The sequence below is a fragment of the Calypte anna genome, chromosome 1 (assembly GCF_003957555.1).
Source record: "Calypte anna isolate BGI_N300 chromosome 1, bCalAnn1_v1.p, whole genome shotgun sequence".
NCBI lineage: Eukaryota > Metazoa > Chordata > Aves > Apodiformes > Trochilidae > Calypte > Calypte anna.
Genome location: NC_044244.1, coordinates 109,389,244 through 109,461,332, shown reverse-complemented (window position 1 = coordinate 109,461,332; position 72,089 = coordinate 109,389,244). Strand labels below are relative to the sequence as shown.

The 72,089-nt window shown below is 40.5% G+C and overlaps 1 protein-coding gene across 1 annotated transcript; it reads right to left on the bottom strand.

Moving 5' to 3' along the window:
• Positions 1 to 18,472: 18,472 nt before the first annotated feature.
• PCP4 (Purkinje cell protein 4) lies at positions 18,473 to 68,849 on the bottom strand. The gene is made up of 3 exons (XM_030469162.1): positions 68,713 to 68,849; positions 49,665 to 49,716; positions 18,473 to 19,273 (listed from the first exon to the last, which is right to left on the bottom strand). Exons 1-3 carry the CDS (start codon positions 68,719 to 68,721, stop codon positions 19,146 to 19,148), a joined length of 189 nt encoding a protein of 62 aa, XP_030325022.1. The 5' UTR covers positions 68,722 to 68,849; the 3' UTR covers positions 18,473 to 19,145.
• Positions 68,850 to 72,089: the final 3,240 nt, after the last annotated feature.

The following is a 72,089-nucleotide window of genomic DNA, read 5'->3' as shown; positions in this document are numbered from 1 at the left end:
CCTCAAAGAGTGACCCAGCATTGGGACAGGGTGTCCAGGGAAGTGGTGGCTTCACCATCCCTGGAGGTTTTCATAAAACATGTAGACATGGAACTTTGGGACATAGTTTAGTGGATCTGATGGTGTTGGGCTGATGGTTGGACTTGATCTTAGAGGTCTCTTCCCAACCTTATTGGCTGTTATTCTGTGATTCAGTAGCAAGATCCAGAAAGTGCAGAAGAATTACATAACAGACTTAGTAATTGTATATATTGGAGAAATTCTCCCTCACACTACTCCCTCACTGCTCTGCCTAACCCATGTGTAACTTGCACCAGGGGCAAGAGAATAGATCACAAAGAACCTGATCTCACATCTGGAAACAAGTCTAGTGAAGAAAATGCCTTCATTTTTCTCCATAGTGAAGTCAAAGAAGGAAAAATAAAGGGGTGCACCATGAATTTGTGAGAAGGACTGTGCTTAATGTGACTGATGGAAAATCTGACCCATTTTCAGCCCAGCTTTTGCTCTGCTTGAAAACTGAAGCACAAGCTTTTGGTCCTTGCATACTGCTTGGGAAGGAGCAAAACTTCTTGGTGCATGTATATCCATGTATGTTCATACATCTGTTTATACATACAGGTGTGTATGTATACATGTATATGTGTACTTTAATATATAAACACGTTTCAACATGAGAAGACAGAGGTCAGCATGCTCAGAGTAGATCATAGCATTTGGGCATGCAAAAGCGATCCATCTGGGCTGATGTCTTGCACACCAAACAGTGTCTGTATGCAGCCTGATATTACAGGAGCCAGCATTTCTAAGCCATAACTCTAGCAAATAATCATTGCACAGATTTATGCAATTCCCTGTCCTGCAAATTTTGCTTTTTAGTTCTTTCTTATTTTTTTCCTACTGAAGAAATTAGCACACTCAGGCTTAAGCACCAACACCTGAGGTTTGCTCTTTCTTTCACATGGCCAGGATGGAAATGCATGTTTTTCTCATTTAGATGGCTTTTACAACTTGGAAAATGGATATTACAATCTCATGGTGCAATTGATGCACAGTGCACAGATGCAGTGCCTTGGAAAACATTTGCATTGACTGTCATGATGTTTTCCTAATTAGATGCCTCTGAATACAGATCTATTTCCAGCATGGTTTTTGCATCGAACTGCACAACAAATTCAGTTCAACTGGCAGTTTAGCTTACCCAAATGCCATCAACAGAAGTTAGCTGAAATAAATTAAAGAGGCAGTAATGTGCTTGTAGCGTTAACATTAGCATTTCATGCCCTTTAGCTAGCTGAGGCAGTAAACAAACTTGAATAGTGAGAAGTTTCCTGCTTATGCAGATAGAAGGGTGTCTAATGGCTGAAGGCTGATTTGCTGCTTCTCATCAGACACCGTCACTTGCCTTTTCTGACAGGGTTTTGAGAGCCTTAACCACGGTCATAAAGCATCTTGCTCTTCAAGAGAGGCTTAAAAGTGGGCAGTAAAACAAAGGAAGTTAACATGGAGGATGGATGGTAAAGAAAACTGGCTTAGAATAAGCTGATGAAAAAAGTACCTCAGGATGCAACATCTCTCTTAGGTTACTGACTGGAGTGATAGAGATTTCTTGATTGGTAACCAGCTGGCACAGATTGTCATTAAAGGTTTTTCCCTTCCAGTCATCCTTCAGCACACAGTTCGTGTGAAAGACAGGCTGTAGGGAGAGCTAGACAATCTCAGCTAGGATTTCTAGGGAAATTCAGAAGAGGTGCCTATGTCTTCTCATATCACTCTACTCTTCCCACCACTGCTGGGAGCAAAAATATTTTAAGTACCTGAAGGTGCATATATAAAATACAGCTGAAGTATGGTTTTAACCACGGCCTCAGGCTGGTTCCCTAGAGCCACAAATATGCAGGGACAAAGTGGTTACACTTTCAGAAGTGCTGAGCAGCCCTCTCTGTGGAAGACTATTTGCTACTGATTGAAAGTAGAGCTTCTAGAAATGCTCCATCATAGTGAGAAGTATTATTTCACCCAGCTGCTTGTGCTGTGGCTTTATCAAGTGATGGCTCAGGAAAGAAAGGAACTGTGTGGAGCTGGCAGCAGGTGCAGAAGTGATTGGAGATGTTCTCGTAGGACAAAATTGTGCCAAAAACTGAGCTGAGATGGGATCTGATGAGGGCAGGTGAGGAGGGAAAAAAGAAAAATCTCAACTTTCTGGACGTCTAAACTGTGGTAAAGTACTGTCATTTTGTGTCAAATTGTGTCTTTTTTAGGTTTTGTTCTTTATTTTTTTTTTTTTAGGAACAAACATAGATTGCTTCAAGTACTGGGAATAAGGATGCATTATTGTTGCAGGATAAAAGCTCAAAATAAAAGCTTATTTCAATAGGAGAGCTGTATACACTCTCAGCAAGCATGGATTGGAGCCCCACACCAGGGGCAATGAAGGGAGATGGTTTCTGCTGTGGTTGAAGCAGATTTCCTGCCCCAGATTTGATTTCAGATGAATAGGTACTAAGCTTGCCTTTGACAAGAAATCATCAAGTGCAAGGCAGCAGGTGACAGGGGTGGGGGGATTTATGGGTCTCTATTTCCTGTGGGTGGCACATTTGAGAAGAGAAAAAAAATGTCCAAGGTGGGGAAACACTTCTAGTCAGCAGAAGTTCCTCAAAACAAAACAAAACAAAACAAAGCAAAACACAACAAAACCAAAAACAAAATAAAAGAAACAACAAAACCAAACAGATATTTAATTTTTTACCAGGAGCACTGCATGGAATGACAACACTAACGTGCTCTAAAGGACTAGATTATTTTCTTCATGTACTGAGAAGAAGACCAGAACAATCACAATCTCCCTGCTATGATGATCCAACTTATACTCTATGCCAAAACCTGGTCTTTCATCTATGGTGCCATCCTTCTAGTGGGCTCCTCAGAAAGAAAGGGTCCAGCCCAGAGCTTTGCAGCCTCCCACTCAGGCTCTACCACTTCAAAGAGCAGAGATTAAGCTGCTGTGCCCCTCTGTGCCCTCCTGCTGAGCTCACAGCTGATGGAGGACTTGAAGACCAGTCAGAGAGGGGCAGAGATCTGGGACTACCCAGGGAGGTGTGGTGAGATCTTTTCTTCTCTGCCACAGCCCCCTAAGTGGCTGGGCTGCCTGCCACATGCTGCTTTATTTCCCTCAAATCTTGCCACTGCTTGAAAGCAAATACTAAGATGTCACAAAAAGCTTACACGTATGCACCTTGCTGCCAAAGGGTCTTCAGTTTTTTATGTTAGTTACATAAATGTGCCTTCAGCAACCACAAGAATGGCAATTCCAAAGAGCAAAAATTTTAATTCTATTCCAGAAGATTGCAGTTTATTTAAACATCTGTTAGCTTTCTCCTGGCAAGAGAGGCTTGGATTGCTCTGGTATTTTATTTTAGCCTTAGTGTTTGATAATGACTCTATTCCATGACTATTTTTTCCAGGCAATAAATAGTCACTGAATGTGGCAAAGCAACTGGAGTCATTTGTTAGGCCAACATAGAAGGGAAGCAGAATAGTCAGCACAACCATGGTCTAATTTTGAGGGTAGGTTTTGTTTCAGTCAGCTGGTCAAACTTTCATGCACTCTGACTGTGAAAGTCACTGCAGTACTAGTACTGATCCAACAATAAAGTAAATTGCACCTCCAAAAAGAAGGCACTTTCTGCAATGAGTATGCAGAGTGTGTGTCAGAGGAGAGAATAGCAAGGAGATTTAGTGCAGCTTCAGCAGAAGGCTTTTCTAGTTCCTCAGTGTACTACTGAACCATTGGGGCTAATTGCGGGGCAGCCTGCAGAGCAGTTCATCCATATAGATCTAGCATAGCTTGTGAGAAGAAGAATTTACAAGCCATTTTTGTTGCTTGGAAGTTTGGAAATAGAGAGGACAACGTGATGGCTGTAGCATAAGAATACAGAATGGTGCAGCTCATGCTTGCTCTCAACAGTAATTAGGCAATGGCAAAAGGTTGTTTTCCAAAAATTTCCACACATTAAGAAGATAGTCCTTGATAGCAAGTGCATGTGATATATTTCCATGAGTAATACATGAGCTCCTTTTCCAGCTGAGGAAGTAAGTGGACGTGTTGAAAAGAATGGAGCTTGCTTTTCTCATGACTCGAGCTAAAGCGTTATCAAATGTTTCTAAAGTTTGTCTCTTAGTATACAATTAGTTGAAAGGGGAACTGGTCTGTGCAAGTATTTTCAAGACTGAAGTGAATTCTTAGGAGGGATCATAAATACAATCATTGTACTGCCATAAAACTGTCTGTAGTTAGATAGCTTACCATGGTCTGCAGCTGAGAACATCACAGATCACTTTGGAAGAAAGCACTCTGCCTTCATAGTAATAGGAAAAGCAATTACCAAATGGTCGTTTAGCTCATATATGGCAGAACCAGCAAAACATGCCCACTCTAAGACATGAGTTTAACTTTATAGTTCAGAGGACAGGAGATTTCCATCATGTATCCCTCTCTGCCAACAGAATGTTCATGTCAGCCTTGACAGCTGGGAAGTTTTGAGGCTGAAAATACTCAGCTCTGAACAAAAAAGCACAAAGCAACAGAAAATGTTCTACAGATATAGCAATATTAGTTTGTTTTTGTGAAGTTGTGAATCAGAGATGGTGAAGATAGAGAAGGGTGAATGCTGCTTTTTAATACTAAAAACTATAACAATGTTAAAATTAGAACGACCTCATCTTGTATGTGCTGATATTTGACATAATGCATGAGCTGAAGGTTAAATTACAACAGAGAACAGATGACAGATTACTTGTTCATAAGAGTAACTCTTCTCTAAAAAAAATATGCAAAATTATTTAATTGACTGCCGCTCATTTGTTCTCAAATAGTTGGATTCATGTTCTGATTTCTGAGAAGAAAATTTTTATTCAGTATTTAAGGAAAGGAAAAAGGTGACTGAAAACTGTAGATATGTGCAAAACTTCTGATTGATTGCACCGTGTATGTGTGAACTGAGATATTAGTAAAGCATGTGTGTATGTCAGGGAGAGCGTCAGTAATCCTGTATTAGAGAAGGTCAAATTCTATTTTCAAATGTCTTAATTTTTCAGAATTCTAGCTTTTTCTGACACTTAATAATTATGGCATTTGCTGTGTAAATTCCTAACTGAAATATATCAGCAGAAAGATGACCTTGCCAGATTGCAAAATTATGCTAAATATTAAATCCCTTAAGGCTTAGGCTTTGCTCACACATACAAAGAAGTTTCAAGAAATTATTATGAAACACATCTATGTATTAGAGTTACACTGAACTTACATAATATCTTAAACAAGAAAGTAAAAGTTTATAATGACTGAATTTTACATCTCACTCAAAAAAATAATCCTGGGGTACTAAGGGAAACATATTGCTCAAGGATCCCCCATTTTTCATGTTGTCCCTTATTTTCACCCAAGGAAGGCAGAACCTCTCCTACCAAAGATCTCTGTCATTCACTTCTCTGCAGCCAGGTGCCAAGACAAACAGACAGATCAGCCACCAGTTCCTCCAGTGATTCCTCTCCAGGAATTCAATTACAGAAAACGACTGTTTGGTGAATATATTTTCCATTAGCTTCCCTTGGACCTTGAACTAAACTTCATTTGTGAAGCAGGAATTACCCACCCAGGAGAGTTTCTCCAAAGAGTCATTTCTTTTAAAAGTCATGCATGCACTTTTGAAAGAACAGAACACCTGTGCATAAGGAATCATCAGAGCTCTTACATGAAATGCAGACTTTGTACACACCATCGAATCAAAATGCTTTTGTCTTCCAGAACTTTTTAATGTAGATGTGTTTGTACCCATAGGGGTAATGTGTAGAAATACACATGATGGTTGGATGTGCTGGCCAGAAACTCACCTCATTTCTAAATATCTTATATCTAGCATCTTTTTAAAGTCATCACTTGGTCACAAAAGACAGCTGAAATAAGCTGTTCTCTGACTGGTAGTTTAGTTAATGAACTTAACTCAATAATCCTGTAAACTCTGAAGTTAAATACTGCAGCTAAGAAATGCATTACCCCTGCTTTTCTTCTCACTCTGACTTGACTGTGTGTAACAGTTCCAAGACAAAAGACAAGCCCAGTGCCCAGAAAATATCCCAACTACTTAAATTGTTCCATTACTGTAGTACAAAGACAGTCATCTGTCAAGATGTCGACAAAGTTTCATAAGCTGGCTCCTCATTTCTTCCAGGAGAAATAGTGCTTTCCATGTGACTCTATAACTCTGGAAACTGGCCTGGAAAAAAAAAAATTAAAAAAAATCAAGTAGCAAAACACACAAAAACCACCAAACAAAACAAAACACAAAGAAAAACAAGCAAACAACAAATATAAAAACAAAAAACAACAAGAAAAGGAAATAATAAATAAATAACTGTTAACCCCAGAGACTGAGACTTGCTTCTTTTACTAATGCAGCTGCTGCCAAGGTAGGTAGAAGAGCTGCTGTACTGTTTTCCAAAACTTCAGCTGAACACAGAGCTGCTCATGTTGCACTGAGTGGGAAAATAATATGTTATTCTGCTGGCCAGGGTATTTAGAGAGAAATCTCTCTTAAATCAATTAATCTGGTTGCTTGTGTGCAGGGAAGAAACAAATTTCTGAAAAATATTTGGTCGTGGTTAGTCAGAGAAGCACAGTGTCAGGCTTCAGCAAAGAGCTTTCTTTTCAGGTTAAAGTAAAAAATCTTCTGTAAAAAATACTGATCCCTCACTGACAATTTTCAACTGATTTTTGACTGTGGAATGAAAATCCATAAACTGCTGTGAAGACATAAATATCCTGGGTTATATAATAACAGCCTCAGATCCTCATTAAAAGTGATGTCTTCAGTATCATTTACTAATTCCTTTCTTTTTTTTTTTTTTTCCAAGTTTGGTGAAAACCAGTTTGCAAGTATCCACCTCCAGCGCCTGGCCTCTGTTGTTGAGGGATTTATTAGATGTGTTTCCAAGCCTCCATTAACCATGACTTTCCAGCCTATTAATTATTTACATCTGGTATCACATAAGCATTTCTAACATAAGCACCGCTGTAGCCAATGTAGATGCAATATAAATAATGGAAGAGTAATGAGGTGGATCAGCTCCATCTGGAAACAGGCTCAAACTCCCTCTTTATCCCAGGCAGGAGCTCCTTCCGTAGGACCAAACTGATGGGAGCTTCTCGCTGGAGGAAGTGTCTGGATGCTTTCAAGGCTGTGTTGGTAGGTGGCTGGCTTGCTGCAGCTACTGCAGCCTGCAGCAGGACCTAAATAGGCAACGGGTCAGCTCGATTTACCCTCCGGAAAAGGGAATTTCAGTGCCGGGAAAGGTTCCAGTTCCTCCACGGCTTTCAAGCCAGGCTCTACTGAGCAGACCGCGTCCCGCGTAACTGCGGGAGCTGACGAGGAGGAGGAGTTCCCTCCGTCGAGCTCAGCCACCTCCGATAGAGGAGAGATGGCATCAAGGAGCTCACAGGAGCACGTTCCCAGGCACAAAAAGGTCCCCGGCGGCTGCACCTTCCCCCTGAGGAATGCAGGTGTCCCGCTGACATTCAGCTTGTGCTTTGCGGTGCCAGGAAGGTGCCTCTGGTAGCTCAATCTCGCACCTGCCAGGAACTACAGGCACAGCTGCTCTGACACGGGGCAGGGCTGAGATTAATCCCAACAGTAGTGAGGAAAATACCTGTCCCTTAATATTGGTTCTTCCTCAAATCTCCCCTTGTGGGCAGATCTTGTGCACAACTGCGAATAGATGCAGACATACAAGACAGTATTGGTTTATTTTTGATGCAACAGATATGTCACTGCAGCTGGGTTTATTAAAGGGATGGCTAATAACTGGAAGCTGGTGCTAAATAAGTCAGATTTATTTTGCTTTAGGCGAGAGATTGTTAACGACAGTGAAATGCACTATGAGATGCTGCTAAACCTCCCTGCTTGGCAGAAACCTCATCCATCATGCAATTGCTGCAGTTGAATATAGCACATTTACAGAGTCTGTGAAAGATTTGCAAAAGCACCCAGGAGATTAAAGTGCATAAGTGCCAAGGACTTTAAACGGTACTTGCTATTGCAAATTTTATCCCCTGAGACTTCAGTAAATTTAGCAATGCACAAAAATACAGTCTGAAGTCAATCCAGCTTTACATAACCTTGGTAAGTCTTACTTTTGTTTCAAGTTGACTGATACTATAAGGAGAAAACAAAAATGACTGGTTTTAAAGAAGATATCAGAGCAGAAAGTAGCCTGTATAGTAGTACTAACTCCCAGGTTTACTAATTCCACTGTCCACACCAACAGACAAGATGTTTTTCAGTGGAAATCAACAGGTTAGTTTATGTCAGAGAAGTGGCAAGCAAAGGGAATTAAGTTGCCTTGACTAAACATCTCACCTGAAGAATACCACTGCTGACAGAGCACATGAAAATGGGTTCACTAGAGGGAATAACATAGCCTAAAGTAGGCAAACAAAACTAACCTTTTAAAGTTGATTTGCATCAGAGGCCTCAGCCTATTGTCTAAAAATAATTATGTTGGCTCCAGCAACCCAATCGAGCCTTATCTGCTGTGTATGAACAGAAAAGCTATTCAGCTGGGAATGTTTTAGCAAGGAGCAACAGGAAAATCAAGAGAGTGAAATTTGGTTGCTAGGACAAAGAAAAAGCAACACAAATACGTGACTGGACGTGCCACAATAGCCAAGGCACTCCCTGAATGCCTCACAACAGCTGAGAAATCAGCAACATCCTGTGTAAATGTTTCTTCCTTGGCTGTGTGTTTTTCTGTTGCTGAGATGCAAAAACGTTTTTAGTGGTGTTTTTCAAGTCCTAGATCCATCACCTACAGTCTGCCAGCTATTTCCAAGGCAGAGAGTTAGAAGGATACTCCGGGATGCTGCTCTGCAGCGATGTGAGTGACACATTAGACACATGGGTGACATCTTCAAGGTTTTCTGATTAATATCCTTTAGAGAGAAGCAGTCCCTCAACCACCACACACCCTTTTTGACCTGTTTTATCATGATCATGATAATAATAACGATATTTTAATTTATCATTTATCATCACTTAGGTGTTGTATGGGAACACAACACACCTGAACCAAAGCTGCCCCTGATCTGCCCATCAGCACCTGCAGGCTGTGGGGAGGCTGAGTTACAGGAGAGAGACTCTCAGACAGAGATGGAATGATACATTTTAAGGTGATAGCTTCCAGCACCAGCAGTGGAGAAGCAGATCCAAGAGCTAGCTTCATCTCACCTTTATGCAGCACATCCTCACTTTTGCTGCAGTCCTGCAGCTCAGCCCCCTGCTCCATGCTGCTGGGCTGCATGTGCAGTGAGATGGCACAACATGCAAGTAAAATTCAAGGGCAGAAACAAAATGTAAGTGCACCCAGGGCTGTTCTCCTGTGCCTGATTTCCTGCGCAGCAGCTGCACAGTGCTGGTGTGCATTTGAGCCAGAACTCTGGCTGTGCATTGGCACTGAAGGAATGCTGTGCAGATGCAAAACGGATGTTTATCATTTTGCTGTTTATAATTCCTCAAAGGAGAAATTCCTGCTCCTATGCAGGCAAGCAAAAATGTCATGAGAATTCTCCTTCTCACGGGGTACTTTTAGAATTTCCTTTATACTTTTACCCTCTTACTTGTTTCTCTGTTGCTAGTCCTAATTTTGAACCTTTGTCAGCTATAAACTAGAAATACTATTGAAAACTGCTTCTTTAAATTAGTTTTATTGACTACAAGGCTTGCAGGATTACAATTTCAGTGTGAAGGACAGAATCAAGATAATGGACTTTTAATTCAGGTGATGGACACCACCTCATGTTTGTATGTAAGAATGGAGAAAACATGGGTAGCTCTGTAATCCCAAGAAAATAACATCATTAATGGAAAGCATTTCTTTAGCTATGAAATGGCCGTTTACTTCTTTTGAATAAAAGTACATAGAACGTGATGAATAATGCATACCTTTCCTTTGTCTGCATCCATAATACTGAAATATTGCAAATACTGCAAATACTGAAAAGGGGTAGAAATAGAGGAGCTAATCATCCATCTTTTTGCAGTGCAGCAGATGTCAATAAACTAGAGTTTGAGTTCCATTCTATTAAAATCCCAATGTCTCAGGCTATAACCTATCTTTCAATAAGCACAGGTCTAATGTCCATTGAGATGTGAGCTAATGCTGAGTGGAAAATGACTTCTGTGTTTCCTTACTTCCAAATTGTATTTTATCCATTTTCGTTTACCAGATAAAAACAATTGATTGCCTTGAGTTATCCTTTGTAAAGAAAAAGCCTCTGCGATCAGGGGAATACTGACAGCAGAAGAATTCTGGTGGAATAAAATTGCTTTCCCTCTAAATAATGATTTTAATTTCTCCAAATATGATGTCTCTCAATTCACTTTTTAAACTCTAGGTGCAAGAGATGTTTCAAGCATTCTCCAGAGCCTGTGGGTACCATATGTCAGGGGAAAGTCTAGAGGGCAAACTACAGGATGACTGATCAAATACTGAGATTTTTATTTTTAACTCTAAGACAGAACTTACACAGCACAGCTGTGATCCCTAAATGCCTGCCAATTGCCTTGCATAACCTGAACACATTGCAATGCCTCAGTGCTTGCAACGTTGCCCAGGTATCCCCTAAAGACAAGTCTATACTGGTTAGTTTTACATAACTGAATGGGAAATATCTAAGTAATTCATTATATCAGCAAAAGAGTGAGTGGGAAACTAAATGCTCCAGCTCTTCAACATCAGGCAATCACTCCCCTTCCCTGCCACTGTTCCCCCTCCACCCACCTTTCCTGCTTTAATTCTCTACCCACACCTTATGCCTCCTCCTCAAGGCACTGACGTTACATGTGCTCCCTTCACCTTTCCTATAACTCTTCTCTTTCCACTACAGCAATCACCTTCACTCACCCCTGCTCCCACGCTTTGCTACCATCTCCCACCAGTGTGTCCTTCTCCTGTTGCCGGGTTCTGAAACCACTCTGGGCTTTAGGATGGTGTGTTGACTACACAGCCTTGTGACTGATCAGCTGAAAGCTCTGATGCTGGTCCTTATTTCTGACCTGCCTGCTGTTTTGGCAATGAGGTTTTCCTCTTTGTCTCAGCCATCTGCCAAGCCAGGAGAGCAGATGTGTGCTCCCATCAGCTGATGGATTACCCTGCAACCAAGCCCCACCGCGAGGCTGTGCAAAGATGAGTTCTGTTTAAGCATCTGATAATCAGAGATTTAAAACAAACACATTCCTACAAAGGGCACCTGTGTGCCTCCGTGTGATATTAGACCAGGGACCAGACACATTTCCCACATTTCGTTTGCAGGCAGCACTGAATCACCTGTAGGAAAGTGGGGAAAGTGTCAAGTGTGCTGGCCATGGGGATGGGCACAGCACCAGCAATGTCCCTGCTGCCCAGAGGAGGCATTTTGCTGCCACCACATCAGCTGAGTTGGGACACACCAGGGGGAGGATGACAGGTATGGCCATGCCACACAGAGATGTGTCACTGTGGCTTGTGTGTGTGATCTGAGTGATTTTACTGTGTTTCAGAGAGTCACCAGTCTTCTGCAGGTGTGTCAATATTCCCCTTGTTGTAGTTATTATTGTTGTTGTTATTAACCATTGCCACTACCTTATTATTATTTTTTTATTATTATTATTATATCAAATGTGGAATAGGGTCCCAAAAAGATATGAGAATCATTACCAAAAAAATGTTATCATTTTGCCAAAAGCTGCAAAGAACAGAAAGTCACTATGCTTTGTATATTTGATGAAGCCAACATATCATCCCCTCGGTACCCTCCATCTGTCACACTAGTCCTGAAGACTTTGGTGGGATTATTTATGCTGGAAACTACTACTGAGTGTAATAGTATCAATTTGGCCTTAGTGAAAGAGCATTAAATCACAGAGAGAAGTTCTCGGGCTTGTTTCAAAAGCTATTTTTAGATATGGATATTCAGACTTTTCTTATCAAATAATTAGTCATCATAAGTAAAGGCAAGATAACTTTTGAGAATAAAATAAGAAGTCACTGAAACCTTTTCTCAGCTTCCAAAAAAGGCTGATTTACAGATCCGTGAAACCTCTGCACCTGCCTAATCATTTAGAAATAGAAAAGGGGAGAGAGCAAAAAAAATCTGAACCAATTACAATTTCTGCCCAAGTTGCAAGCCAAAGAACTGTAGATAAAGACATATACCTGGATTTCTGTAACATTTTAATATTGCAGAGGTGCAATGGGACTATAAAATTAAGAAAGGTGTTTTACAGCCAATATAGTCTCTGGTACAAAAGGAGAAAATCCTGACTGGAGAGAGAAACCACAGAGAGGCTCCATATTCATGGGAAATTATGTTCTGTCTATAAGCCAACAAAATAATGCTGTCACAAAAAATGCCAAAAGCCATGTAAATTTGTGGCAAGGGGACCGTCACTTGTAAAATATTCAAGATAATTACGCTGCTGTGCTTGGCACTGGTTACATTTCATTTGGATGGCTGCATTTCATTTCAGGCAAACAGATAAATTGGCAGAGTTCAAAGGAGAATAACAAAAAATCACGAAAAGGGATGAAAAAGGAGACCTATGAGATAATATTAGGAAAACTGGGTATAGCTGGTCTGGAACAAATTAATCTAAATGGCAGGAGGGAAGATTTAGGTTAAGTACAAACCAACCTTTATAGCTTTAAGAAAAGTTCAGCTATAGAACAAGCTGCCAAGGAAGGTTTTAGTCTCATCACCACTAGAGATACTAAAAGGCAGGAGACCATCTGTCAGGGAGAGTTTAGGGATTAAAAAATAAATAAATAAACAAAATCACTGCCACAATTTAGGGGTTGAGCTAAATAACCTATTCGTGACTACACTTTAATGGAATAAAAGTGGCACAGCTTCTCTTTTTTTTAAGGTAAGTTCCTAGATTTTTTTCACTGTCAAGATTGTCTTGATTGTTTAAACCAACACAAGTAAATTCTGCTGATTTTCGATTGGGAACAATGTCTGTATTTGAACGTTTACAGGAGATAGATGTCTGAATATTCATTTAATCACCTCCGGAATACACTCTCCTTCTCTTTTCCCATCGTGCCTTCTCCTGATATGGAGAAAAAGAATATTTAATTAAGGTTGAACAGTAATTAAAAATCTGAAGTTTGCTATATCCCTTAGAATTGCAAGCGAATAATGGGCTGGCCCAGGGCTGTCCATTGACAGGCTTCTAATAACCACATTCAAGAACATTTCAGATACTGTCAAAGCTGTGATGAGTTGTAAAAGGTGAGTAGTAGATATGAAATTGGTTTTGTACTGCCTTACAGTTATGGCACAGAGACAACACCCAACTTTGAACATCTTTTGCAGCCTCACAGCAAGATGCCATCTGTCAGGAGACTCCTTAGGCATCTCCCACTAGCTGGAAGGCATCTGCTAGCTTGTAGGTCCTAAGGAGACATTAAGTAACCTACCCAGAACAACTGGAACTTTATTCAAGAATTTTCCACACTCAGCTGCCAGGTCTAAAAAGGGAGCTGGCAGGTAATGACTTAGGGTAACAGAGGGCACCTCTGATACCTTGGAGACATGGAGGCCTCTGGTTACACCTACATGGAAGCACCACCAGGAAGATGTGCACCACATCCATGTCCCAAACGTGGGCTGCTACATTGCTTGGAGATCTTCCCATGTATTTTCTCCCCCTCAAGCTTTGGTGTTCATGAAGGAGAAACCATGGCACACCTCAGCTGGTGTTCTGAAGGGGAGGATCAGGGACCATGGCCATCAGCAGTGGTTGCCAACTCTCATGGGAGCGCCCTGACTCTGCTGCACTGTTCCTTGGGATGCAGTGGGCTTGGGACCAGCATTTCAGAAATTCCAGGTTGAAACTGGGATTGACCAGGCTGTATAAGTAGCTCTTGACAGTGGCCATCTTGATGCCAAAAAGCTTGTGCTCCTTTGGGGTGTCAGCCCTGAAAGAGGCTGGACACGAGGTGTCAGTTACTTGAGCTGAAAAGAAATTGCCTTCATACGGCTCAGTAAGTTTTGGCAGTGCTTTCTCTTTTCTCCTGTTGTTCTCTTTTTCTCAAAGGATTCCCTTCCACCCATCCGCCTCCATTGGACACTCCAGCAGATCCTTTCACTGACATATTTTGGCTGCTGTGCTCAGTAGACATACTTTGGAGCAATTTCAGGCAGGCTGCAAGCTGAGGCAGCAGCTTGGTCATCTGCTCCAGACCCTGCTGCACCTGCCCTGGACCTGCCTGGGGGATGCTGCCAGTTTCTTGGGCTCAAACCACAGCACTGAGCTGCATTATATTGCAGATCGGGTGACTGAAGGCAAATAAAAGTGGAGGGAAATGTCACTTGTTTCCATAGGGTCTCTGACCTTCATATACATGACCAGAAGTTACCTACATCCCTCTCCCTTCCCTGGGAGAAGCAATGGGACATGTAGAGGGTCAGAACCCTAATGTGGACAGGGAGATTAGAGGGCACAGTGAGGCTGGAAGCTCCCTGAGGCCAGGACTGTAGCAGCTCCAGCCAGGATCAGAGCAGCTTGGGAGCACTGGGGAAGAACCAACCCTGGGTATCAGATACCTCCATTGGAATGGACCATGGGCTCAGTGGTGAGCCTGGTTCAGTGGGACCATGGCTGGGCAGGGTATGGCTGTGGGAAGCTGGAGACTGTCCCTGATGCAGCATCACTGGGAAGAGGGGCTGAGAGACATGGGGAGCTGATGCTGGGCCCCGAAGCCCCAGGGAGCTGACGTGGGATCCTCAAGAGTCTCAGGGAGCCTTATGTAAAACTAAGGAGCAAAGAACAGGGCTTTTCATGTAGAAAGCATCGATTTAATAATTTATTCCTTCACTTTTCATCACCCCTCTTTTCAGGTGATTTTGAAGAACGTTGCACAACTGGTGACACACCACTTCTGTAAGAACTTGGAACAACATCCCACCTTTTGGGCTGCTTTCCTTTAACCAGTTGGTTTTCTGCAAACATTTGTTACTAAAAAACACCTGACCACTTGTTACTAATTTTGCTGGGTCAGTTCAGACTGTCTGCTACCGTATTTCAGTGTTATAATGAATTCCTCAGGCTGACATATTACAAAAAAGACCTCTGTTGTGGGAACCTCTAAACCAAGCATTAATGCAAGATTCATAGTATGGTTTGGGTTGGCTGAGATCATCTGATTCCAATTCACCCGCAGTTGGAACTCACCTCCAGGCTCAATAACCCCAACCCTCTCAGTCTGTCTTCATAGGAGAGGTGCTCCAGCTCTCTGATCATTTTGTGGCTCTCCTCTGGACACAGTTCAACAGCTCCATGTCCTTATGAGCCCCAGAGCTGGACACAGTACTCCAGTTGTGGTCTCATGAGCACAGACAGAGTAATAGGGAGATTCATCTCCCTTGACCTTCTGGCCCTATTTCTTTTTACATAGATCAGATTAATTTGTCATTTCTGCAAGACCTCCACTTCTCCACATCCCCACATTTCCCCAGTAGGCTGAGAAGTGTTTGAAAAAGTTTAATTTATAACTATCTACCTTCGGCAAGCCACAAGCTGGCTTTAATTTGCTTTTTTGTGATTAACTGGATAGAATTCACATCCTTTGGTGTTTTCCTCATTTGAGCATTCTTGTGCTTTCTGATGGCGTTTCCTTTCTTCAGATAGTCTCCTCTGGAGCTGACTTCTACAGGTTATTTTTTGGTCCAGGCAATGATGCCTGGAGAAGAGGAGGCTCAGGGGAGACCTCATCACTCTCTACAACTCCCTGAAATAAGGGGGTAGCCAGGGGGTGATCGGTCTCTTCTCTGAGGCAGCCATCAGCAAGACAAGAGGGCATGGACTTCAGCTCTGCCAGGGGAGGTTTAGGTTGGATATTAGGACGAATTTCTTTACCGAGAGGGTGATCAGGCATTGGAATGGGCTGCCCTGGGAAGTAGTGGATTCTCCATCCCAGAGATATTTAAAAAGAGACTGGATGTGGCACTCAGTGCCATGGTCTGGTAACTGCAGCAGTAGTGGATCAAGGGTTGGACTTGATGATCTCTGAGGTCCCTTCCAACCCAGCCAATTCTATGATTCTATGATTCTGTGTGAACAAAGGATTTCTAAGGCTCAGGCAATTGTTCTGATCATTCAACTGTAGGTTATTCTCTTTTGGGACTATCTGACAGTAATTTGGAGCAGAAGCAGTATGGATGTGCCTGGGGAGGGTGTGGGTGTTTGTGGTGGGAGTGATAACCCTGCTCCCTGTAAAATCTACTGCTCTGAATAATCTTTCATGCTACCTCGGGGAGCTTTTTGTTTATTAGCACAGATATATACACCTCATTTAAATTTTGATTTCCATTACTTGGTTACTCCCAGCTAGGTAGTGCCAGTTAATTAACTGTGCCAGTTAGAGCTCTGGGAGTATCTGGTCAAAAACCTATATAATACCTGGAATGTTTAAATATCCTCTTTCACTCATCTCTGTGAAGTTTCTGGTTGACTCAAAGCCCTCTCCTCACCTCAGCAATGTCTTTGAAAAGCATGAGTTGATGGTAAGAAAGGAAATTAAAAACTGCCACTTTTGATATTAATGCAGGATCAATGAGAAGCAAAACTCAGGAGCAAGAAAGCTCTCTACTCCTGGGAACATGAACTGAATCTGGGAGGCAAACACATTTTTATGAAAAGGAAATTGAGAGAAGCAGCCCCAATTAATCCAACTTTCATGCCAGTTCACTATTTCCTCATTATGTTTCACTGTGTATTAAGACTGTGTTTGTAAGATGCACTTTGAACTTCACATTAAAGAATAGCCATAACTCATTTACTAACAGCCCTTGTTGCTGTGCTCCAATAATGTAATCCTTTTCCCCGGGTTGCGAGCATATGATTATTCCTGTTGGGTAGGAAATTTAAGTCCAAGGAATGTCAGATCAAATATAAAAGCCTAGTGCTTACCCATAGTTTTTATTCAATTAAGTAGCCATTACAGAGCTCATGCTATTTCAAATTACATAATGCAGAACACAAATGCAGTCCTTCATTACAGATATATGTTAATCTAAACAAAATGGCACTAACACAACCCAAACCCATTACAATTTTTAAAGTATTACGCAAAGGTGATTATTATATGGTGAGCAGCCTCCGCGAATGACAAGCAGGGAACACATGACCTCTACAAACCACGCTTTGAGAGCAACAGCAGTGTTATTTGATGTTGATTTGGGACATTCCTAAACAGAGAGAAATACTGCTGCTAATACATTCTCCTAGTGTGAGAGTACAGAGCTGCAGCTTGGAGAACTCTGATTTGCAGGTGATATGTGGGGAAGTCAGATGCAGAGCTAGGACCTGGCACAAACAGAGGTGCCTAAGGCAGCGTGTAGGTGTTTATCAGACAAGACCAAAAAGCCCTGTCCATTCCAACCCAGCCTTGCTGTGCTTATTAAGCACCTCTCACATCATCTCTGTCTTCTGCTTTGCCCGCAGGATAAGACTTTTTCTACTCAGCATCTCTGAGGACTCCCTTGAACCCACATCGTCCAGAGCTCCTATCATTCATCATCAGGTTTGGGGTCCTCACTGAATTGTTGCCCAGCACCCTAAGTGCCTTAACCTGCATAAGGCTGAGGATCTTCCCTTTGCAGTCCTGCAGCCTGCCTTTCAGGCACAGCTCTGCACCCCTTTAGATGCTGCTACAGACAGCTCTCCTGGGAGGCAATTCCCACCTGCACAAGATCCTTCCTTTCCCTCTTCCTACTCCTTGCTCATAGCTTTCTTCTTACATAGAGTACTAATGGTATTTGTGTCCTTTGCCCTGAGGAACAGAATATTCCTGTGGGAGGTGGGAGAGGAAAAATTAATCCCTTGAGGCAAAGCTGGGAATTATGCCTGAATCTCTCACACCTGAAGTCCCAACTCCAGGCCACCAGTCAGCATGCCTGCCTCTTGTCAGCCTGGAGGTGAGCCTCATGCTGCCTTCTTGGAGAACCACTGCAAACACCAATCCTTCAGAAAATGCTCTGATTTCCCTAGAGACAGATGCCTGCTTGAATTCCTAAACCTGCTGATGAAGCCAAAAGAGGATATTTTTTTTACATGTCTCTGTAGTACGTGTCCCACTTGCTTGATCTAAACAGCTCCTTTTTCTGAGTACAAGGTACTTGTTTAAACCTTTTCTGAATCTTCCTCAGGAACACAGAGTACAGAAGAGTGCAAATAGAGAGAGGGAGTCTGTTATGATTTACTCATTAAACACTGTAAATTATATGAAAAGAGAGATATCATAGAAATAGTTACTGATTATGTAGAGAGTGAAAGGTGCAGAAAAAAAAAAAAAAGTTTAGAGGATAAATTTCTATTTTTACAAATTATTAAAAAATCATACCAAAACAAAACCTTCCAAAGGTTTCTGGAATTGCTTTTTGTATTTTGTGGCTATTTTTTTTCTCCATAACAGTCAATGTGGTCCACATTAGGTAATGCTGAGGATTATTGTGCAAAAAGAAAGGACAGAGACAATTTTCCCCCTTATGCCATTTTACTGGCATAATTGCAAGACAAAAATAAACTGTTCACTGCTTCCCACACCTCTTCCCCTCCTGCCAGCTTCTGTCTGCAACTTTTTACTTTCAGCTCATTACAAGAAAGTAATTTTATTGTCACATTTGGCTGGCAGCTGGAATTCTCCAAATGAGGTAAGCAGGGCTGAGATGCGTGCTCTCATCGCTCAGCAAAAACCTTGTAACATACGGTGCTGTTATGTCTCCAGGCGTTACATGAAAGGGAAAAGAGGCATCTGGGCTGGGTTCATTTGTAATGCTGTGGTTACTGGATTAATATGAAAAGACAGATGAAGGCAGACACTTTAATTACTTCACCCTAACTTTTTATTACAACATCAAGTAAAGTGGTGAGTTACAGAGGATAATGGGCGTGAAACATCTGGGATGAAGTCACACACAAGCTCATGGTTTGTTATCTGCCAATGGGGTCTTAAATATTGATAATTTCTGTACATGCATCTTTGTGTTATTTCTGATTTTCTTGATAAATCATTTCAGGATTACTTTGTTTTAAGCTGTGAGGTAGCTGCTAAGACTGGGACCCCGCTTTTTTCTTCTGGAATTTTCTGAACTGGGACTGTATCGCCACAGCAGCCCGCTCTGTCTCTGGCGCGTCCATGTCTATGTCAAATTCCTCTTGGACCTTCTTCTGCCCATCTGCTCAAAGAAAACAAAACAAAACATCAACAGTTTTTTCAAACAGTGATAAATCACTGGACAGCACAGGTGAAAAACCCTGCCCCCTCTATCCTTCACAGACACAGCCGTGACGATAGGGAGCATACTCAGAAAAAAACCCCTGGAACCAGTTGTGGCAAACAAAGCTGATCAAATCCTCCATCCCCTCCCAGCAGCAGAGTCTGTGACAGCCTGGTGGTAGCTAGACACCGAGGGGTGGCATCCAAATGGTGCTCAGCAGTCACTGAGCATCACCCAGGTGTCTGAACGGAGCCTCTCCTGCCCCAGGGAGCTGTCAGGAAGGGACAGACAGACTGCCCTGTGCCAGGTAGAAGTTACTCATGTCCTTGTGTTTACTCTAAAACAAAGGCACCTTAAAAATATTTTGAAATATAGATTCAGAACCTGTTCCTATCACAGCTCCTGCATTAGGGGGAGACACCATACTTCCTAAAGCAAATTTCCATCTTCTTCACTTGTTTGCTGCCTCACCCCTTTTAACACGTCCCGTTCCCCCTTTGAATCATTTATGTTCCATCTCTCTGCTGCTGTGCTGATTCCCTCACATGTCTCCTGGCTCTGTTGCTGCCTTTCAGCTCCAACCCTTGGCTTTTTGCCTTCCTCTATTCCCCAGACCTCAGCTTTCAGTTCAACTGCATTCAGCCTCCACGTGGACAACACATCTGACTTCGCTGCATTTTACCACATCCACCTACATGGTAAAAGTGCAGCTCTGACACAATTCCTGCCCTTATTGCAAAGATAACCCTACTTTGCCTGAGCTAAGAAAGTGAGAACACACCAACCTCATTATACCATTGAGTTTCTCTTATCCACAAACTTGCTTGTGAAACTCCCTTATATAATTGATGTATCCCAATCCTGCAGTGAACGTCATGCCAGGAGTCTGCAGACAACTGCTTAAAACAGCTTTAGGAATTCACCCATTGTGAACCTATTCACTTTTTATTCTTGAGACTAATACCTCTAGGATGCTCATCCCAAAATACTGGTATGGCAAACCAAGGGAAACACTTTAAATATATCATGAAACTGAAAAGAAACTTATTCAGCACTCTCTCTTGCTCGTAGAAAACAAGGATAATATGTTAGAAGGAGCCTTGCAGTATTTCTTGCCTTTACTTCTTATTCATAACTCAGTGTTTTTGTCCCTTTTCCATGACCAGAATCCACTCTAAATAGGGCAAATACTTAAAGGAAAAGTTTTGGCATATTTCATGCTGACATTATTTTAACTACATTAACCAAGTAAATTCAGCTATGCTGATATAAAAGAAATGCTAATTTAATATTTTGTTTTACTTAGAAGAATTTTAAAGAAGAAATATGAAAATCTAAGGAAAAAGAAAGTCTGGAGAGGAAGAATAGCTTTACATCTTACCAAAACTTTGATTATACACTAAAATAAAAAGTTAAATTTAGTTATGAAGATTTTATGGAAGAAAAGGAGCCATTCTAACGTTACAACACACTTCCACAGCCATTAAATCCAAGAATCTGAATGGTGTGTTGAACTGTTCCAGCAACACAATCACCTTAGGTACAGAAATACAATTATTGCCTTATTTTTCATGGGCAAAGGCAAGTGAAGGTCAGAAGTGACTGTCTTATGCTGACAAGCTGTTGACACAGCCAAAAAGAAAAATGAATTCTCCCATTAAAGCCATGATATATACTGAAACTTAAGAGTAGTGGCTTGTTAAAGAAACAGAAATGTCTGCACCAGTTCCTAAACTAGTAACACAATAACACTTAAGAGAAAATCTTCCTATTACCGTATACCATTACCTCTACATTGCCATGTACACAACTCAGATTATTTTTTAAATCAAATTTCAAAAGGAATTACCATTTCACAATGACTTAGTATCATTTTGTTGTTACTTTAGGGGTCTGGCTTTGATTTGGTATTTATGGGTTAAAGAGAACAAAGACAAGACATCACATCATTTTATATGAAAACAAACAAAAAAAGGACTTTAAATCATCCTGTAGAAAATAAAAAATGTTCAGTCAGAACTTGTAAATACAGACTTTTCATTTGAAATTTTTGAGTGGCAAAAATCAATAGCCTGATCAGCTTGCTCTGGCACTAATCACTTTGTGATGACAGTAATATGAAAATAAAAACTTTTACTTGTCCTTGTGTCAGAATCTCTCCTCTATTAATAGAGTCCTATTATTTTGAAGATAATAATATCACTCATAGAGAAATATTCTTATTTCTTATGGAGAAATATTTTACCAGAATGATTGTACTAGTAATATAGTAAGCCTTTAATTGGCTTTGAAACTGATGAAACTAATGTTTTCCCATTGCTTGATGATTTTCATTTTGTTTTTACATTCTGAGTTTTAGTTTCCTCTCTAGCCACCCACCACACACAGCTGTCAGTCTTAACAGTAGAAAACAAAAGTGGAGCTTATGCATCAATTTTAGCTTTTCAGTAAATAAATGACTGTCCCTTGGAAATGTCAATACAGAAAACTAGATGGATGGATGGACAAGTAAACACAATTAGTTCCAACCCTCCTGGTGAAATTTGGCTTGTACAACTCATTTACTATTACAGCCAAGTCTAGCACTATGTTAACTTGCAGTGGTGACTCAGCAATCTTACATTAAGATTTTATACTTAACAAAATCTGGCATCTAGTATAACTTTTCTCTAGATTTTTCGGGACAGTTAATCTTTGCTTTATATAAACCATCATCACTGCCTTAAATAATTATACTGCAATAATTTACCATACCTGAAGATCTACAATAATTTACAATATCTTAAGGTCTGACTTTTTTTTTATTTTGTGACCCATTCTTGATGAAATTGACCCCAAAATTCCTTATGAACTCTTTCTGTATTTCTCCTTTTCCCACCACCAAAAAGAAATGGTAGGATAAGAAGTTTTCAGTCATGATTTAGACCTGTAGATTAAGCAGTTAGAAATGTTCAGAAGGGTCAAGAGTTTTTTATGAGTTATGTCTAAATGATTTTTTAGCTTACCAGATGGTAGAGAAATGTATATATGTATACTAGTTACACATGTACACATGATGTGGATTATAAAACAACATGTATATCATCTATATATAATGTAGATGACATACCTGTGTTTTCTTCCTCCCTATGCCCTTCTTTATCCTTCTCTTTCTATATATGTGTAAGGTGGATCTGCACTGGAATATATAGAGTGTATATATATGTGTATGTATATAGAGAGAAATACACAGAGTATTAAAAGTTTTAAGATAAGAGTTTTAAGTCCTGTTTTAAACTGAAAAGATATGGATGGGCTATCTCCTAATTTTTGAAAGTGGATTCTCTTGGGGTTCTCCCCAAAACATTTTCTGTTGATGACTGTCAACACAGATACTTTAACAGATGGACTGTCAATCTGGAGAGAAAATTAAGTATGTGCCTTCTGTGGCTTTGTGTATTCTAAGGGGAAAAAAATTTAGCTTTTACCTTGAGTTGCTTTACTAAAAGTAGTCTAATGATTTAAAATACATCACACCCCACTAAGTACACTGTTCTTGTTTTACTGTTTAGTTAAAGAGCATGAGTTCCAGCGCCCCATAGAACTAGATGTTCTTCCTTCCAACCCAAACCATTCTATGATTCTATGAATTAAGAATCAGCCCACTTAATTACAGCAAAAACCCAACATGTGCACAGACTAGAGATGACCTCGCTGTACCAATATGAGTGACTGAAAGCCTTTTTGCACCTTTCCTACTATATATGCACCACACCACCTTTTACCTACCAGTAGCTGTTTAGATATATCAGACATTCAGGCTATGAAGTTTGAATGCTCATACTGTAAAATTTATTCTGAGAACTAAAACCAAGCCCATAGAAACCTCCCTCTTTCATTCACTGTCTCCCACTTCTTGGAGCACAGCATCAACTTCTTGGTGAGTACCATCCCAAGGAGCACCCCATGCTCCAGCACCAGTCTGGTACTACAGACTACTTTGGCAGTACTAAAGATTGAGACAACTTGCAGGGCGCAGATTTTACTTCAATATATGCAATAGTCATCCCAGCAGGAGAGCCTGAAACAGTGTCTAATTAGCTGTTTTTCAAATCTAACATACTGAAAGCTCATTTCACATCGCTGCAACTGAAAAAGATCTATTTATTCCATTTCCAGATGAAACATTAGAATGCTGTCTCTGCAATCTGCTACGGTGCTGCATAATCCATTGCAAACATTGGGTGGATAGTGAAGCTGACTATAACAAGGAAAATAATCAAATCTTACACAGAAATCTACACAGCAAACTCTCAAGAAATGATGTGCAAGTGTAAATATTCACAAATATGCCTTCAGCTATTTCTTTCATTTACTTTTCAACTATAAAGGAAAATTAATTGTGACAACACTGGAAAAATAAAACGCTGCTTATTCCACGTGGGATAAAAGCCTAAAGCTGTCTTCTGAGACCTTTGAACACAGGCTGAACTAGTCTGTCCCAAAAGTCTTTATGGAAGGGCAGAAGCTGGTGGGATGGACTTGGGGAGCCTCCAAAGGAAAGAGAGATTACTTGTCACCTTTTGCAAAAACTTTCAGCATGAAAAACTGCATGTGCTGGAGCCTCTAATTGGCATTTCATGTCTCAGGTGCTTCACCCTCTGCCCCTAATAGCCCAGACCACATCCAAGAGAGATTACAGGACTACACTGAAGATGGAATAGATTCAAAAGAATATTGCATTTTTCAGAGGCTGAAGTGCAGCGTTTGGAAAAAGACTAAATGAAGTGTGAGACAGAATTACAGTGCCCCGTAACACGCCAGAAGCGTTACTTCGCCTTAGGCAGGGCCATTACCTCCCACTGCTCAAAAGATCATTCAAGCTGTGACAATCTTTATGCTACTCTGATCCCAAGCTATTACACCAGTCTGTCCAATGAGGCAGAACAGTTGTTGGTAAAGGAGGACTAAAATGGGCAGGAATCTCAAGGATGTTGACATATATGTGAAGCATTACCTGTATGTGATGGGAGGAGTCATTTTACCTGACTGGACTTCACAAAGCAACCAGCCAGCTAGAGCAAACATATGGGTGCTTAGGTGTTTGGAGGTCAGATTCAAGTTTTGATACCAGTTTTGAAAGTCAAAAGTTGATGTGACCATTCTTCCCCTTCTGTTGTTGAGGGGTGAGTAAGTGAAAGGCATGGTCTTAACTTCTTCTAGGTACGTCCATCTAGCTTTTCCCCTTGGTGCAAGGTGAGGGAAAACAGCACCGTAACTGATCTTACAGCTGAAGAAAGGAGACGGTCTACTTCCCAAGCATAAAAACTCTTCAGTCACTTGCCGGGGTCACATTACCCAGCAGACTTGCTCTGAGCCTTTGTTTTGGTCACCCTTCTGCTCCTCAGCACTGTCACTTCACAGAACAGCTGAAAAGATGGCTATGTTAGAGGAGTGGATGTTGACCACGACAAGAAAGAAGACTTAATCTGACTTTACCTCCTTTTATTTATTTGTTACTCTTATTTTGCTGAGTGAAATGCCAAGTGGTTGCCTCTCTGAGATGATCAAGTCAGCAACAACAGTTTGTTGCTCTCTGTGGTATGAGGCACAAATATCTCCCAGAGGCTTGAGCAATGCAATGGATTTGCAACCTCACTGTGGTTTAGTGTTTATGGATTCCAGCTGTGGTCTGGGGAGACAGGCTTCAGACTATGCCTCAGGAGCCCTCCAGTGGTGGGATGTCCAATGAAAATTATTATATGAGGAGCCTGTCTGCCTGCACAGAATTATAGAATCACAGAAAGTTAGGAGTTGGAAGGGATCTCAAAAGATCATTGAGTCCAACCCCCCCTGTCAGAGCAGGGTATCCTGCAGGTCACACAGGAACGTGTCCAGGAGGGTTTTGAATGTCTCCAGGGAAGGTGACTCCACAGCCTCCTTGGGCAGCCTCTCCAGTGCTCTGCTACCCTCTCAGTGAAAAAAGTCCTTCCTTATATTTATAGGGAACCTCCTATGCTGCAGTTTATAACCATTGCCCCTTGTCCTATTATTAGTCACCCCTGAGAAAAGCTTTACTCCTTCCTCCTGGCACTCACCCCTTACATATTTATAAACACCGATGAGGTCACCTCTCAGTCTTCTCTCTCCAAGCTCAATAGACCCAGCTCCCTCAGCCTTTCCTCATAAGGGAGATGTTCCACTCCCTCAGTCAGCTTGGTTGCTCTGTGCTGGACTCTTTCAAGCAGTTCCCTGTCCTTCTGGAACTGAGGGGCCCAGAATATTCCAGATTCAGCCTCACCAGAGCAGAGTAGAGGGGGAGGAGGGTAGCATAGCAGGCTAATGAAAGCTCATTAGTACAGTACCTGCATAAACTGAGAGGCAGACTCCATGATACTGCTGGTGTATGCAATATTCCCATTGTCTATAATGACCTTATTTCATCAGGACATTATTGACAATTCTGTTAGTTCTGCCTGCCTCCTGAAGTATTGTCTAGGCACACAACTCTCAAAGATTACTTATTTCACATGCATGTTCCTTATGTCACAAGACAGAATTTTGGTTTAATTTTCCTAGACAGATGCACCAATTTAAAGCCATTGGCTTGTGTGATATTACTGACTAATCCGCACTTAGGGGTCATTTGCAAAAGACCTGAATCCCTTGAAACCTTGTAACTACTTGCTTACCAACACACTCTCATAATGCTAACACTGTACCAGACCTCTGTGTGACAGCTTCCTGGCCCCATCAGCCACAAAAGGCAAATCCCTTGAGTCCTCTGAGCTGCAACCATGGGACTATGCAAAACAGAAATTCTTCTTCCTCTTCCTATCCATTTCTGCACAACTGGGTATCACTATCTGACTTAGGTAAGCCAACTCAAATGTTCACCTACTTCATTTTTAAGGACAGAATTTTTCTCTAACTAGCTTAGGAATAACAAAATAGTTTTTCCTCCTAACCATTAAAAATGCTGCAGGGTGACAAGGACTACATCAGTACATTTGTTCCTGTTTCTTCACTCCATAATGAACTCAGACATTCAAGGGCCACCTTCCAAAGTCAAGGGCTGCCTGTTCTGTTTGACTGGCAGTGGGTAGGCACTCAACAGCGGGGAGGTTATGGGCTTATTATACAAGGATGTTAATTTTCCATGGACATTTTCATTTGAAGGTGGTAGGCACTGGAAAAGTGTAACGTCCACACAGCAGCCATCTCTGGAACTGAAGAGAAACCCCTGGAGCTCAGCAGTGTCCTGTGACTTCAAAAGCACAGTGTGAAGGGAAATAAAGGTTATCATTAGTTATCAGATCAAATGTGACAGCTATTTTTATCTGAACCACACCAACTAGCCCCTTAATATCCCTTAAAGCAAGCCAGAAAAGAATGAACATATTTTGAGTTAACTGTAAATTACATTTTGGTATAAAGATCACTATGTTAGGCAACTGGAATCCTTTCTGCTTCAAACTGACCTTTGCTTTTGTAATGCAGTGTTGCTATCTCAAATTTGAAAAATTAGTTTTGATGTAGAAACTAGTGGCTGTTCTTTTATGATTTAAAAAATGTTATTTCGGCATGAGGCTTTTGAAGAGTCTGATTAATCTTTTTTTTTCCTAGTTGTAATAATGTTGGAGAGCAGCAACAGTATTTGTGACATAAGATAAACAAAGTAGCACAAAATTATGTACATTGGGCTAACATAAGGAAACAGATGAGAAAACTAATAAAATTCAGTTTAGAAAAATTGTATTTTAACTAATTCATAGCCAGCTACAAATGAATTGGTTTTGCTCAACAATTAATAGAGAGACAAGTATTAATGGGGATCTACAAGGTATTCTGGGCACGAAACTAGAGGCATAATTCACATGGAGACGTCACTTGGAGACCAGAATTTTTAGAAGTTTAACAAGGAACACAGCAAATTAAAATAAGCATTTTAGCTGTACAATCTCACAGCTCACTAGGATCTGAGGAGTGCTAGACTGACTGGCAAACACAATGCAGGCCTCTGGCAGCTAAAACAAAGTGGTGTTGGGGATCAAGTGCTGGCACAGACAGGTCCCTCTGTCACTGCAGGACGATGCCCCAACAGCAGGGATAGCACACTTAGCCTTAAGTCTATGCTAGAGGAGGGGAGACTTAGATTGGAAGTTGGGAAGAAGTTCTTCACCATGAGGGTGGTGAGACACTGGCACAGGTTGCCCAGAGAGGTGGTGGAAGCCCCATCCCTGGAAGTTTTTAAGGCCAGGCTGGAGAGGGCTCTGAGCAACCTGATCTAGTGGGAGGTGTCCCTGCCCATGGCAGGGGGGTTGGAACTACATGATCTTAAAGGTCCCTTCCAACACTGAAAATTCTGTGATTCTAAGTCCTCTGTTCCAAGAGAGAGTACCATGATCCTCCTCACAAGTTCAGTCTAAAGTTATGGGTGGATTTTTTCTGCACCTGTATGACTGGAATCCCCAATGGCCTTTATGGGGATTGTTATTACCTGCTTTTAATTTCCTGTGTAGTTTGCAGCTCTCGCTTTCTCAGTAAACACTTTAAACAGCTCTGCTGTTCTACTGTGGAAAGGGCTGCATTTCAGCAGTGTGTGAAGCAAGTCTCCCTCTAGCCTTGCTAGTCAACTGCTTGATTAATATATGATCAGTTACTCTCCTATTATGGTAGTGCTCAGGCACTCCAAGTCATAGCTGGGAACCCTAATGTGGTTACAAACGTGGAACAATAAATTCTCTCCTCCCAGCCTCCCCTCTGTACTCTGACCTTTACAAAAGTGTCTTCAGCAACAAAGTTTAAAATAATAACACAAGAACTTCCTCAGGGCTAGCTGCTCGGCTATGGCTGCACCAGCACACAGGGACCATCCACAGCTTGGCCAGCACATAATCCTCACTGCAGCCACCAGTGTGGCTGGGACCATTCCTGCCTGGCTACTGTGGCTGCACAGCATGGCTAGGATCCTGTCCTGCAGGCACGGGGACAAGAAAACTCTGGGGTTCTGAGGGAAGGAGAGTTCAGCTCTATGGATGCAAGCCAGGTTGCGGCACTTCACATTTAACTAGGAGAAGGCTTTAACCCATTTTATTTTCAGAGATGGCTCCCTCAGCACTTCAAAACACTCTGTAGCTCTAGACTGCCAGGGAACTGAGTGAAAATGAGTTAGTGCTTGCTGTTAATTATGACCAACAGTACCCGAGAGCTTGTGGAAGACAAATGTGAAAGAGAGATGTTCATCATCAAAGGTGATACAGCCTCCCTTGTGTTGAACAATGGCTTTGCCTTCCAGGAATGCTTCCCCCACCTCCTTCTCTCTCTTAAGAGTTCTTAGCTAGGGAATAAGCTCAGAAAAATGCCAGTGATCACATTATGCCACACAGAGTGGCAGAAAAGGGGGCTCAAATCCATGCACTACCAAAGTGAGATGAGCTGGGGAAGATGGCATAGATTACAGAGAAAAACCTGTCCATCAGGAAAAGGAGGGGAGTCAACCAAAAGAACTATGGTATGGAATCAGAGAGTGTTTCTCTTCACACACAAAAAGAAGAAGATGAAAAGCGAGATTTTACCCTATTCATCTTCAAAGTGGAAAATAAGGTCAGTTTCTAGGCAGCATTGTATACTGGCAGATCTCTGTTAGCAACTAATGAGAGCTATTTTTAGTTTTCACAGTAACTTTAATAAAAACTGTTACATGAGAGCTTGGAAAGTAACAGTGAGAAGATATTCTCCTCTTGTAAAAATCCATCACCAGGTTTTAATTACAAAGGATTTAACCACACACTCAGCAGCTGACAGTGTAATGTATAAGAACTGAGCTTTACCATTCAAAGTTATGCTCTTAAGCAAAGGAGTCATTTCACTATCTTCTGTGCCTTATCACTTGGTATCAAAAAACACCTTGTAAATAAGATTTTGGGAAGAACCATTTACTTTACTGTATAGATTAAAGGCAAGAAAGGAACAACTTAAATTAAACCCACACACTGCAACTTTTATTAGCATGAACATGGGCACTGTTGTGTGCTGCTAATAGGATTATTACTAGACATGATCCCTCCATGAGAAAGCCACAGTTTTAATACAGGTATTTACCATGTTTTTTTAACATCTTCCACATTGTGCCAGTTTGGGGGAGACTGAGGAGGCAACAGGGCCATTGCCAAAGTCTCAAAGATAGAAGTGGAGCTTGTATGGTTAAAAATGTCAGAGTAGCATCTGGAGTCCTTTGCAGAAAGAAAAAAACTGTCACGGAGAACTTGATCACCCCAACAGAGTTGAACCATCTTGATCCAAGAGATTCTTTTGGGAGTGGATATGGCAAAAGAAAGTTTGTCAGCCCTCCATAAAATCAAGTACACCCCATCAGTAAAACCCCAGAGATGCAACTGATAATAACCTTAGGCTTCTGGACCAACACCAGGCTGTTCAGTCACATTCTGAAGACCAGCATAGGCTGATAGACATCAATTTACCACTAGGCTTGGCCTTTCAGTAGATATTGCACTGTTCTCCATCAGCTGGCTTTGTAACTTCTGCTCCAGCATCCACAATGCAGCCAGATGTAGTGCTGGATTGATGCTAGTAGTCTCACCGAATATTTGGTATAATGAAACCCTCACGAAAGGTACAGAATTTTAATGCCTCTGATTCCTGAAAGCAGTAACCCAGCTGTAGTTTTCCATCAGCAAGCAAAGAAATTCTGTTACAGGAGAGTTCTAGGAAAATTCCACTGTATTCTTTTGCTTGAGCTGAATAGAATCATTAATTTGAATTTACAATGTCTCCATTGAACATAAACCCCCACAATATATGTTTATTTGCCCTGCAGGCTGGTTTGCTTAACTTTCTTAGGAAGAGAAGGGCACCTCAGGAGAATGCATGATAGCACTGAAATAGCAGTTAGGGGAAGACAAATGAAATCCCTTGGCAATATTGCTCTGAAAGAGGATGAGACTGAATTGTATGCTGGAGGGTGTTGTCAGTGTACTCCAGGCTGTCTTGCCCAGCAGTCATTCAGAAAGCCATTTTACATGTTGTGCATGTAGCTCATTAGGCCCAACAGTTAAAATCTGGATTCTTGATATCAAAAAGCTCTGCCCAGTTAATGAGGAAAAAAAAAATCACCTAGCCTAATTTAGAATAATAAAATCATTTAGGTTGGAAAAAATCTTTAAGATCAAGTCCAACCATAAAAAAACAAACAAACAAACAAACAAATAAAAAAAAGCCCCCCAAACACCCAAACTTGCATGGGATGTGTTTACATGGGAGCTCATCAGCATCTCACTTTAGAAAAGATATCAATAGAGAAAAACAAGCACTCTGGGAATACAATTCATTTGACCTACTTTGGGCAGACGTTTTAGGACAGCATGAGTCTCTTCCTTGAATCCCCTCCTATATTGGCTAGTTCTCTGTTAGCTATAAGGGGTGCTCAGGGTGAGTAGTTCAGATAGATATATATTGATACTCAATCAAATGAATAACATTCCTTAAGCCTGAGTGATGCCTGAACTACACCCTGTAGAATTTTATATGCACATACTTATCTGCTACTTCATGTGAAATTCTCTCTCCACAAATAAAGTATTTAGCCCTTATGAAAGGTACTACACCAAAATGTAATGGCTAAGAAATCCTATTTGCTTCAGGAAGGAAGAAAATAAAATAGAGAGGCATATCTTACACTGCTACATCTGGGTGATTCTGTCTTATTGCTAACCAGCAGGAAGCAGCTCACCTTCAGAGGGTCAAAAAAGTGCTTGTTCCCTCTGCTGAGATTGCCAGTGAAGCTGCCAGTTGTGCAGCTGATCTGGATCCCTTCATGTTCCCTCAGGAGCTGACTGGACAGTCTGCTTACGTTTCTCTTTTTATAGATATACATTTGAACAAAAAACCTTGGATCAGCACCTCTTGCTTTTTTTTTTTTATTTTTTTTCAAGAATGGTGAATTTTTGTGCGTGTATGTGTGTCTCCATGCTATGGAGAAGCTATTTTTTCCTCAAAAGCTTTTTCTTTTTTTGAAGTCTACATCAATAAGACTTCTTGTATTTCCCTAATAAGGGATTATAGTTAACAGCATGACAAGCAATATCAAATGCTTCATATGAACAATCAGCCAAATGACAGTTGCTGTAAGAACTATGATTGATTTTGCAAGCTACTGCAAACATCAAATCTGTGCTCTGCTCTGTAGCTAGTAATGAGCCAGGTGATGGCTGCTGTCATGCTGGAGAGGAGATACTCAAAGGAACCTTACTGCATCTAGTGTGTGTCAAAGGCAGCCATTACTTGGAGGACTGAGACTACATAAAGAAATAAAATGGGTGAGTCAGAGGTACTAGATGTGCTGGAGCAGACAAGCACCTTTTAAAAGGTATTGTTAGCCATTCTTCTCCTGATTCAAGCCAAGGAAGACCCCCACTGCCATGAAATTATAGTCTGCATGAAGTCCACAGAAAACCACAGCAACCACCTCCTAATAACAGCTGCCCAGCACAAATCCTCCTCCTTTGTTCCTGGCTCTTGTGCAGCATCTGTGGGGAAGCCACGGCTTCTACACTGAAATCTCAGCTGATATGCACTCGGTAGAGAATTCTGATGTTACCAAACACACAAGGTCTCTAAATGCCAAAGCACACAAGTTACTGCTTCATCACTCCTTAATGGAAGAAAAACAAAGCCCCCATACATCCTCATTGTAGTTTTCCTTTTTTGTTTAGCATCAGTTTCTATAGTATCGGAAAGTTAATGTGATTATTGGCTCTGAAATGGAACATGAGCACAGCTCTGCTCTTCCACAAATTTCCTCTCACGAAGCAATAGAAAAGAACTTATTGGCACATAAGACAATTTACTGTTTGGCATAAGGGAGTAAAAAATGGCAATGAATAGGTTCTCTACAAGAGCAGGGAATGAATCCAGAAGGGCAAGGTGCCCTTCCCAGCAGCTTGTTCATTACTTATAGACAGTTACTGTATTGTGAGGCTGAGGCTTGGAATTCTAACAAGTCAATACCAAAGCTCTGTGAGATTTCTCAGCACTGACTTCAGTGTCTGTATTTATTGAGTGAGGACTGATGGTATAGGGTAATGTAATTTTCCAAGTCTTTTCAAAGTACCAGAGATTAATGAGCAAGGTCAGGCATCAAAGGCACTAGATAGTACTTCAAATCCTACTTGTACTTTTTTTTTTTTCCTATCTCATAAAAAAATAAAGTTCCAAACCTTCTAGGTCCAAGGCACTGACTCGGCAATATCTTCTTTTGAACTTGCTGCTATTTCAGATAAATGGTAGAGGGTTGTTCCCACATAAGAGCATAACTGTATGTCCTGACAAGAATCTGACTAAAATGCAGATCATTAAGAGTTGCAGTGGGCTTATTCTCGAGTGCATAAGCAAGGAGAAGGAGCAACCCCCATTTTACACCCTATATATTGATAAATCACATTTACATATTTATTTATTTTTTGAAGTTGGTGAAATCAAGCAGGGTTTTCCAATAAAGTCCCAGTGAAATGAGACTATAAGAAGAGAGGTCGATATTCCTAGCCCTTTATCTGTATCAGGAGGTTATGGAGCAGGGAAGGGAAAATGGTCACATTATCCTGACAGATGGTGAACTTAACAAACCCACACAGTACACTGAAAAAGCAAATACAGGCTGTACATGCTTGAGGGACAGTACATTTCTGAGTTGCCAATGGAACTGCTGGCTATGAAGTATCTCACTGGCCCATCACCCATCCAGCCCTCAGCTTAAACAAATTACTCCTGTCACCTGGCCTTGTCCTTTTCCAGAAGTTACTATTATCCCTTTTCTCTCTCCCATCCTGATCCAGCAGCAACTTCCTTTCGCTGGTCAATCCCACCTAACTGGGTTCACGCAACTCCTAAAAATTAGGAGTGAATGTTGATCCTTTATCTCTGGCAAAATTAGGAAAACAAACAAACAAACAAAAAAAATCTACATAACTTCCAGGCAATGCACTAGAAACTGCTAGCACAGTGAACCACAAGTTCCAAAGAGAAAATCTTTCCTGTAAATTGATGGTAAAAGCTTTATATCCTTGCAGATTTGCAACGTCCTCCTGAAAATCAGAAAGTGATGGAATGATTTACTTTTAGATATAAAAGGTTTTAAGTGCAAATAATGTAAAAACATTTTAAAACTTAAGCTTTATTTATGTGAGGTTGTTTGGAAGAAGGGTTCCTATTAATTCTACCATTGCTTTTACCTCACAATTTTTCACCTGGGGCCTTTTAAGAACTTCTATTTTAAGACAATTTTATCAAGAGGGGAGGGGGGGGGGGCATTGATTTCACTGAGTGCTACAATTTCAATTAGAGTTATTTAACCAAATGCCAGATAGTCTAATTGACATGAAACGAGTCCAAGGAGGAAAGGTTTCCCTCCTGCTTCAGTTTTATGTCTATTGAACACATATAACTGTCTTTAAAAAAAAAAAGTTTGCAAAGATAAGCATGGAAGAGTTGGTAAAACACTAACTACATTGACACCATCCAACAATTAATTCTGTTAACTTTACATAAACAACCTTAATTACAGATAACCTAATTTCAAATTCTTGACTTTGCAGCTTTCAAAGTCTTAGGATCACATTGTGTTTCCCTGATTTAAAGAAGAAAAAAAATTTTGCTGGAGCATATGGACACCAACCTGCTTCCTCAGCATGACTGCCTGGAACTGCTAGATCCACCACATAGATGTCTTATTTTAATGAAGTAACTAATAGTGGTTGTAGGCTGCTGTCCTCTGCTAAGGAAATAGCATGAGTTGCATATTTTACTCGTGACTTTCACACGGCTGACACAAAAGGAACAATAAGATAATGGAAGGCATGCACTGAAGGCTCAGGGACTTCATTGCTCACTGATGCCTTCAGATGTGGTGGTCATTTCTGTTCCAGCTCATCTGTACAAACTCAGGGCTAGCCCCATCTCCTTCCCAGCCTAGATCCTCTACATGGCTCCCAGTAGATTTCTACAAAGCTATTTCTTTATTTAGCTAGTCCTAGTCCCCAACACTCTACTAGAATATACTCTTAGCCTCAGAACTCCACCTCAGCCCCTTCCCACACTACCTGGCTCCTGGCCTCCTCTGGTTCTCTCATCTCCATTCATATTCCTCCCTCCCAGTCCCAGTTTTCATTCAAAAGTATCAATCCCTCACTAATACTTTGTGGTTTTAACTTCCCTGATTAAGACCTACTGAACCTATTTGTCAGCCCATCCTTTGACCTCCCTGCTCTAGATTCCTTTGCCCTCTGGTTCCAAGGAAGGAGATACCATCCCTCCTAAGCAGCTGTAGTATCTTGTGACTACAGAAGTGGCGTCACCACACTCCAGTTTCCATTCCTGGCTAAAGTCTACCTTACAGAAACCTGTAGCAACAATTAAGGAAAACTGTAACATCCCTAAGCCTCCCCAACACTTTGATGGTTTATTTGTTTTCCTGATTACTACTTGGCTTAGCAATGCTGACTTTTCCTTAAAAAAAAGAAATATAAGCAGCTTCACTGAACACACCCAATTGTTACACTTGTCTTTCTAAACATTTATACCTCAGCCAGTTTTGAAGATTAAAAAAGTCACATCCCAGATGGTAAATCTTACTTTTCTGTTCAAAATGATAAAAGCTCAAAACCATATTAAAAAAAAAAAAAAAAAAGCGGCCAGAAATTGTTTTTTATTGCTAGATATGCTAACATTTTGTTCAAGCATCATTTTTGGAAACAACTGGAATGACTTTGTTGAACCCTTCCAAAAAAATTCTGCTTGAAGCAAGCAATCAACATGACAAATTTCAGCCTAAGCAACTGGATTCTGGCAAGGCTGTGCAAAACTGAAAAGGGAGCTTTTAATTACCAGAGTTCAAGAGCATTGTTATATGGTCTTGCCACCAGATAAAATAGTAATAAACTAAGTACATAATATGAATAAAAGAATGTAAACTAAATTAGATTTAAAAATAAAAAAAGTCATGGATAGCTGGAAACTGTTTCAAAAGGGTTGAAACTAGAGTGTGAATGTTCCTGCACTGATGTTTTGAAAGTTGCCAGTGATTTCTTGAAGTTTTAGCTCCAGAAAAAAGAAAATTGAGTTTAAAATGTTCCATGGAAGACAAAACTTAATCAAAGCTCTCCCTTACACATTCTGTGTTGTAGGACATAACAAAATAAACTTCTATAAAATATATTTCCCCTGTGTGAATTTGCCAGGCACTTTAACTTCTGTTGGGATTTACAGTCATGTCAGATTGTCAATAAAGCTGATCAGAAACAGCATCTTAGCTGACACACACAGCTGACCAACCTCAAATCATTAGTCCAGACCATATCTTCTAATCTATATTTATACTAGTATATATTCATATACAGATATATTAATATACAGATATATATTATATAAATCTAACCTATATAGATTATTTTTGCTTCTCATATTTGAGGATTATAAGCCCCATGAGTTTACAAGGAAGGACCAGAAATTTTATGCATTTCCTCTGCATCAGAAAACAAAGAATGGATTAGTACAATAAAGGATTTAAGTTCAGACTTAAATCCCTAACTGATACCATAAGTATTGGCTTATGCAGAATGCCCTGTATATAGCACACCACAGCACTAGTCCCAGTTGCACTAAAATCCTTCTCCTTTTGTTCTCCGCTCAAATTTTAGACCTGAAAGTAAACAACCATTATGTATTTTTAATTCTCTTTTGCTCAGGAATCCAAATATTTACTGCTTCCTTCCCAAGCAAATAAGGCAGACAGCAATTAAAAGCTGCCTTGTTTCCAATCCCTATTTCTAGTCACTATTTTAAAGACTGTTTTTAGATTTCTTAAATGTAGTGCTCTTCTTCCAGATGTTTCTTTGCTGCTTATTCGCCTGGCACTTGCTTAAATTTAATCTAGGAAACAGTAAATGTTTTGTGAGATGGGAGAGAAATAGGAGACTTTTGATGAGGGTCAATCATGACTCCAAATCAGAGCATTAATCAGTAATCTTCTTTTGATGAGTGTATATTCTTTACTAAAGGCCTGGGCTGGAATCTTGCCTGGGAAAATAAGAGGGAAAATTAGGCAGTTAGAGGGAGAAGTAGCACTTGACCTTGGTTTGCTGAAGAGATATGAAATTCTCTGGGGGAAGAGAACGAATGAAGAATAAGACAAACTCAGCATGAAAGCAAACCAGAGACGAGACTCATTGTGAAAAAGATGAAAGGCAAACTTCAGGTTTTATGATGATGGAAAGAAAGTAAGGAATCACTAACTTCACCCATCACAGCAGCCTAGCCTGCCCAGCAGAGAGGAAGTGTAGTTTGAAGTCACCTCAGAGCATCCTGTTGCATCACGTAGGCACACTCACTTTTTGCCTCGGAGAAGAGATCTCATTGGCAGAAGACTATTGACTTCTACAAGACAAAGACTGGTTAAAAGCTTCAAAATGCCTCTTGGGCCTTGCATAAACCTGCAGAAATCACTGTCAGAATTGCTATGCCAACTTGCACCAACTGAGGACCTGAGTATGTTTTCTGCTGCATGCCTCAATCAAATCAATCCAGCTTTCTCCTGAAACAAACTGAGATGCAGAACACCTTTTTTTGAACTGAAAGTTTACATTGCTTTTTTTTTTTTTTTTTTTTTTTTTTTTTGCTCTCTGGTATGCTTGGTCAAGTTTATCAACTGTTTTGTCACATCACTTAAAAGAACAAAAGGCATCTCTGACACTAAAAGAGGAAGCTGGTCGCTCTAGGCTGGAGCACTCAGTACCTCAGCAATTGTACCGAAATGTTAAGGTGTGATGAACATAAGTAGTGGCTGTACTTGGCCTCTTGCTACTAAGCCAGAAAACTCAAACACACAGAAGAATAGAAGCATCTTATTGTAGGTTAATTAGATGCTAGTTTCTATTCTGCAAGTTCCAATCAAGAAATCTGCCCCTAAATATGCTTCCTAGAATTACATAATTCTGTAGAAAACAACTCACAAGATAAGGAAATAACTGATGCCCTAAGAGCTGTGTGAAGCTGGAAACTAGGGTCAGATATATGGTAGCTGTAAAACCTTTCCAAGCCAAGTTTCAAGTAAATTTGGATCAATTTCTAGTTTGGAGAGGAAAACACTAATTTCTTAGTGATCCTGCATAACACCCACTCCAAAAATAAGGGCAGTTATGATTGTGCTTACATTTAGGCTCATTAAAATATGAAACTTAAAACCAAACGGAGTGGGAATTACAAGCTCACACAAACAGATAGATGGACAGAGACACTAAAAAGGAGCTCCAACTTCCCTTGATGAAGCTTTCTTCACTGATTTTGTGTGGAAAAAAAAAAAAAAAAAAGAAATCCTCTGCTACAGGAAAAAGAACTGATAAAAAGAAGAAAATAAGTATTCTAATTCCAACTCACTCTGGACCTCAGCCAGTCCACTATGTAATAGAGAAAATGCTAATGCTAGCAGCAGTAATCTTCTTAAGACGATGAATAAAGACCAAAACCAAATACTAATTCTGCTGCATCTGAGAGCAGCCTTTAAACTGTGCTGTTCTCAGGGTCTGCCTATGCCATGGGAGGAGTTGAGGGAATAGGCAAAAAAATTATGGTTTCCTTTTGATATTCTTCCATAACAAGAATCTTTTAGCTGAGATAATTCCAGAGGTCTCCATCTTATAAGGCAGTCTCTTTTTATTTATGTGGTACCAAATTTAAAATACAAACAACTGAACAGTTGTGACACATCTCCAGCATAGGGCCAGAATTCCACAGGAGTCCAACAGTCAGTGCATACTGGATCTACCAAGCTTCCTGGACATGGACATAACAGCTCCTAGTGTGGTATCTGGTCTCACTAGGCAAATGGCAGAGGCCTGTCTGTGCACAGGTATACTAAGCATATACAGTACTGCTTATGGATCCTTAATCTCCAGAGTTCTTTCTCCTGGAGTCTAGCAGAGCTATTTATTTCTTTTGAATTTTTCAGAGAAAGGAACTTAAAGACTTAGGTGGATTTGAGATGAGACAAAGTAGTGCTGGTGGAGAGAATGAAGACTTGTGACCACCTGGCAAAGCCTGTGTCTGTGCCCTCTAATGACAGAATCTATGACCCATTGATTAAAAGGTCCAAGCCCACATCTTCCTTTTGACTTTTTAATCTTGACTAAAAGAAGCCAGGAATGCTTTTTTCTAGCTTCTCCTAGGCAGTGCAATACATCTTTGACTCCCAGAGGTAGACCTCACAAAAGATAGAGTTTAGATATGAATAGATTCATTGTAAAGGTCACCAAGAAATTTTTGGCTACTTAAAAATAGAGCTGTCTGCTTTATGAACAAAGTCTTTAGGTCAAATCATGATACACCTGTGCTTTGTGCTGTCTGCTTTGTGTTGTAATTAGTCTTTTGACTGCTAGACCAAAAGGTAACTGCCTCAGGATGCCAAGCAGCCCTGAACCCAGCTGCTTCAGCTTGGTGTAAAGGCCCTTCCTTATGTGGGTTCTGGCCCCAGGTTACCTGAGGCCCAGTTTTCACATGTACTTCATGAACAGCTGCCTATGTAAGCCAGAATGGGGGCCCAAACATAATTGGAGGTCTGGTATTAGGAGTGCAACTGCATCTATTCTCAAAGATACCACATTGAACCCATGTTCAATTCAGTAAAATCAGCTAATGTTAGAAGAGGAGACATATCTTCCAGCTTTATTAATCTCTCCCCTCCTACCCTTCTGGTTAGCTGGCTTGACATCTGCAATAAACCAGAGAATCCGGCCCAGAATTCTCTCCATAGCTCATTCTTGCTTCTTGTCAGAAACTTGGATTAGAAAAATCTCTGCAGTGTCTATAGGGACCTCAGCCCCAAATTCTTGAGGTGCTACCAACTTAAATGAGAATTTTATGAACACAAAGAAAAAAATAATAAAATTATATAAATACAATAATGCAGCATTGTTTAGATGGAATATATAGAATATATATTCCATATGGAATATATAGAGCAGGGAAAATGAACAGAACAAGCCCTTAAAAATACCCTACAAAACTCAAGGAAAAGATGGATCAATGCTAATCTAAGCTTCAAACTACAGAATACTAAAATCACAATGCTTTGGAAGTTAATTGCAATAAATGTAAAGAAGTTTAGGTGAGGGATTTTCCCCATACATTGCATGTGAAAGAGAGAGTTGTTTCAACAGTCTCAGAAAGGAACACTTCTGGAGAACCTATGATAGAAATTATTTAGAGGACATTAACAAAACCAAACTCTTAGCTGTCTGGCTACCAGTACGAGATCTGTAACAGAACAGAAACCACAGATCCAGGGTAGTTACTGTTCAATAGAGACACACAATAATATATTGTTTCGCTGGCTATTAGTCTAGATTTTAATTAGTTTGTGCTAATGAATACATTTGTACATGTCCATTTTTAAGTGGCAGCTTTTAGAGGAGCTAGTATATTGGTCACTGTGGAGTGCAAGTGTTTCACTAAAACCTAACAAATAATTAATGCTTTCCCACTTAGAGTCAACCAGCAGTCTCAGGAGTTTTTAGGTATAAATTAGAATGAAAGATGAGATACTCAAAATACAGTTAGAGGACTCATTCATCAACCGTGATTAAATAATGTTACTGTAAGACCCCAGAGAAGTGCTGAGAGCTGCATTCCAGTCTCTGAACTACCCACAATATGTCCCAGGAGCCTCCAGAGCACCCTGTCCTATTTTCTACTGTGACTCCCAAAATGTCTTTTCCATATCCAGTGCTATCCAAGTTCCTTCTTTTCTTGAGAATTTCTCCTTGGAAAATGCCTTTCTCAGTCCTTCCTATTCATAACCCACTGTTCTGGGGAAAATATGAACTAATACTAAGTACGCTTGGCTAAAGCAAACACTGTCATCAGATACAGTATCCTAACCAAGAAAGTCCTCAAGCCAGGAAATATTTGGATGGTTTCAAATACAGACTTCCAGAGGGGAAATGGATGGAAGAGTTGACATGAGGTGCCCAGCATAAACCAGATCTAAACAAAGATGGAGCTGCTTGAGATGGGATTAAGGAAAAGTTAAAATGCCTAAGTCCAAACCCAACATTCTGAAAAACCCTGTGAAGAAACTACTTAACTCCAAAGATACACAGGCTCTGACTTTTATATCAGCATTACCCACAAATTCCTCAGCCTTCATAAGAGTTGGGCAAATAAGAAGCTGTTTTATACATAAATCAGGTTGGGATCTACAAATTCCAGGCTCTTTAGAGAAGCTCATTCTGATAAGTATCATGTCATAAAAGACTATGTTTCTCTGATTACAATAAATGGAGCTTCAGATTTGCTTACACACACGTACACTGGTTCAGCCAGGTAAGAGGAATTTCACCCCTAAATTATAAAGGGGGAAAGAGTTTACTATTAATAATTATAGCTGGTCTTTTTCAGCATAGGAGCCCAAAATACACATGGGCTGAAGTCCAACTTTAAGACACCCTTCTCTTGAATTGTACAGACAAGCCAGGTGCTTTATATAAGGTCCTGAAATCTACTCAGCACTGTTGTGCTAGTTCATATTGTAGCATCTAATTCTTTTTCAGTCTTAACTGCTCTTTGTTCTGGTCACTAGTGAGCTAAGAACCAAATTTTAATCATGTCTACAAACATTCCCACTGTTCTAAATTCTGGTGCCTGCTTAGACGAGGGAGTCTGATAACACTAAATTACAAGCTAATTTTGGAGTATCGAGCTAAGAGCATTATGACAGCTGTGCTATAAATTAAAATCTTAAAAACCTTTAGTAAAAAAATTGTTAATCTTTTACCAAATTGCTAACAGACAGAGAAATTTGAAGTAAAAAAGCATTTTCATTTCACTTACAAAAACAAGTCTTCTGGAAAATAAATATAACAGAAGAAACCAGAAGCTTATCATATGAAATAAGGGAGGTAACATGTACATTCGAGAAAAGAAATGATGTTTCTGCAACAGTAAATCCTTGTAACCACAGCTGTGCATTGATTGTGTTCCTCTTTCATTTTTAACTTCCACTAAATTATAAAAACGTGCTGCTGACCTACATACACCTCTTGTAGCCTTTTAATTATCTAGAGTTAGAGAGTCTGGGAACATGCAGTGATAGTTCTGCAACTCATGCAAGACATATATGTAAATATGGACTTCCAGTGTAAATATGCTAGTTTACATATGCCATTTATAGAATTACAGAATCATAAAATCATAGAATTTTCAGGGTTGGAAGGGACCTTTAAGATCATCCAGTTCCAACTCCCCCTGCCATGGGCAGGGACACCTCTCACTAGATCAGGTTGCTCAGAGCCCTCTCCAGCCTCACCTTAAAAACTTCCAGGGATGGGGCTTCCACCACCTCTCTGGGAAACCTGTTCCAGTGTCTCTCCACCCTCATGGTGAAGAACTTTTTTCTATCTTGCAATCTAAATCTACCCTCCTCTAGTTTGAATCCATTCCCCCTGGTCCTATCACTGCCTGACATCCTAAAAAGTCCCTCCCCAGCTTTCTTGTAGCCCCCTTCAGATACTGGAAGGCTACAATGAGGTCTCCTCAGAGCCTTCTCCTCTCCAGACTGAATCACCCCAACTCTCTCAGTCTGTCTTCATAGGAGAGCTGCTCCAGCTTTATCATCCTCATGGCCCTTCTCTGGACACACTCCAGCACATCCATGTTCCTTCTGTTAACAGGGGCTCCAGAACTGGACACAGAACTCCAGGTGGGGTCTCACAAGAGCAAAGTAGATGGGGAAAATCACCTCCCTTGACCTGGTGGCCACACTTCTCTTGATGCAGCCAAGGAACCAGTCACCTTTCTGACTAGTTTGACTAATCATTGATAATCACTGATAGGACATTGACTAGTCCTGATAGAGCTCCAAACCATCCTTGACAATACAAAGACAGATTTGTTTCAGAGGTAACACTATTGGGTTTACTAATGTTATCTAGGGACTGCTGACCTGGGTCCTTCGTTTGGGTTGTTACCAGCAGCCAAGCAGAACTAAATGTTCCTCTTCTCCAAGTATTGATGACAGCATGGTTTCAAATGAGTGCACATTTGTGGAAGCAAGCCAGTACATGTCAGCTACGTGCTAGTCATGGAAAAAGTCTTGTTCTCCCTGGTGCATAGTCAGGCAGCACACTGATAATTACAGACTGATTTCCAAAAGAAATATGGCACTTGTCAAAGGCATAATTTCAGTTCTGCCTGTTCTCATTAAAACCAGATGGGAACTCCAGCATATATATGAGTCATCCAAAAGGCAAAAGCCAACAGCATCACCAAAGCTTTATTTTTAGTCTTTCCTTAATTTACAAATTACTTTTTTCCTAATGACCTAGCCTGATCTTTACAGACCAGGTTCCTAGAAAGGATTAGAGCTCTTACTACCTTCCAGGTGCTCAAACATCCACTGAATTAGCCTAAGTGCCAGGATCCCAGTGCTACATGAACCTGGATCCAAGTCATACTGTCATTGTTGAAAGGACAAAGAAACTGAGATAAAAAATCTTGCCAAACAGGGAAGCAGTGGCTGTCAGCTACAGTCAGAAACTAGGAGTCAAAGGCCAAACCCAGAGTGTAACAGGCCACAGTTAATGCAAATAAAATACCCAAGGACAAAGGAGAATGACAAGATCCTTCTTGGTATCCTTTGAAGGCTTGAGTCTCAGAGATAAACTGTACTCTCGCTGCCTCTGGTTTTGCAGACTCCATTCTTTCAGACATTTTCACTGCTGCATGTTTTTACTGAACTTAGTTTGCCTTCACAACACAGTAAGCTTTTGCAGAGGAAGAGGTGTGCACCTTCTAACAAAACAGGACTGCTGTGCACTATTATCTACTGAAACTAAGTTATTACAAGTGAGCCTAATCCATAGAATCATTGAATGCCAAGTTGGAAGGTACTTCAAGAACTATTTGGTCTAAGCTTTCTAGGTAGGAATATGGTTTAGATGTGATGGCCAAGCAACCTTGTCAAGCTGAGTTAAGTGTGTACAGTATTGGGTAGGAATTCATTATGATTTCCTTGGGTGGCTTCTAACCTCAGTACTGCAGGAATGCTGCAGCTCTCATTTCTACCTCCTGCAAAAAATACAAAGTAGAAGACTGTATGAGTGGCCATGTATAAGAATATATACTTACATACATCCATTAATTTCTCACATTTTTAGAAATGCAGCTGAATGTTTGGGTGCTCTCAGTTTGAGAGCATGACATATAAGCAGGCATGCAAGATTCACTGCAAGATTCACTGCGTGCTAAACAAAGATCCCATAAATTAATCAAATTATTCTCATAGCAAGCTGGAAAGAGATGGACAGGGGCAGAAATTGTTATTGTTATCTCTATTTTTAAATGCTTGGAATACACTCAATTACGATAGCTCTGAGGACCATATAAGTCTAGACAGACTCATTTGTAGCAGGAGTGTAAAGCATGAGGGTTTTTCCATCTCAAAGGTGCCAGCTAGCTGGGATCTTTTCCCCTACAAGAAAAGAAGGGAGAAAAAAATGAAATAATTTCAAAATACAAGTCTTTAAAAGTGAGTTTTAAAAGGTTATATTGCAATTCTATGGTGCCACTCTGCTTTGCTGTTAGTTTTGTTGGTTTGTTTTTTCCTTATGGGACTTGTGAATTTAATTTGCTTTCCCGGTACTATTTCATCAGATAGGAAGCTATTCTCTTCCTCTCCAGTTCAGTCTCAGGGAGCAAAAAGAAAAAAAAAAAACCACAACAAAGCAACACGCATGAAAAAGTTACATAATTAAAATTATATATCAACATACACACAAAAACCACCCCTCTGCATATGCTATCTTCTGTTTCAGTGGACAGACTTGCGGTTCTCAGGAGATTTGATACAAATGGTACACAAAATGAAAACCTGCAGGGAATTCCAAATGCAGAACTACCATTTGCTAGGCTATGAGCATTGCTGGCTCTGTTGATCAATGCAACTTTTGATACAATATTGTTTTTTTTTTAATAATAATAAGAAGAAAGTCTGCCTAAAACTTGAAAAGTGAAAGCTCATTATCACATGAGGTGCAGCAGTATTGCATTCTATCAAACCCAACTGTAGGTAACAAAATAATAACAGTATCTGCTCTCTTACAAGTATTACTTAAGTTTAAATTAAGTATATTCATTACTTTATATTCCACCAGATCATTCCCTCCATGAAACCAGATGGCCATTGCACGTGTACTTACATTCACGTGGATGGTAGGTAAAGTTTCAGCACAATATATGTCTACTTTAGTTGAAACATACACAAATTCGTTCTTAAAAGTTTGTTGCTAGAAAACCACCAAAAGTTGTTGATACAAAAATTTTTGTGAACAATCCTTCATTGTTATTATTGCCCCAAATAAACAAACACAGTATTCCTCTGGAGAGAACTTATCCCTGGCCTCAAGAAATGGAAATTCACCTTGGACAGGAAACGGGGTTCATGTATAATTCCCCTTTCTTCCTTTCAACATCCTCTCTAGGGAAAGTGTGTGAACAATCTGAGATCTTTGTTATTAAAGGCTTGCCCTGTGCTTAGCCAAGACGTGCTGGCTGCCTGAAGAGACAGACTCCTCGATAAGAGAAGAGATACAGACCAGGAGAAAACCTGAGACCTATTTGGTTTAGTTCTGGGTACAACCTACATGCAGCTGTCCCCAGGACAGTGCTTGAAATAAACTCAGCAAATAATGTTGCCTGCATTGGTTTTGCCATGCACAGCTATACTGTGAGATGGGATTCACCTAGAACCATTTCCATTGAATTTTTCTCCTCTCATTTGAAACACTCTCAGCTGCAGATCATGGTGCTGAGTTCACACAGGACTTTTACACTCTCCTCTGAGCCCAAAGCAATCTGTACCTCATCAAATACAACTTATATCACTATGCTGTGGATTCAAGCACTTTTCAACTTCAGCTTTGCAAAGGTGTTGTATTATTTGATGGTTACGTATAGGTCTAAGAATGTTGCTGACACACAGACTTCCTATTTTAAGAGATGAGGTACAGTGAATAACTCATCTCACTTCCTAAATCCCCACTAGTGGCAGCTAGATTGAGATAGGAAAGAATTTAGCTCTGGACACAGAATGAAAAAAAGAAGAGAGAAAATGCCTGGGAGATCTTATTCTGTGAAGAACCACTTTCAAGGGCCAAGAGAATTTCATCAAAACACAGTAGTAGAAAGAGATGAGTATGCATTCATTTTCCTCCCAACATTCAAACAAATACCCAGGAAAATTCAGTATTAATTAATTTTATACAATACTCTGTATTCTAGCTTCTGATTGTGCAGTGGGGGTAAAATAGAGATAAGCAATCTGAAATTATGTTTGGATTGTTTGTTTGTTTTTTTATATTGATTCAGAAGTTGCTTGCAAGACCTAGTTCATCCTGTTGCCACAAAAGTTTTGTGGGAAAGATAAAATCCATAAAGCATTGCAACACTACAGCTCAGTCACTGTCCTTCCTCGTGACTAAGGAATGTGACCTCTAGACCTTAGCAGATACAGCAAAACATGTTCTATGAGATCTTTTGAATATTTATACCAATTAGACTTGTATGCTTCCTCCTTTTTCAATTTTTTTTTCCACAAGTAAGTTTATTTATCAGGCTGTTCCCAAACCCAGTACATTTTTGCATAGTCATTGGAGAATATTAGTGGAAAATTAATTTAGGGATCATAAACAGATATTTATATTAGACCATACCACAATAATGATCCTGGCCTCTAGCCAGGAATTAAAGCTCTATTAAGCTAAGCACTCCACATAAATAACTATGAAGATGATTATTCACTCTGACAGACCTAGGAAGATGCTTTATTCCTGAGTGCAGTGTGCACAGAGTGCAGAATTTCTGCAGTCCCTTGAGTAGATGAAGTGAGTGAATGGACTGTTGATTACAGTGCCAGATGAACACCACTCTACCGGAAAAGCTTACCAGGGAGATACCTCTATTCCACCATGCATGATTGTTTTACAATTCCTTACCATTATTGTTAATGTTCTCTAGAAGCATTCAGATTTAGGTGAGTTTTAAGAACTCAATTTTATGAGTAAGAGAAGAATTTTCTTTGTTAACTCTGCTATTTCTTTATCCTTACTTAGAGGTATCCCACGGTGTACTGCATGGAGAGAAGGAAATGCAAAGCATTTACTCATTTATGGTTTTCTGACAATCTCAAAGCAGAGATCATACACCGAACAAGACAAATGCTTGAGAACGAGTAGAAACTGGAAAGGGCTTCACTTTTTCACTACAACTGATATTCTTGCCATGACTGTATAGGCCTAATCCACTGTCACGTGTAAATTCACATAAACTTATTCACTTTGATTTCACTGAGACCCAGGAAGTTATAAAATTCATCACATTAAACATGTGTTTTGTTATTATAAATATTCATGTTGCTGAATGATAAATCTGATATTCTGAAAAAGTTATGAACAAAGATTAATTAATGATGACATGCCTTATGTACTCTCAGAAGAAAGGGTGAAATCTATTAATAGGAAAGAGTGATTCTAAATTTGAAGACAGAAATAATTGCTTCTGATGCAATTATTTCCCTGCCAGTTGTGCTAGGCTGTAAAGAGCAAATTATATGATGTCAGATTGCAAACTACATAGCAAAAAAATATGGGGTGACATGAAACAGAGTGGAAAGTAACAAGTGTTAACCTACAAAGGAACTTAGTGACATTGCTAAGGTAGTAAGAACAGTAAGGTAGTAATGTCCTGTTTTCATCTAGGATGTAGCTGCAAACATGATAGGCCAGATAAATAAAAACAGCTGAGCAAAAAGGAAATTATAGCTTCTTATCCTACACTGACGATTAAGCCAAGTCAGATTCATATAGGAGGCAGTGCATGGGGATAGTACTGCTGTCTTTTCTTTGGATTTTCTACCATAGAACACAGCATTATATAGCAGAGTTTACAAGTCATACACAAATAAGTATACCTTGGCTTTCAGGTAGACTGAGAGCCTTGAAGACCCAATGAGGTTATGGTAGCTACCGTCACATTGCCCTTATATCCAGCAAGGTGGTTTCTATTATTTATAATTATTTATATTTTATGTTTAATATTTTTGGTTTTAATATTTTTGTTCTTCCCACTCTGAAAACAGAATGAAATTACATACAATTTCCTGACAGTAATATAATGTTTCAGATGGAAAAGCTACCCTATGTTATATAGTGTCCACTGAAATTATCAGGTGCTCTTCCATTGACCTCACTGGCCACTGACCTACCATGGGAGCACATTGCAATTCAAGAGTCACTCTTCCTTAGGAAGAAATGAATCACCAGCTGATTTGGATCATAACCTGTAGAAGGGCAAACTACAACTTGATTAAAAGATCAAGATCAAAAAATGTCATCTAGGGCTTGACCAGCACCCAGCCAGTCTTTAAACTGTTAACAGCAAAACTCCATGTGAGTAAAAGTTACTCCAACACAAATGATTATTCAGTTTTTATAATGCTGAATATAGTTCTGCTTTATTTTCATTCAAATGTGGAATTCAGGAGATCAGACTCTATTCCAAATTGCCCTTGCTGCTCCTCTCACTCTCGAGCAGTTTCACTTACGTGACAGATTTTTGTTATAATTTCATTATAAAAATAATTGGTATCTATTTGTCTAATATTAACTACACATCTGGCTCTTTATATTATACCTAAAAATAGACTCCAACTAGAATCATATGTATTTGTGAATTAATGATGCAGCCTTTTCTGACTCAAAATTCCCTTTGAGAAGAAAAAAAAAGAAAACTGGCTTTTTAAAAGGCTACAGGATCAGTAAATCCAAGCTAAACTTGACAATGGGACAATTTCATTTGCAAAGAAATTCAAGTCAAATGATGCCCATTCATAATGTGCTCACACAGTCAGGATGCAAAACATGCTTCTCATGCTTCCCAAATGGCTGACAATTTTGCTTGCTTTCCTCTCCTGTTAACTTGAGAATACAAATGGCTTTGTTGTCAGGGTACATTTGTTCCCACTAATTCAAGACATTCTAACAAGCCAAAATATTTTTCTTTTTTCCACTCTAATTTGTGTTTTATTACGTTGGGAACATCCTCTACAGATTTCATTTACTGTTACATTATGCAAACAACCCTTATGGGGAAGTCACCTCTCTGTAATAGGAAAACTAATCATAAAGAAGTAGTATTTTAGGATGTGTTGCCTTAAAGGGCCCAAAAAATTCTAATCAGGCCAACACGTACAAGCCAAAATACATATGCAGAATAACTGCTCATATATCTCATCTCAGAAAACCCCTGGCTTTTCAGAGAAGAGACATACATTCTCATTGGTTTTCAGTATATGGGATGGACTACCAGAACATTCTTTTAATTAGAACTAGATGATTAAATGTTAACAGACAGCATATTTATGTAGTTCAATCGTCATCCTGTTCAGCAATGTCTACAAACTGATACAGCCTCCTATTTAGCTGGGTATATAATACAGTTAATCAAAATGTTTTCCTTTGAAAAAAGGTTTCTGATGGAACTAGATTTTAACCAAGTGATCATTTATATGCAGAGAATTTCTGCCTCCTACAGGAAACAATATGAGTTTTCGGCTAAAAAACAACTACTGTTTTCACTGAAAAGTCAGTTTGACTTTCTTCAGAAAAATAAAATCAACATTTTTCAGTTAGAATAGTTTGTGCCACTTAAGGGGCAAAAATTAGTTCCTGCCAGCCTCCTAGTTAAAATCCACAAGAGCTCTGACTCACTGCTTAGAGCAGTCCAGATTTACCCATGTAAAAGTGCCGAGGACAGGAACCTATGCCATATGGTCCTTCCATGTGAGCTTCTCTCCAACAACACTGGTATGAGCTCCATGCAAATGGTATATTAGCTATAGGCCTAATACTAAGTAAGATTAATCAGATCCCAGAAACATATTTCTAAGTCCTTTGTAACTAGTTTATTTTTGTTCACCTAGCCCATTCACGTAGCAGCTGGTCAAAATATTTAACCTAGTCTCTTGGTGTCTTCTTTACACATGCCTCACACTATCTTGTTCTAGGTTCTAGCACTTCTTTCTACAAAGTCCTTTGGCTTACCAGAGTAAAAGCTCAGAATCAAGTCTCTACTGAAGTAGATTATTTGAACAAACAACTAGAAAGAAAAAAACCCACTGAAGCCAAGTTTTTAACACACTTTCAAAAAGACAAACAAGGCTGTTTCTACCTGACATCTATCATTACAGCAAAAAATATTTTGGCTCAATTTGACTCAGTATTTTCCATCAAAAAATACAATCTACCCTTACCATTCTCACCAGATGTCTTGTCTTTTCCATTTGTAGCTCCGGTTCCTTGTCTCTGTTAGGGGAATAAAAGCAAAACAAGTGGTTAGAACAAACCTGAATGTGCATTTTACCCTTGGAATTACTAGCAGTAACAGCCAGATTTCTCCTCAGTACCTTGGTCATTCACACTCAAGCAGTGCTGCTTAGAAACACTACCAGTTAGAATAGGAATGCTGAGTACCATATAGGTACAGGTGTATAACTGTGTGCAACTGAATGTAATTATGTTAGTGATGTGATAAGTGTAATCAAGTTTCCAGCAGTACAAGGGTATGAGCTGCAGTAGAACATTTCTTCAGGTCCCTGCTGTGCCTTCATATCCATGGTTCTTCTGAAGAATTTTTCCAGAAGAATGATTTTTCTGCTTCTGCCACTTCCATTCACTCTAAGGAACAGCTTCATGACTTTCCATGAAACAAACTGATTGAAGTCACTCTACTGAAGTAACAAACACCAGTACAGTCGAAATAAATAGTCACAGTAGCAGAGCTCTATTAGAATGGTTATACCACTATGCAATTTTCTAGGATGGAAAAGGTGACCCTATGTAAATTATGCTGCAACCCCCAGAAAAAGCATCTCGGGTGGATTTAAGATACTTGAGCAAGTATGGCAACACCTGCATTTCTTATGCAAAATTATTCATACTTGTGTGCATTACTGAGATAGACTAAAGAATTCATCTTGCATGGTTGTACATGTAAAAAAAAATAGGAGTACTAAATTCAGTTAGTAAATCCAGCTGCATTCCACCAGAGGCAGCACATTCTCATGCATCAAAAAAGCTAACAGCTGCAGTAGCACTACAAATCAAATGGTTTGTACCAAAATACAGACAGTCATATAAACTCTTATAAAAATTCATACAGACATACTTATCTGAAAGTATTTACTCTAGAATATCTGGGTAAAATATTCTGTACTCTTCTGGTTTCTGTCCATCTCCCACAGCGGTGGCATTTTCAGGGTATTCTGTGCATATGGAGCTAATCATGACATAAGTACAAAACCTTTGTGTACTCTTAAGTCTTCTAATAAAAGTTAAAGGGAGGAAAAAGCTCTTTGAACCCATCAGAATACAAAAGAGCTATGTGTAGCCTATTGTGCATCCACATGCCAGCAATGGGGTTTTTCATCTACTTCTCCATGGCAGATTTCAGTACATTTATCTGTGCTCTACTTTCTCTGCCTCATCTCACTCTGTGCAGTGAGACAGAGCATCTCTAGTGTGAACAGCTCTGAGTCTATAACTACAGCTACAAGCTCCCCATATAATGGAAATATATTTGTTTCCCCCTGAAGCCTGAGAGATAAGACAGGAGAGACAACTTGGCCAATATCATCAAAATATAAGATTCTAAATGGTTAGACATTTTACAAAAGCTTAAGTCACCAACAGTCAGAAATCAATAAATCCATCCAACTACTGGTTTTGCTGCAGATAGTGACACTTATGCCTTACTTAGAGCTTGGTTAGTATTTCCATATTTCAATTTCAATCCACTTATGAAATTAGATTTTAGTGTTAATGTACTAAACATCCCCAAACCCCCCAAATACTGGATTTTTCCTGTCTATAAAATGGTAGCTATATTGCTTTTTCCTCTTATGTCTATTTTGAAATGCTTTTTCAAGTTGCCTTATTTGCTGAGTGTTTCAGGCTGTGCTAGTTAGCCCATGTGGAAGCTTCTCTTTCCTCCCTAGGCTATACCTGTCAGGTTCTGTCTGCTGCTGCTGAAGTACTAGAATATGGATCCACACGTTTATTTCCCTTCAGGGAGAGGGGAAAGCTATCAAAGAAAACAAATAAAGCCTTGGTTTTGGTCAAAATTGAAAATTATGGATCGATGAGGTCAAGATTTTCCTTTAAGTCTGAAATGAACCGAAGTATTCTACAGCCACTCACTTGATTGATGACTTGTGGACATTTACACAAGGAAGCCCAAAAAAGTGGCAAACAAACTTCTGACAGCCTGTTTCAGTTATATATATATATATATATTGATTTATAAGCACTGTGCCACTGTCTTCCAAATGAGTGCAGTGGATGAGTAGGTAAATACTAATTTCTCATAAAAAGGCCATGAAACTGATGAAAAAGCCATATACACTGTGACCATCTACCTGCAAAGCCTTTAGCTTTTTATTTCAATGCATTTGGTGGACTTTATTTTAAAATATTTCCAAGATGCTACTATTGTTAGCAGCTGAAGCCACTTGCTTCTTACATCACTTTTCATGATGCTATCATATACTGCAAAACAGTTTAGTTTTTAAATGCCTTCCATAGCACAACAGGACTAAACACAAGGAAGTTACTCAGAATATTTTCAAGAAGCAATGGATGAAAACCATCCAAAAGCTGGTATAACAGATATTATCCTCAGAAGCAACAGATCTAATTAAAAAAAAAAAAAAAAGGGGGAAAAAAAAAATCTATAAAATCCAAGAATACCTAAACTAAATTCTGGGTGTTTCTTTTTTAAAAAAACAGAAAATCTCCAAGTTTCTGACCATATTTTAAAAGACAAAAACAGTCTGTTGTTTTCTGTTTTCTATAACATGTAACTAGCTTCCTTCATTCAAAGATTGCTTAAAATATTTCTCAGCATTTTCTACAGCAAGCACTAGGGCAGAAGCACTTTCCACTATACATCGAAAAAACAGCCAAAATGAACATGAGAGGAAAGCCATAATGATTATACCATAAAACAGGATAAACAATTTTGTTGCCATGTTGCGTAGGAGGAAACATAGTTTATGGCTGCTTGGGGCTATATTAATTTTTAACTCAGTGGTTTTACAGAACATCAAAGGCACATCATTAAAAGTGTCTCCAAAATCAAAGTCACTCCCAATTTGTCAAAAGACAGAAGAAGGATTAATGCCATATGTCCAAAAATCCAGTAAGAAAAGAACAAGTTTACTTTCTTGTTAAATTCTCAGTGCTCTACACAGCAGCTAGTTAATGCTGTATGAAAAATTGTACTAAATTAGTCCCCTAGGTGTACAAACTAAGGTCAGAAGTGATTTTGCAGCCCAGAGGACTTCTCAAGAACATTAAATTATTGCAGCAGCTTTTCTACTCGTTCTGCTAGACCCTCCTGACCCTCCTAGACTAATTTTTGCACTTATTCTTACATTCTGTTCTTGTCTTGAACTAGCCTTACCTTTTCAGTTATGTTTCCAATTAGTACCTCAGTGCTAGGGTCTGTAGCCAGGTGTTTATTACAGAATTTTTGAGGGCAGAGGGGTTATTTGTTTTTCAGTGAGCCACAAAAGGTCCAAGATGAGGGACATGAGACTGCCAGAAAGTTCTCCAACAAATGGGATCTTATAGTAACATTATTCTGCTTCTTCATCTCATTGCAGGCCCAACAAGATACAGCAGGCTCTGTCCCATTATTACAGCAGCTGCAGGTTTTTAAAAGTACATTTCTTAATCAAGGAATTAAAGAGCATCCAAGAGTAGAATTAACATAATAGAAACAGTGGAAAGTTTTCATAGAGTGGATAGCAGAAAGAGTCAGTGTAGACTTAGGACAAAACTTAGGACAAAAAAACTATTTCAATTACATTGAAATGTTATTAGGATGTTGTGTGCTCATTCAGAAGAGGAACAGCAGAGGAGATGGCATATCCTAAGCTTTTAAGCTGTGTTTTGCTACCAGGTTCATCCCTAACAAAAGACATTACACATGACAGAAGGGAATACATCTAAGGTACAATGCAGTACAAAAATTGCTGTGGGTCAGCCAGCTGTGTGCCAAGCAAGCCTTTATTCTGTACTACCATCTGTTCCCCGTACAAGATTTTTTCTGTAAAAGACAAATTGAATAAAACTATTTCATAAGCATCTTATTTTTTCCATAGCCTTCTGTTTTAATTAGTTCGGTTGCTTTAGACTTACAATGGAAAAAATTACTGAAAAATACCTATTAAAAATTTATAAAGTTTATAAGCCTTCTGCAAATAAAAATATCACAATAAATATCTGCTTAAGGATTTTTCATTTTTTTCCAAACCAGGAAATTTAGAATTTTTAATCAGAAGCATAAAGAGTAGGATATACAGCAAGTTCTTCCTGCTGGTTTTATGGGAGCAATGAAAGAAACAAAATTCTTACAGGCTGATCTTCACTTGGTGTTTGTCGATCTTTGAGAATACAGTGAGTTTCAGACTACTGAAGTAAATCCCAGACTACAAGCATAGGTATATCCCATACATAATCATTACTGAGTGAAGGTTCATTGTGTGTTTAGTTTTCCTTAGATGGAATTTTCAGGAAATTACATTAGCATGGTACTTCCTACACACTAAAGAATGAGTTAGAGAAATCTGGATTAAAAACACAGAAGATCCTGTCAAATGTAGAACAAACATACTTCATATAGCCTCCTTCCCAGGTACCTCCTCTCCATTTATAATTTACAACAATTATACATCAACTCCTCTGGTTCCAAGAATCCAGAGTTTCATTCTTTTTAGCAACAGGTATAAATTTGCTATTTAAAAAACCAAAAACCCACAGAACAAAACAAAAAAACAAAAAATCAGAAAAATAACATTCAATTTAAAGCTAAGCAGTAGGTATTGAAAAAAACATCAGCTTTTGCCAGCTGATCAATACATTAGGCATATATATGCCACTTGAAAATAATTTTGTGATGAGGTGATGTCCTGAACCTCCAGAAATCAATACAAATGTGCAATGGCTTTTCTTTTGTGCTCTAGCAAAGACCACAAGCTGTATATCACAAACTAAATGAAGACCCAAAATTTCAGTAAGGGGATGAACCCAGAAGCTATGACCTGGAACAAGTAGACACAATGTAGAATTCAAGAATTTCATGTGACTAATAAGGTTAAATGGAGATTTCCATTTCACTGTGTCTGACAATCTCTTTCTAATGCCATGCATTGACTTAAAAATAGAGCACCTGGCACTGCACAAATTTAAGTGTGAAAAGAATGCACAACAGACTAAATAGCTTGATAATAAGGACAAAAGAATCACCATGTTTAGGATAAAAATGTAAGAGAAGGAAAAATTATGCTGCTGTGACAGATTTTTCTCTTCAGTGAAGCTCCCAAGGGATACCTGGCTTCTAAATAATGGGACTGGAGTTTTAGCACCACCATGGTTTTGGGAGTTGTGTGTCAAAGTATGAATATGGACATCTGGGAGAGAGAAAGTGTATCACTGGCAAGCCATGCACCAGTTCTGCCATTTCACTTGTTCTCTCCTATTATAAACCTTCAAAACTGATCTGCAATACAGCCAGATGGTAAATCCCAAGCCAACTTCTGTGATGTATTGGTTCATTCACCTCAGTACTGGTTAGTCACCTAAAGAACATCTGCAGACAGAACCAAAGAATCCCAGAGAAGCTTGAATATAAAAATTGCATTAGAAGCTCCTTAACTAAAATTTTCCCATGTCTTCATTTGTGCCTCCTTTACAAGTTTCTCCCTTTTTCCCACATTTTGTAGACATACTACTTAATATTTATGAGATAAAACCATCCTTCAAAGCCCACATTTAAAGTAATTGCACCAGTAAGGTAAATCCATTTGCAATAAGGTAATTAATGTACAGAGCATCTAGCCAATATTTTATCTGAATGATGGGTAAATCTGACAATGTGTCTGTTACTTCTGTCTTGTACATCATGGTAAGAAATCACGTACCACCTTTTCTGGACACCAGACAGAATGGAAAAATATTAGCAACATATACTTCATTACAAAGCAGTTCACTCCAGGTTATGAGCACACATTCCTGGTAGGGGTGACTTTCTGGAGAGTATCACTTTTCCCTAGCTGCTCTTACCCTTGGAGCTTGATTCTTTAGGATATGTCCTCTACTCTCACCCATGTAGGACCTTCTCAACGTGCTCCTTTAAACAACGTAAATTTTCTGCAGTCAGTTTTCTGTCTTGTGTTGCCAGGGTAGCATAATATTGCCAGAGCAAGAGTGCCAGAATCCATCTTTCAATACTGGCTGTCAAAACTAAATGATACCTGGCACTCTGACAATTTCTGCAATTAACTTCATGGGTCAAGCAGTCTTCTGCTTGACTAGTTCATCATCCTTAATATTAAAACTCTCCTATAGCTATTTTAATAAATTAAATCTCCACTGGTGGGCTGAGATGAACTGATTGGATTCAAATTGCACTGGCTAAAAGCAGGCACAGTGACCAACACCGGTTTTATGACTTCTGTGTTCACTGAAGGCACATGAACATGCACACAGAGTCATCCTAGAAACCACAGAAATATGTGTCAGAAATTAACAAGGTTGTGAATAACTACAAATTATTTTCTTTCTAGACACTGAGGACCCATGCCTGGCTCTTGCTGTGACAATGATTTGGCCAAGATACCATCTCTTCACAATTTCATCTTTTTATAAAGATAACACAACCTGGATCTCGGCATTCACATCCTTCCATCTTTGACAATCATTTACACTGGTACAAATTAAGTTTCTAAAGCAACTTTCAAATACAGAAGGAAAGCACCTGGTATAGCTGTCCATAAAAGCTGCAGCCTGTGTGCAAAGCAGCCCATTTACAAAGCTGACTGCTGATATACTGGTTGCAGCATTTCTCCAGGAAGGAGAACATGAAAGTCTAAGTACTATTTACTCAGGGTGAACCCACAACTCCCATGAGATGGCACAAGAAGAAATACTGCTGGAAAGCCCTGGCCATCCTGCCCTGGCCATCCTGCTGATCTACTGGACAGTCAGGCACAGAGAAAGCAATGGGAATCAAAGGAGCAACCCTGAAGCTGAGGATTCTCAGAGGAGTTGAAAGTCAGCATTGCAGGTCTTGCACCTGGGTTATTTTGTTTGCAATGTGGTCGTTGTCAGTGTGAAAAACACATTTCAGTCACATGGCTGTGGAAAATGCATACTCCACCCAGTGGGCAGAGTGCCATAAACACAGCAGGGTTAGTAAAATTAGGGCATTTGCCTCAATTAAAGAGGTGTGATTTGTTCACTTTTGTCCAGAGAGAGCTTTTGGCTTGAGATAAGTCCTCAGAACAGGCACTTCTGAATGTCCAATTGCAGCACCAGGCACAATTTCAGGTTTAAAAAGGAAGCAACTGATGAAAATAGGCAGAGAATCTCTGTCCGAGACATAAGAAGCCACTTACAGTGCTGTTCCTGAATATTCTAATAGCACAGAGAATAATTTTCACTGTGCCCCACTTTTGCAAATTCTGGGCTGTAATTTATAAATCAGCACAGTGAGAACCTGCTGATTTTGTATTCAGCTTATATATAATGCTCTAAACAGAATATTTACACCAACACCAAATGTAATCAACATAATTAGCACAAACAGTAGCTTGCTTAATATTTATATTAGCATATTTTGAATTAAAACATTATTAAGAAGATATTTCTCCAAAGACATTGTAATCACTATTTTTTTTTTCTGGGGTGGGGATTAATGGAATCTTTGAAGCTAATTTTGAAAGCAACTGCAAGAATGTATTTCCCAAATCCTGTTAATTACCATGTCAGCCATGAGAAGTAATCCATCTTTTTTTCTGCAGGAAATGAAGAATTCCATTCTGCAAGGTTTATTTATAGGGGTAACTCATATGTGGACAAGGAGATGTCTTCAGTTCAGCAGAATTATGCATAAATAGTGTTGAAACCTCAGTGTGGCACTGTAGAATTTCTTTAAACACATGTTAGGGGGGGATTGTGGGGTTTTGGGGTTTTTTGGTTGGTTGGTTAGGGTTTTGTTTGGGTTTTGTTTTGAGGGTTTTTTTGCCCTAGGAAAGGACAAAGAGGGTATAGTCAACAGGAAAAGCCTTCTCACACTGTTTGCCAAAACACTACCTCAGCTCTCATTTGGGTATGAATGATACTGCATCCTAATTACACTTAGAAATTGATAAAGAAGCATCAAGGTATCTAAAATATAATTTAAATTATATAAAAAGAGACTAAATAAGCTGGATATCACAAGTAGAAAAATACCCAAGGTTCTTAACGTGATCCCTGCCTTTTTTTGTCCTTTTCTTATCATTTGGTAGCATCAGACCTAGCACTACAGTCCAGAAAGGGCATTTTTGGGCAGGAAGCCTGCCCCAAGAACTCTGACTTCCAAGTCTAGCCCTATCTAACCACACCTTCCTATCCCCAAGGGCTTGTTTGCTTGGGTACAATTGTTTGCAAGGTCATACAGAGAATAGGAGCACTAAAATTATACATGATAAAAATAACCCTGCAGCAGAGCTGTGTTGAAAACAATCATTGAAATGATCCAGAAAAAAACCTAACAAACAAAAAAACCCCCATAGTTTAATTGTTTCTGTTGATTATTCCAGTGATGTAGTTGACATCTCTGATCCACAGTTATTGTACAGTAGCAATGGAACAGGCAACAACAGATGGTACCATGGGGAAAAGGCTTTGCAGCTTTGTTCTGGGAACTGAAAATCTGAAACGAGATCATGAAACGCAGCATGCTCTGTCTCCCCGAGATGCTGCATTACCTCCAAGCAATCTTTGCTCTGCAATGGAGCAAAACATGGAGCAACACTGGTACATCTATGCAGCCTAAATTACAAGTGTTGGCCACCTGTGCAGGTAATGGAAGCAGCTGAAGGCAACAGAGTGTGGCATCTGATTAGGACCAACTCAGACCCATGGGTATCTGGGAAAAGCATTTCTCTTTAAGTGGTATCTTGGGTATCCTTTAATATTAGCATCCCCAGATAGGAATAGTGCCCTAAGCCAATTTAGAGGTTGGGATCCTTGCCCAGGCATAACATAACTGAATATGGATGGTATTTTTGTAACAAATATTTACTTCATGTTTCATTCTCCCAAACTCTTCTGAAGTTTAGGGTAATTTAATTTGCTGAGCTGCCAACCCAGCTGTAATTGAGTTAGAGGCTGTCTTCAAGGGACAGCTTGTGTTATTAATGACAAAAATCTGCACTGACGAATTGCTTCATATCTGATGATATTGGCTATCATTAAAACAGGCTGCTTCTTCCCAGACAACAAAAATTCTGGCATTTTTTCTGTTGGCTTTTTTAGCTTTATTTCCAGTTGCACTATGAGGAAGAAAGAATTTTTTTTTTTTTTTTTTTGCCTACACATTTTGGAGGTAAACAGGTGTTATTACAGTCTGTTATATTGCCCAAGTAACTGATCGGTCAGATTTTTAAAAGGTACTAATTATGGCAGTTTCCCATTGTCATGCAAAGGAATTTTGTGTCTCTACCCTAGGACAAAGCCTTCTGATTTCCAAGACAACAGCGAGAGGAAGAGGCTAGGGTGTTTATGCCTCTATTACTCCTCAAACCCCCAGGCAGCCAGACTAGTCACAGAGAGCAACTCAGCGCAGCCCCCCAGCCACCTGCAGATATGACAGTAACTTCTTTATGGCTATTCCAGGAGCAGGGGAATCACTCGAGTGAGAGCATGCTGCAGCCTTGGCAACACTCTGTACCCAGGGGCTGCTCAGAGAGATGAGGCAAACCTGTTATCTCTGGCTCTGCGCCATGAGAGATTCATCCAGGGGAACCCTGAACTGGCTGCTGAAGCTCCCTTGAAATGGGGTCTTGCTTGACAGAGGATTTGTCCTGCATTGTTCAAATCTGTATCAGAACTTAACTGCTGAGACTTCAGGGGAGCTGCTATGTTTGAAGTGTGATGCAGTTCAGAGCAAAGCCGTCTGAGTACTCAGAGTTTAAACAGCAGCCAAGGAATTAGAAACAATCAGGTCATACTGAAAAGGAAAATGGGCAGGGTGATACACAAGGTCACCTTGATAACCGGGAATCAGAGACAACAAGCACATACACTCGCATATAGGAAGCAGAAGAAAAGCCAGGTCACTAATTCTGTCCAAGAGATGGCAAAAAAAAATAGGGATTCCCATTAATCAGGGGCTCCCAGGACCCTGCAGCTGCCCAGTGTACTTGAGCTTGCTATCAGCTTCATTGTTAATAGCAGAGAAAAGAAATTTCACTGAGCAGCTCTGGGTAGTTTCCGGGGTCTCTAGCTCCAGGACAGAGCCATCAGGTTACCCGCCCTAAGACTCAAAGCTCTACAGTTCCTACAGTGCCCTAGCAGTGGGGTAAGTCCATGAGATGTGGCCGGTCAAGTCCAACCAAAGCTCACTCACAGTGTTTCAGACACTCTCACCTCACAAAACTATTTTCCAATTAAAGTTCAGTGAAAATTTGCAAATTTCTCCACTCTACATAATCTGTCACTCCTTCTGCCTTTAGTTTCCCATTTTGCAGCAGGCTGCATTCTACACTTTGTACCTTGCATATGAAATAAAAATACCACCCAACTAGATATTTTCACCTTATTCATACATGAACATGCCAAACCAGCATTCAATACCATTAAAAATATAAACCAAACAATGCTAATGTGCTCCTACAGAAAACAGTCATGCATTCATTTCATATTTGAACATACCCATGCCGTGACTAGACCAGAAATAGGTTCTTAAGAAGTTTCATGCAAAAAGCCAATAATAACATTCACTTAGATTCAGCTGTGTGACGCCTGATATAGTGCATTCAGAAGAAAATCAATTATTAAAGGCTTTAATGGCATGATCACAAAAGATACTTCTAGTATTCAGATAATCTGCAGCTTGGTAGCTTTGCTGTTTACAACATTAATGCTAGATCCTTTGCTACCAGTGCAGATCCATCCTGTGAGTCCAGTTCCAGGATGGGAATGCACCAGACTTAGTCCAAGCAAATAATACAAGGCAACATTTAGAATAAAAGGCCCGTGAAATGGAGAGGTTGTCCTGAAATCTTACTTTGAGAGGTACAGCTCAATTTGGCTTGGATGCTAGTGCTGTCCAGTAGCTTGCAAATCATGCTGAAGAAGTGACAGCTAGCCAAGTCTGACTGGCAACTAAAAACTGGCATGAACTGGCCTGCCTAAGGCATTTGGCTGCCCTGCTTAACTGCAGCACATGTGTGCCAGGACATGCATTTTGAAGTGTGCCAAGCCAACAGTGTGTTTGCTCTCTTTTCCAGTGGTAAGAATGTATCTGCCAGATCTGAGGGGAGCAGTGATATGCATGAAGCAACTATGAAGCCCCATAGCTTATTTTACCACCTTGTAATCTGCAGAAAGCTGCCTGCCTAGCCATCTTTTTCCTAGCATGGTCTTCCTTTTCCTCATTCCTACCAAGCTAATGCTTTTAATTTGTAGTGATTTCAAACCTGTCTCCCTTTTACCTCACATTTACTAATACATATTTAGAATGTAAGGAACAAGATTTCAGTGTTACTCAGATTTTTTTTTTCCCTGAATACCACATAATATCTCTTAAATTCAAAATAAAAAAAAACATTCTACAGAGTACTTCAATCAGTGTTTAAATCATGTACTTTAAAAAGTCAACATCTAGACTATTAGGTATTTTAAAATAAAAATTTTATTCTGGAGTTTGAAAGAAATAAATTTTCTACAAGAGAAATAGACAGCAAGAATCCCATTATAAAATTTTCAGTCTAGGGAATGAAAAGCCGTAGAATTCAAATGAAAGACATGCTGGTGCTTTTTATAAAAAATATTTTTCTGTCTCTACCTTTGTTCTATTGCCTCATCTTAACTTGGACTTGAGCAATTTCAAAAGTGTTTTCACACTAACACTCCAGTTCATTTCAGGTAGGCTTCTCTCCTTCATCAGATTATGCTGCAGCTGTCTGAAGTTGGCATTCATGTTGTCTGAAATTATTTGGTTTCTTTTAAAGAAAAGTCCACCTTGGACTTCAAAAGTCAAACTCCCCCATTCTCACAAAAAATAAGGCACAATTTCCACTGACCAATTCGACCTCACCCCACTGAATACTGAGGGCTTTGCTGAAACATGCACAGCATCTTAGTAGGCAGGCAAAGGTACAGTAGTAGTGTGTAGGTAGTGACACTGATAAGGACAAATCAGTTGGATACATCTGGCTCAGAAAACTATCTGTGGGAAAATGCTATGACTTGAAATGAGTCTTCTCCTGTAGTCAGAATGCTGCCAACTACTATTTCAATGCCTGGTAATCCCTCTAGTGTTAGATTTATAAAGAATAAAGCATTACCATGGCAGATAAGACAGCCAGGTGCCCTGACCAGGAGTGCTTGCTGGGTAGCAAGCCTTATTTTGCAGGTCATAGAGGACACAGATATGCAAGGCACCCACAGAGATAAGCAATGAGTACTGCCTGCTTTCCAGCACCCTGCCCAGTGATTCTGAAGCTGTTCAGATCCCTAATTTCCTTCAAAGTTCTCCTCCACTCCTTTTCTTTGAAAAATTGCTTCTCCTATGCAATCCAACTAGCTCCTACTGAAGATGCTGACTTACCAGGACTGTTCCAGCTGTCTCACTGATTCACTCCAGAAGAGCTTACAAACTCTTGTCAAGACTAACAAGCTTTATCTTAACATGAAATTGTCCTGTTTCCATCAGTAGCCCTAGTCAGCACTAGCTTGGGTATTTCTGGTCTGTGCTCCATCATTCCCAGAAAAGGTGCAGCTAAAATACCTGCAAATATATCTACAGCAGTCTGTACAGCTAGCCAAGATCCCTACAGGTCTTTCTCCTCCACTTCAGGACTCTCCTGTTGTGCTGTGGTCCAACACAACCTCGCCCTGATCAAGTGCACAGCATTCCATGACCTTTCCAAGTTTAAACCATTTTAACTTGAAAATTTGGTTCAGATTTCTCTGTATCTACTATTACAGCTTGCTTTCAGACCTGCAGGCACTATCCAGCAGCTGAGTCCACAGCGCAATTAGAATCAAACCTGGTAAGCTAGGAGCAGCAAATCTGAGCTGTTCTGACACCATCCTTCTGTCAGGCATTTGGACGATAACACTCATGTTAAAGATACTTGCATACATTTTGCCATATGTATAACTCTGTGCCTCCACACATTAGAAAATATGAAGTCCTCATACATGATGCCACACTTATGAACTTGCTGTCTCAGTCCAGGAATAATTACCATCCATCTCCAACATCAGCCAAGGACATCACCTTTCATAGCATTTTTTTCCCTTTTGTTTATTACTTTCAGCTTTAACAAAAGACCTCTAACATCAGTCTACTGTCACAGTACACACAGGATCAGCTGCATCACTGTTTCAGGTCATGTTTCATGCACTATATACCAAGGTGATAATGTAAGACCATTCAGCCTCTATAAAATAATACTTCTCTAAGTAGAAAGATAGTTGAGCTGTGACTAATTTTCAAGGCATGTAGTTAAACATTTTCATTTCTTCTCTGACTAAATTTTTGCTTTTTTTCCCCAAATTCCATGTTGGTGCATAAATAAGGCTACACTCCACTTGGTATGAACTGATACCTGGTCTCTGTAAGACTTACCCAGCTTACCTTTAATTTACCAGACTATTTGGATCTCAAGGAGTGGGGATAAACTGACCTCAAAACCTGTCATTAATATCAAGTTTCGCAATTGCAACTCTTCTGCAGTTGCTCACCCTGATCTTAGTCTACCCAGATTGCCATTATTTTTTCTATTAAGAGAAATGCAGCCTTTCTGCTCAGTTTCTTTCTGTTAGAGAAACTAATACTGATCTTCTTAATTAAAATGAGAGGAAGAATGGAGAAAGATTTGTTAGTTACAATTTGACCCTTTTTATTTAGAAACCAAATGTCCAAGTGATTGGAGGAAAAAACAACACTTTTTCTTAGAAAGAGGGGAATGTACGTTATTAATCTTCATTACAAGATCCTATGCCTCACAGAGAAGAAAGCATTTCATTTTCATGGCCCAGTGAATTTAAGACCCTGTTGCATCTGACAGCCTGAAGAAAGGCACAGCTTTCCTCTGATGCATGCAGCCTTCTCCCAGTCCTCTTCAGCCAAGAAAGGGGTGTCTTATGATTTACATACCCAGTGCCTAGGTCTAGCCAGTCTATTACAAGTTCTTCTGTAGCAAAGACAAAGAGGTGAAACATCTAAATATTTCACACATTACCCAGGTCATTGTTTTTTATGCCCGTTTTTTAAATGATAACAAATAGTGGCCTGGAAATCAAGTTTTTTATTGAAATCAATAAGAAACCCACCCAGAAAACTTTCATGAGAAGGCCACCAAAGCTCCTGTTAAAGTTAACTGCTACTATATATACAGCACATTGCTAGATTAACTAGGTCCTGATCATATGAAAGTGTTGGAAGATGAAACCTTGTCAATGCATTGCAAATGTAGGGATATTAGACTGGGAACTATATGCCTTTGCATGTTCTATTATGAAGTACTGCAGTAGGAAGGTTGGAGTTTTCCCACAAATGCAGCAGTTTTTGCTTTAAGTTACTCTTTTACAGGGAAACATGGCATCTGAAGCACCTATTAAAGCTAACTGCCCTTTAAAGTGTGGTGTTGTTTGAAGCTCTTGGCATTCTAGCCATTGAAATAAAACCAGCATGCTTCTTCCTAAAGAGTACATATGCCAGGCTCACCAAATTAAGATCAATTTCCAGCATTACTTCCAAGTGCTATTTTAGAAGACACTTGATCCCATTGAAACCACACTGATGGAAGGAGTGGTCAAAGTGACAGATCTAAAACTTATTGTTCTCCCTTCTTCCTTTTTTTTTTTTTTGAGCTGCAACTTACTCCTCATCTTATAAATAGATGCAAGTTAAAATGAAAAGCTGATGCTCATGTGCCTTATCTGTCCCACCTCCAGCCTGTAACAGCTGCAGTTTCCTCCTCCATGATGCCATGTTCTTCTTAGATCTACACTGTTCTGTACCTATTGCGGGTATAAACTCGATGAGGTTAGCAGTTGTGGGCACACTATACCTGTAAACTACTTCCAGAATGGCTCCCACAAGACAAGTGGCAGGCTCAGACACGCCTCAGGACTGCAAACAACTGCAAACACCACACTAGGGAACAGCTATTTTGAAGAAACTGTGTGTTTCCCCTCTACAAACACCAGATCTTTGCTTTAGTACTGTCAGGATTATTGGTGTACAATCCTCAATTCAGCATTTAAACACATCTGATTCTAAGATGCTAAATACCATTTCAGTGGAAGAGATTCAACTGAACCAAGGAGAGCAAATTCTAAAAGAAGCCCGGTTTTTCAATTTAACTGCCTGAAGCAGCCACATTTCTGGCAGAATCCTCCATGTATGTCCACTCCTTTTTTAACAGCCTCCTGGTGGTCACACTTGTCCAGAATGATAGACGTGTTCAGGTTCTCCCTATCTGCAGCACATTCCTCATAAATGTCCTGCAAACACCCCTACTACAGATGCCACACGGCACCCTTCATGAAGGTAGACAGAACAGTTGCTACATGATTCAAGAGTCCAGAGACAATATAAGGCAAAGAAATACAACCAGCTTTAGCTAAAGGAAGAAACAAAACCAGGTGTTCTCTGCATTCAAAGCCTGACAAAACCCCCTGCATTTATACAGCAATCAAGTCCCCAGCCTCCCCAGCTAAGAGACCTAGGCACTGTATTTACAGTGAAACTCCCAACAGTTCTCTCCTGTTTTACAAATTTAATGTGTCTGGTTGGTTGATGCCTATTTCAAACAGAGAGCTAAAATATTCTTGCAACAGTATGGTAGTTAGGCTGCTCCTAAAATACAAAGCTGCTGGCTCAAATCCTACCTTCGGTGGTGCCCATCAGCATGCTGACAATCAGGAGAGCACTTCACTCACATTGTGTAAGGCTCTTCAAATTCAAGTTCTAAAATCACAGGTGCCTCAGGCAAGCAGGCTGATTAGGTGGTTTTCCTGAATGGCTCTTCCAAAGTCAGGCACCAAAGTAAAACCCTAAACTATCTCCCCTACCCCAGCAATAGCATTCTGAACATTTAATATCAAAAGGAAACAACCACAGCAACAAGGCAGCCTCTATAGTTACCATTTTAAATGCCTGCCTCCTTACACTTGTGATTCACCCCAAACCACTGAAACAGCATGCAGGGCTGCAACCCCACACACTTTAGGTGTGCTGTTTCCCAAGTCTCCAGACCTTACTCCTGATGACAGTAAGGATCATTCAACACAGGAGGCAAGAGTGGCAGTGACTGTTGGAAAAAAGCTTATGATATGCTTCTTGAAAATGTTTTTTCCAGAGGAATACTGTCACTGTGACCAGACATCATCTGCAACATGTCGGATAGTTAAGAGGCTGCTAAGACGACAGGATTCCCTGTGGTGAATCAAGTTTATGCCAGTTCGGAGTCTAGAGGCTCACTGGTAGAACTGCTGGCTATGAATAGCTATTTTCTATTTGTCTATCACCTCATTAGTCAAATTTGCTTCCCCCAGGTCTTCCTGTGTGACCAGAGACCTTTAACAGAAGAAGGGCTGCATCTCCTGGGGGCTCACAGACAGTAGCTGGTATTTTCCTGCATGGACCTTTCCTCTAGGCTCATTAAAAATAAACACCTGGAGGCCTGAAGAAAAGAATCCTCAGTTATTTGAAGACTTTCAAACCTACTCCAACACCTAAAAATTATTTCAATATATGGTGAGAAGTGATCTATCTGCCACCAAAACCAAGCACCTGGAAGCACTAATTGCATGTTTCGCAATGCAACTGAGTAAACTCTTAAGCCTCACATTCCCTGTAACTAGTTACTGCAGGGCCAGTCTTCTGCCCAGCAGACAGAGCATCCTAAATGCATTTTCAGACTAAAATCGCAGATGAAAAAAAAAATAAAAACACGACTTTTTTTTAGAGAAGTTCTTTCTTGTTCCTGACAAAAATAAGTGGTAGAAAATAGAAAAGTACTACAAGCAAAGCTCAGCTTTCTCCATCAGGAGACAAGTAATCCCTGCCCATAAGCAGGAAATAAATAAGTTAATTTTGCTTGAGCCAGTAAAGAATTCATGCAATGTCTCATCAAATAATTTAAGGGGTATGAAAGCTCTTTTCAAACATTTCTGCAATTGCATTTTTAGTTCTACTCAAAGCCTAACAATTCTTAATGTAAAGCCAAAAACCTTTCCACTCTCCCAACACCAGTCCATTTGGGATAATCTTTTGATGGCTCTAGATGAGCCTCTTTTCAATCACCCTCCCCTCAGATTTTCCAGCAGATTAAAACAAAAATATTTTTCAGTTACAGCATTACAAGTGAAATCCACCAGGACTCCCATCCAAATACAGCAAACAGATGTTTAAGGAGCTTGCTTTCCACAAATCTTTTTTGTCTCATTTTTTAGACAAGAGTCGTGCAGTGAGGTGGTTTGGGGGGGGTGCAGTTGCTTTCATCGGCATTTTCAAAAAAAAAAAAAAAATCTTTTGAGAAATGGTTGAGAGGCAAGTAACAGCGAGAAAGCTTTTCCTCACTGTAGCTGTGACTGATAAACTCTCCAGCTTTGAAGACACTGAGTGCAGTGCTAAGTGTCACTTATACAGGGCGCAAGAGAAAGAGACATTTCCAGCTGTTTGCTAGGAATGCTGTTCTGTGAAGGCACAAGGAAGTGGATCAGCTAACTCCTGTGCTGGAATTATAGGTGATCTTGACGTTAATCAGGACTTTAAAAATCCACAAGGCAAGCAATCTGATTCAAACTAAGAAGGGTTAATTACTGAGCAAATGCAACCCGGCAGTGGGCTATAACAAAAGACTGCCTTGCACAGCTACATTAAGAACAATATTACCCAAGATTTTTCCCCAGCCACTGTCTTTAAGGAGTAGAATAACGTTGTTGCTTCACACAGAACACTTCAGCTAGGTTGGGTGGGCAAAGGGACCGTGACTGGGAGAAAACCTTACACTGCATAAAGTCTGTCCTGTTAATACAAATAGTCATCAGCCAAGGAGAGGTCACAGAGCCTGATGCATTACACCTGGACTGCCTGATCTCTGCAAACAACAGAATGCACGATGAGAATTTCCTCTGCTCTTCCCCTTCAGCCTGACCTGCAAGCCAAGATGCAAGCCTCCCCTCGCAAACCCGAGCTTCACACCATGCTCCAACATTACTCTGCCTCAGGTTTACACCTCATCTAAACATACAGCAGCTGCACAAAGAAGTCAAAACTTAGTTGGTGTCACCCTCAATTTCACTCTTGCCGCTAAGAAAGGAATACCCATTTGTTAATGAAGCTGCAGGTCTTTCATAAAAGGAGGCAGCCTCCACTACACAGGTGTTGGGTAAAGGGAAAGTACAGGTATCTCCACCGACTGTCAAACAAAGAGCTGCAGTACAGAATGGGGGATCTGCCAGGCTTACCTGCCTGGCATATGGCTGACTACGCTGTCAAGTATTCGTCAGACCTGGCACTTTTAATAAAAATACTAGTTTGCACCAGAGAACTTTTCCACAGCAAAAAACAAAACAAAAAAACAAAAACAAACAAAAAAAATCCCCCCCAAAATTTGAGAATTTTAAGCTTTATTTATTTACAAGTAGAAGCGATCATCACATGTTCGGCAGGGTTCACATTTTTTCCTTAATTGTAATCCTCATGACACTACTTATGAAGTCTACATCAGCAGCCAACTATGAACAGGGCATTTTTTCCACGAGCTCCAGCAGATAACTTCCCCACAAATAACCAAATCCGCACAGCAAAGCAATAAAACAAAAAGAAAACCTTTCAATTATCAGGAGGCTTTAATAAGCATATCCTCCACTGAGGCACATGGTCCTTCAAGGGGCAGAACATTGCCTCTTTTTATGCTCCGGAGCAGCACATACCTGCTTATCACAAGACAGGGCTCAAACACAAGCTACCTTATTTCAGATTCCCCACCCAGCAAAGCTACACCTCTCAGATCTCAATACAACACAGCCTCACCGGCTCCCTAGCCAGGGCATCACCCATCCCCTCCCTTTAGGACAGGGACAGTTACCTTCAGCCCCAAGCGCAGCCCCACACTCCATCCCTCCCGGGACGTTTTCCGAGGTGCTGGGGCGGTCTCTCCCCCCCCTCGCAACCCCCCCTCCCCCAGAGAAGCCGCCGCTACCGCCGCCCCAACGGCCGCTCACCTCGCTCATGTCGCGCGGCAGCCCGGCTCGCGGCAGCGCAGCTCGCGGCACCCACCCAAGCACAACGCTACGGCCGCCCCGCGCCGCGCGCCCGTTAAGAAGCGGCGCCCCGCGCCCAGCCGGGCCCGCGCCAGCCAATGAGCGCCGCGCCCGCGCTCGAGCCCCCTCGCGCCCCTCACCCCCCCCCCCAACCCCTCACTATTACGAGAGGGAGCGGCGCCCCCTGGCGGCCACGGCGGCCAAACCGTCCGCGGGAGCCGCAGCGGCTGAGGGAGACCCCGGGATGGGGGGGTGTGAGGGAGGAGGTGAAGGGGGTGTCCCTTGTCCCTTGTCCCGTGTCCCTTGTCCCGCAGCGCCGGGAAGCAGCCGCCGCTTCCCCCTCCTCCTCGGGTTGAGCGAGCGTGGCCGAGGTTTAGCCGCGGGAGCCCCGCTCGTCCTCAGAAAGCCGTGGCGCGGGTAGCGGGAGCGCCGCTGTCGCCAAAGGCCCCGCGGGAGGAGCGCACCCCGCTTCTTATTAGGGGGGTGGAGGTAGAAGCGTAGGGGGGGTCCCGGTGCCCACCGAGGGAGGCAGCTGCTCCAGTCCGGGAGCATCCTGTGAGGCTACCTGGCTGCCATCTCTGCTGAAATACATAGTGTTTCTTCATCTAGCTGCTCACATAGATATATGGAAATGAGTCCTTTTGGTAATTTTTCCGAAGTAAGAATTAAAACTTTGGAAAGTGTGCCGTTGGACTCCAGCATCTATCTTTCGATGGAGCACAAATACTATCTTTGGCAATGCACATTCAGATGCTCTGACTCGTGTTTCTGTGAAGAAATATAGATTCAGTTTGCCCCAAGAATGCGTTCTACACCCTCATATTTTTTTCGAAATCAATAAAAAAAAAAAAAATTAACACGTTATTTTGGAGAGCCCAAGAAACTTGCCCAAAACTCTACACTTGCAGGGACTGCCTTGCAGAAGCCTCCATCAAAATCCGTGTTCAGGGCTAGCCTGAATAAAGTTAATGATATTAATTTGATGAGACGTTTATGGAAAACACCTTTCCTGTTCGAGATGCAGAGGCACAGGCACTGCAGAGTCACCTTCCCATAGCACCCCTCAGCAGATGTGCAGTGACAAAGGGGCACACAAAGCCCTCCCTTTGCTGTCACTGATGTCATAATTTCAGTTGCCTTCTGCCTCAACACTGGCCTGGCCCCTGCCTGACTGTGGTGTCCTCTCAGAACTCCTCTCCAGCAGGAGCAGGCTGGGCTTCTCCACCTGAAGATGAGGAGGCTCCACAGGCAAGGGAACCAGGGACACTGCCCAGATGTGTAGGGATGGGATCAGGATAGCTAAGGCACAGCTGGAGCTGAATATAGCAAGGGATGTGGAGAATGATAAGAAGGGCTTCAACGTGTATGTTGGCCAGAAAAGGAAGGTTAAAGAAGATGTAACCCCCAAAACCCCCCATAAATAAAACAGAAGAGCTGGTGACAACACTCATGGAGAAGACTGAGGTACTCAACAAATCATTTCCCTCAATTTTTAATGGCAAACTGTCTTCCCACACCCCTCAAGCCCCTGAACTCCAATTCAGGGACTGGCAGGATGAAATCCATTGCCTTGAAAGTGATGATCAGGTTTGAGATGCCCTGAAGAGCCTGAACATACACAAGTCCATGGGAGATGACAAGATGTATCCCAAGGTCTTGGGGGGATTGGCTAATGTAGTTGCCAAGCCACTCTCCAGAATATTTGAAAAGCCGTAGCAGTCATGCAAAGTCCCCAGTGCCCAGAGAAAGAGAAATACCACACCCATTTTAAAAAATTATACGGACCCTGGGCAGTCAGCCTTACCTCTGTGGTCAGTAAGATCTGTGAGCAAATCATTTTGGAATACATGGCAAACCATACGTTAGGCAGGGAAATTATTAGAAACAGCCAACATAGCTTCACCAAGGGCAAATCATGCCTGACTAATGGAGTGGCCTTCTAGAATGGAGTGGCTGCAGCAGTAGATAAGGGAAGAGATACAGATGCCATGCATCTGGACTTATGTAAGGCCTTTGATGTGGTTCCCCACCACATTCTTGCTGCTAAATTAGAAAAAAACTTTGGTTTGGTGGATAGATCATTAGGTCGATAAGAAATTGGCTGGATGACAATTTCTAAAGATTTCTAGTCAGTAGGTCTATATCCAGGAGGAAATTAGTAATAAGGAGTGACCCCTGGGGGTCTGTACTGGGACCAGTGCTATTTAATATCTCCATTAATAGCATAGTGGGATCAAGGGCACCCTCAACATATGACACCAAGCTGAGTCGTGCAGTCGATTTGCTTGAAGAAGAGTTGCCATCCAGTGGGATCTTGACAGGTTTGAGGAGCGGGCCCGTGGTGAACCTCATGAAGTCCAACAAGGCCAAGTGTGATGTCTTCATCAGAGCAACCCCTGTAGCAATACAATCCATAATTAAAATTGATTGAGAGCAGTCCTGTGGGGAAGTACTTGGGGGTACTGGCAGATGAAAAGCTGGACATGAGCCAGCAATCCATTCATATCCATTTACTTGGACTGATAAACATGTTATAATGTCAGCTTGGAAGTCTGACCAGTGACTTCTGGGCAAAAATATAATGCTAAATGATGATTTACCCTTGTTTTGGGGAAACTTGCTGTGGTTCTTCTCAGTCACTAATGTCATTGCTAGCTTAAGCCAGCCCCTGGGACTTCCATGTCCATGATTCCAGTCATCTCAGTCTCCAGGGAAATAGAAGCAGGGAGTTTGTTCTGCAGCTTCAGGAGTGTCAGTACAGTGAAAGGACCCAAAGTAAAAATGATGAAGTTCAGCCCTAAAGAAGCTTTGTATTCTGTAACAATGTTTTCCAGTGAAAAGTAGTTGTAGGTAAATTGTCAGAATATGGATACTAACTATGGATACTAATGCAGGAGTACCATTGGTCTCTCAGATTATGGGTAAAAGACTCAATGATATCATAAATGATTAAAGGGGTATTTCTGCCCAAAGGGTTCACAAACATATGGTAAGTGATACAGACCTCTGAGAGAAAATCTTCTCATTTCCCATGGACATTGATAGGAGTCCTATTGGTCTCACTCTTCATCATCTAAATAAATATGTCAAAATCAAGCAGAAAATCTTCTGAGGATAATCCAGGCTGTACTCCACTGTGCACAGAGAACCACTTTATGAGAGAAGGCTTTCCACACTAAACTCAGCAGGAGAGCAGAAAATTTCTTCATTTTCTGACCTGTTTTGAGGGGTTCACAGCTTTCAGGAGAGGCACACTGGGAGAGCACACTGAGCTCCACATGGGGAAGCCCAGAGAGCTTGTAGAACTCAGCTCCACACCCTCACTGCAGAACCTCATT

What these genes read in the sequence shown, in the direction of transcription:
- PCP4 (XM_030469162.1), bottom strand. An exon ending in CAAGACATCTGGTGAGAATG is followed by an intron (nt 19,274 to 49,664) that starts GTAAGGGTAGAT and finishes TTCTTTGAGCAG; the next exon opens with ATGGGCAGAAGAAGGTCCAA.